This window comes from Siphateles boraxobius, unplaced genomic scaffold (assembly GCF_051911475.1).
Source record: "Siphateles boraxobius isolate OS27281-9 unplaced genomic scaffold, OSU_SipBor_1 16, whole genome shotgun sequence".
In the NCBI taxonomy this organism is placed as follows: domain Eukaryota; kingdom Metazoa; phylum Chordata; class Actinopteri; order Cypriniformes; family Leuciscidae; genus Siphateles; species Siphateles boraxobius.
In genome coordinates this window covers 15,255,156-15,327,244 of record NW_027508766.1, presented here as the reverse complement: position 1 = coordinate 15,327,244, position 72,089 = coordinate 15,255,156, and the positions used below count along the sequence as shown (strand labels likewise).

Sequence of the window (72,089 nt, the reverse complement as noted above, 5' to 3'; positions counted from 1 at the left end):
TCTCTATACAGACCCCGTTCATTGTATAGAGCCAGGGGGTCATGTCAATGCAATGCCAAATAATGGATAAAAATATTAGGGCCCTGAAGTTCCCCTGTTAGCTGACTAAAACGATAGAGAAGGGGAATGTTTATGCTACCACTTGTTTTTTCTACACACATCTCTGTTAGCCCTCGGGCTATTAGCCACCTCAAGGTAGAGTAGTTGGTCGCTCTCTCAAAAAGAAAATGTTGTTTTGGAGAATAGACTGGCGCTGGTGCTTCAGATAAGATAGATCTTATGTCCGGCCCATGGGACCTTTGACATTTTTTGTCCTGAGTACATCGCCTTCTTGAGCTTTGTTGGGTTTTCATTAGGCTGAGCAGTTCTGCAGCCCCTCAGAAAAAATAATATAATTTTTTTCCATAAGGCTGTGGCTCCTCTGAGCCCTCAGGTGGATATATTCTTACAGGCTGGCCATCACTCAGGGCCAGCCTCTGTAGCTGGCCTAGGCTCTAGGGATAGTGGAGGCGTTCTACTGAAGCATTTCTGCCTCTGGCCATTCACTACGTGAGCTTAGGCTTCCTTCTTCAATAGAGCCTCCTCCCAAAATAGGGAGTCGTTCGGCCAAGGCCCGCCCCCTTCTCTGCATTCAGGGGTGCTAAGAGTAATGCAGGTTGGTAGTTATGGTTGTCACTTCCCCGTTGACTCAGGGTAGTTCTGAGTACTCCATTTCTAAGCTCTGTATCAATCTACCTCACACCACAATGGCTCGGGTTGAGTGAAGAGTTCTAACTTTATTTTATTCTGGTTCTGAATTACGCTCTTAGGAATTCCCACTTAGGATGGCTATCAGGTAGTAGGCCTCACCAGGCCTCCCTGAAGGCAAAGCCCCAAGGACAGGCAACTGGACAGCTAGCCTGACTTGCTATCGGGTAGTATGCCTCACCAGGCCTCCCTGTAGGCGAGTTTCCACATATATTGGTTATCAGGTAGTAGGCCTCACCAGGCCTCCCTGAAGGTGAGCTCCCACATGATGTGGTTGTCAGGTAGTAGGCCTCAACAGGCCTTCCTGAAAGTGAGTTCCCACATACTGTGGTTATCAGGTAGTAGGCCTCACCAGGCCTCCCTGTGAGTGCTTCCCCAGCAGTGCTGGGTTCAGGAAGCTAGTGGCCGTTTGTTATCAGTTCAGCTGGCCTTAGCAGGCAGCTATTGAAGGCGGTCTTGCGCCCTGGCTCGACTAAAGTGTTTTTTGTCTGCTACTGGTTACCGGAACCTCTTTTTCCTGCCTACAGCCTGGTTTGCCTACCAGGTGCACCATGTGCTCCCCTCACCGAGGGTCTCTATGAGAACATAGACTCCTGAGTCTGGTCAGATGGTCGTAGGCCTCTTGTTGAGTGATGCCTCCCAGTTAGATCAGTCCTTAGGCCTTCTCAGGCCTCCTCATTGCTTTGAAACACAAGCACTGGGTAGATTCATGGATCGAGCAGAGTAAACTCCCCTCGCTGCCAAGGGTTGTAAGCACTATGCTGAGTCATGCTCTCCGGGATATCCCGTCTCTGAGATCCGGGTCAAGTGGTTCACTGCCAGCTTCGCAGTCCCTCGAGGTCGATACCTTACCTAAAGGCAAGTGTCCAGAGGCTCTGTCTTTGGACAGACAGGAAGTGGCCAGACTGAATTGTCTATGTAAGAGACACCAGGTCAGGCCATCCTGGTCGTCCCACTGGGGTTCCTTCAGGATTCCTAGCCAAATTCCCTAGAACAGACCCCTTCTGATTTGAAGTTGGGGTCCTAGGCCCTTGAGCAGGCCCAGGTAGGCTTTTCATTAAACTATGTTTATGGAGGTTTTCCTGTGGAACATATAGCTTGGGCTATGACCGTAGGGAATGCTGTCACTGACAGCCCAGTGTGACCTGAGGGTGAGGGTGACCTGAGGGTGCCTCGGGGCCTGCCCATCAAACAGTCCCTTCAGACTAAAGGCTGATTGTCATATTTGCAAGGCGACCTTTTATACTTCCAGGTCGCATGTTAATCTTTCACATTAATGATTCACGGGCTGTCACCGGTCAATGTGATTGCCGTGATTTGATAGTGATTTCAGATACCTGTCACCCCTGAGGCGTTCCCCCCTAGCGTCGTTCGACGCAGTGTCTCGTTCCCTGTTATCAGGGAACATAGGTTACTGTTGTAGCCTGAGGCGATTTCCCTATTCGATTCCAATTCACATGATCCCATATTGATTCAATTCTTGATTCTCGATTTTAGATTCGATTCAATGAATTCAATGATTGATTTTTCAATGGCTGCACCACACACACACACACACACACACACACACAAAAAAGAATAAAATAGTAATTGTTTTTGTTGTATTTGACTAGTGTATCCTTGTATTGTAATAAATACGGTTATGACACCAAAATTAATATCAGTGAAATTGAACAATCTCGATTCCAATTTCAATACTATCTAACTAATATACATTTCAAAGATTATTAAAGACAGGTAAACAGTCATTTATAATAACAAAAAAGAACAAATAATTAAACTACTGTCACTTTATGTGTCAGGATTCCACCAGCTTCACTCACTCCTCCCCTCATTCACTCACTCCTCCCACTCGTTCATTATCACCCGAGTACTTATCACAATCACCTGCACCTCATCATTCCACCTGCCTTTATATTCGACACCCCTTCACACACTCATTGTATGGTCTCGTCTTTACATGACACACAGACTCTCCGATGCTACCCACCTGCTACTTACCTGATACTTAACTGATAATTACCTGATACTTACCTGATAATTACCTGTTATCCATTGGATTATCCTCATCACCCATGCCATCGTATGCCTTCTTCAGTCTTCAGCCATCCGTCTTCAACCCTTCCAAGTGACTCACCATCTGCATCTGAAACAGAGACTCTAATTATCCTTCAGCTAAGTTCCCATCTGATTATCAACTGTTTGAATACTCACCATATCTCTGTCTGCTTCTGCAATCCTGTAAATAAACACTATTTCACTTACCACCTGTCTGACTCCTGTTCCATCCGTGACATTATGTTCCGTCTAGCTCAGTTCATGGACATTTAGTCCCGCACTTCATAGTTGCTATGGTCACTCTCATTATTAGTTTGTTCTTCCCCACAGTCTGCCATTGTTCAGTCACGTTTATGTTTATGGGGTTATCATTAAAACTTTGTGTTGGAATTGCAATATTCGTCTGCCTTCCTGCAACCACCCTAGACAACTACAAGCAATACAACAAATGACTAAATACAATATAACAAAGATGCAACTGAAAAAATCAGTGCTTTTAAGGTTTTTCAGGTAGGTCTAACAGTAGTTTTCAGGTACATAAATTGAATAAAGTAATACAATGTAAAATAACTGCATATCATTTTTACTGTACAAATTAAATTTTAAAAGTTTAATCCTTATTAAAGTTACAAAAAAGTTATTCAGTGAAGAGCAGGGAGTGATTTATTTGTCTTTTGTAGTTTGATTAAAGGGGTGGTAAAACACATTTTTTCAAAGGCTTGATTGTGTTTGTGGGGTGCACTGTAACGTGTTCATGCTTCGTTTTTTAAAAATTGCATTATTTTTCCATATATTTTACCTTTATTGTACACTGCTCTGTCCCTCCTTGTAAAAACAGTCTGATGGTTTCCGGGTTCTATGAAGCCAGTCCCTTAAAAATACGCAATGGGCTCAGATTGGTTAGCTGGCCCAGTGTGTTGTGATTCGCTAACTGACTAGTGCACGTTTTCCAGAAACGTCACGCCCCGTACCTTTACCGGTAGCCTAGTTTGTGCTTTGGTGTATTATAAATGATGGCTCCAATAAAACCATACCAATTTGAAGCCGAATTAGACCCAGAAAATGTTAGTGAAGATGATCGAGCAGAACCTGTTCAAGAACGGCTGTTAAACGACGTTTCAAAAAGGTTTGTTTTTTGTTGTCTCATTACCTTTTAGATACGCTGTTATTTAATTGTACTAATTATTATAGTATTACAAAAAAATAAGCTTCATAAACAAGAATTTCATATAATCGTTCTAACAAATTATACTACAGTCCTCAAAGGGATTTTTTTTTTTGAGTAAAGACTGCGGATCTATAGTGATTGTTACTGACTGTATGGCACGGTTACTTTTGTATTTTTAGAACGATTGTAGCCAAATATCTATCGCCAGAACTATTAACCCAAAACGAACACTAAACATTGGCTTTACTAGCCAAATCAAACACAGAACCATGTTTAGCATGCCTGTAGATAAACAAGTGATAAACGATAAATAAAAGCTCTAATCAAAGAATAATTTACTCTAATTCCAAGTTCGCTGTTGAGATTTCAAAAAAGTTTATAACGTTAGTATGGTTTTTAGGATAACATTAAGTATGAATGAGCATTTAACAAGCTGGTTTGCGGAGCCAAACAGCGTTGTCATTTGTTTACTTACTTGCTACAACGTACAATTAACAATACAAACTATTACAGGAAAACACATCGACGAAAAATAAATCATACTTACAGATTGTGGCCCGTAAACAACAGCTTCTGTTCTTAAAGTTGGAACTGCTCCATCTTTCAACACTCCTATACCACTATAACTCTTCTCCAACGCAATATAAAATGGCCTCGCCCCCCTTATTTAGTATTCTCGGAGGAGGGGTTTATTGGGGTTAGTGACGTCAGCAACCCCGGAGGAATGTCCTGTAGTCCCCACCGGCTGTTTGCTGTAGTCCTTAGAAATTGATTTCTTTAAAAGCAAATATCTTCGTTTGCTTTGAACTTTGAGCGCTGTAACTTTGCAGATGTAATTTATGCTCAAACAGCAACATTACACACTAACTAAAGTTAGAAAAGTGAAATCGTGTTTTACCACCCCTTTAACATTAAAAACACAGGCAGCAGCTGGAATATTAGGCTGTTGTCACTTTAGGACAAATGCGAGGATCCAACATTCTGATACACATTCACTTAAGCCGTAACCGACTATGTGGCAGGCATTTTGAGATACATTTAGGTGAATTTGTCCGTTCAAGCACAAGGAGATGTGAAAGAGAATTAATTTTATTATTTACACGCTGTCTGAGATACGCAGCTGTGTTTGCTTCGGACGTGTGTGACACAAAACTTCTCACACGCGAGTTCTCTTTTGCGTCTTCTTGCGCTTGAGTGCTTAAATTGGCAAGGCTTGAAAACGTGTGCAAATTATAAACTTTCGTGACCATGCAACGTGACAGTGACAATACCTTCAACTGTCTGGAACGTCTTTCACGCTTAAAGGCACACCTGAAAGCCACGCTAATGGCACACCATTAACTGAATAACAGGGTCCCCTCTGTAACATCGTTCAAGGTAAATAAGAGGATGACATCTAGTTGAGAAGACTAGTAATAAGATTAACATCAATTAGGTATTGTCTTCAATGTTTGTGCATAAATAAATACGGAAAAAATCGATATGTGGCTTTTGAGAATCTATACCGAATCGACCACATTTTAAAAAACAATTCATCAAAAAAAAAAAAATTTTTTTTTGCCCAGCCCTAGTTTGTATTTATTACCTGTACATTGGCTGATGCATCATCATCCAGCATATGCTAAACTTATATCTAAATATTTTACAGTTTAAAAGTAGGCTAAATCAATATTGTTCTTAAGGGGAAACTTTTTACTTGATTACACCCCATTGAGATTCAGTCATTTCTTTTCTTGAAAATGGTATGAAAGCTTTTCAAAAGCATATGCTTACATTTCTAAGGACTTGGCACTAGGACTTGAACTAGATTTTTCTAAAGTTTTTCCTTTTCTTTTTCATGGACACTCATTTTATTTGACATTGACCTTCACACTTCACACAAATATTTAATTGATTATTTAATTATTAGTGGATTCAAGACCATTTTCATTCACCTCACTCTCCATCTTTCCCCATTCAAACAAGAGCTTTGTCTTTATTTGCTTCTTTAAGATTAACCTCCTGCGTTTTTCAGTCATGATTCATATGACATGTCTCATTCACCACCCTTCCAATTAAGATGGTTGTTAACCATTCAGATACCACAGAGTTCTGGATTTAATAATTCTTCTTTATGAGCACATAGTATGGAAGCCTTGGTCTGGTCCCAGTGTCGTGAGTCATATAAGCGCTGTATTATTCAACACATCATAGTGTCTGTGGTGGGACATTCCAGAGTTTAAGCGGAGATAAACTGAGCGCTCAGAGAGAAAGCAGACTTAGTTGCATCCTGTTGATCCTGACAGAGTGTGAACTAATGTCATACCAGGACGTCCATCCTTAGTTGGGCTTGGATTAACCTGTCATCACTTATATTCCAGAATATGCACTCACCCACATGCAGTTATTTAAGAACACTGAGGTGTTTTTATGACCTCGATCTAGTCAATAGGTCCGGTCAACTATGAGTTATGTCCTGTATTGAATATGTGTTAGCTTTGGCAACACTCACACTCTATGTTCTTGTTCAAATTCATGCACTGAAAATTGATTCTGACACTGGATATTACAGTAGCCTCTTGTGAGCAAGTGCACATATTGTTCCACATAGGTACAATAATGCAAATCGTCTGGGGTCATGACAAAATTATAGCTATAAAAGTGAAAAGTCAAATTTTTTGAATTATGAAACTCTCATTTACCAGCCTAAAATGTTGAGACTAAAAGTAGGTCATCTGTAGGTTAATTCGCTCTAAAAGTGGTTAGCAAGCCACATTTCAAAACCCTGAACACTGGCTCAAACAATTTTAGTTCATTTCCAAGGCAACATTTAAATTTTTGTTTATTTTTCAAATTTTCATACATACATTTTATTATATTTATTTTATTTTATTTTATTATATTTGTTATATTTTATTTCAGCTTTATTTCAATTAACAAAAATGTTTTTTAGTAGTTTTATTTTTTAGTTAACAATTACAGCACTGTTTAAACACCAACTTCTTATTTTTCCACCTCTTTCTCAGTTTTTGAAATAACTTTAAAATGTCTAATATTAATTCCTCCCATCAGTTTATTGGATAACATTTAATTGTCTACATGGACAGGCTCTTTTGTATAATCCATAATTGACATTTGAATGCTGAATATGGCAGCAATTTTAAACAAAATGATCCTTTGTTAGCCCTTCTTTCATTTAATTACATACAATTTTTTCCATGTGACCTGTCACACTAGCCACAATATTTTATTAGCATACGTAATGAATTGAAGGTGTTATCTGAGTAAAGTACCCCATGTTTAAATCGTAAGTTGTGAATTAATATGCAGTACCCTGCTTCAGTCCTTATCATGTGAAGTGCTGGTGTTCTTGTTAATCAGGTAAAAAGACCTGACAGGAGTCTGAAGTGGACAGCTTGTCCAGTTTAAAAATTGTGCTGAGATTCACATTTGAATATGAAGTTGCAGTGATTGTTTTACTTTATATTTTTCTCTGAGCACGTCCTCGAAGTAATTTACAAAAACAACAGGGATTCTGTTTAAATGGAAAGCTATTGTTTTTTTAGTTTTTATTTTTTGATGAGAAATCCATCATCCACAAAATTATGTATGGTTGTTGCTTTCCAGAGGAGAAAAAGAGCAAATCAGAGAAAAACAGATCTGAAAAGGGTAAATATTGACGTGGACACAGTATCGCCATCATTACCTCATCAGTTTTTCACAAACAGAGCGAAATGACCTCCACTCTTTACTCACTGAGAGGAAAAAAAGGTTGATTGCTAATGTATCTCCTCAGTATGAGGCATATATGCACCACGAGTGGAAAGACTCTGTTTGCATATCAGTCTTTGCTGTGAGAATTAACATGAGAGCGGCTCAGCTGGGCCCGAAATCTTTGTTAATATGCAAAGCGGATTTCGGCTTACTGCGCAGTAGCTCATCAAAGATATCATCAAGCTGAAAAAGCCTCTATCCAATCCTGTAATGATTGAGCTATGCTAATCTGGGCTCTCTCCACTATCAAGGACAGAAACAAAAGGGAGAGACTGCAGGGGTTTCCCCCTCCAGATGAGGAGGCGCTTAACCGAGAGGTTTCTGTCATTTGATTACCTCGGATGAAACTAAGGCTACAGCTTTTTTTTTTAATTACTACTGCAGTACCTTGTTGGGGAGAGATGGATGAAACAAAAGGCATTTGCATTATTTAAAATGTTAATTTAATGTATTTGTGATGCCTAATAAACCAAATCTGTTTATGTTTTCCATTGACAATTTCACATTTGTCCCTATTTTAAATACTCACCAGACAGTGAAACAGGAAGCTAATTATCTATACCACAAAGGTGCTTTATTGGGGTGTATGTAATGTGGAAAATTGTGCTGTATGTACTGAGAAAAGCTTACCATAATGCATGTTGAGTATATATATTTATCACTGATTCAGAAACACTATGCATGTTTTGTTTAGTCTAGGCTAACAGAGCATGTAAGCTCAGACATGGCTTCTAAGAAAAACTAGAATCAGCAGGGCTTGTGTCACCTTCAGATTGTTTAACATACAGTATTTCATAATCTTATATCGATATGAAAAAATATGTTGCATGAATTTAAAAATTGGGTCCCACTTTATATTAAGTGGCTTTAAGTACTATGTACTTACATTGAAATTAATAATTTGATACAATGGACTTATTGTGTACATACATGTTTTTGAATTGTGCTTATATTTTGAAAATACCTGCATGTAATTACTGCTGTAATTCATTTATGTAATTAGGTGTTCAAGCACGAAGTGCTGAAAACCTACTGTATTTGTGCTGATTTTTATTATTATTATTCTTCTGCCGTAAAACGCATCGTGCAGACCAAACCGTAAGAGCTAGAGACTTGATATTTGGGATTAAGGTAGCACAGAAATCGAGGAGAGGTTCAGAGAATATGAGCCCAATTGGCCCATAGGTGGCGCTATAGCAATTAAAAGCGCGAAACTGGTCATAACTCCTAGACAAAACGTATATCTCTGATTTCATTTCCGGTATGCGAATTTTTCCGCCATTTTGAATTTTGTCAAAAAACTACTTTTGCAAACTAGTCCCTGGTTTTTCGCCCGATCGGAACCAAACCAGTGCAGAAATGTTCTTTTGAGTCTGAATATCAATAATTATCGAAAAAAAGTTGAAATTTCGATTTCTGGTCGCTAGAGGGCGCAAAATGAACGTTGTGGGAGGAGCCTATTTTACTAAAATGGCTATAACTCGAGAAGTAAATGAGATATCCTCACCAAAAAGGACATTCTGGGGTCACTGTAAAAAAACCGCGTCGATCTAACACTAGGTGGTGCTATAACATTAAAAAAACATAAATAGGGCTCTGACCACCTGACCGTTAGTCCGATTGACTTGAAAATTGGTATGCAGTGTCTTGGTCCAAGGCCCCATGTATGTGTATGAGGACATTAGCGTATCTCAAAAAACATGGCCGCCATCGGCCAATGAAGTTTGAGCACCTATGAGATGAGGTTAACGGAGGCCAATCGGAACAAAATTCGGTGGGCATGTTCGACTCATGGCCCAAGAGGTCTGTAAGAGTTTTGAAAGAAATCGGCCACTAGTTGGTGCTAACGAATTTTACGGCTCTGTAATCACATGGTGTTGCACACATCCCCAAAATATGCATATAATTTGATAGATCTCCTCATGCTGATCAACTTTGCCTCCAGAACCATTGCTGTCAATCAAATCGTTCATTAAATATTCACGAATATGTTAAAATCCTACTTTTGCGAACTAGTCCAATGGTTTTTCGCCCGATCGGAACCAGACCAGTCTAGGACAATTCTCTGGACTCTCTGGATCAATAATTATTGAAAAAAAGTTGAACTTTGCCCTTTGGTTTGCTATAACAGGGTCATTTAGAAAATGGTCGTGTCAAAATACACTCAAAAGCCTACAAATCCTACAAGAAAACTCATTAACAAGCATGCAAAGTTTTATGGAGATCGGACCATAGGTGGCGCTAAAACTGTTAAAAAAGCTTTAAAACCATATATTTCCTATGGTAAATTGCCTGTATTGGCTGTAAATGGTGTTTTCCATCTATTATGTCAGTGGTTAAATGTATTCTAAATAAAACTTAATGTCTTTTGATGCTTTTGTGCTTAACGGCCTTAAAGGCCTTAACTGCTTGAACACCGCTAAATGCTGCTTGCAGCTTTAATTACATTTGTAATTACATAGTTGACCCTTCCCTAACACCTTAAACCGACCCATACCACCACACCTGACCCTAACCTTACCAGTATCAATCAAAAATGTCTTGCAATACAACCTGAACACAATAAGTACATTGTACTTATTTTTCGTTGTAAGTACATAATACTTAAAGCCATTTAATATAAAGTGGGACCAAAAATGGTACAAAAACAAATTAATATTATAGGTTTCCTGTCACTGAAACACAGCACTAACACTATCATCATTACAACTATCATCATTTCCCAATTCAGCTTAGGTGTAAATACATCTAAGCAACTATTATAGAAGTGTATTCCTGTATATTTTAGAATTTTGTATATTTGAATTGGTCTTCATTTCATGCCTGGATCCTTGGGGTCTGTTATCTGGAGCCACAGATGGACTTTCACTGCCACCATCCTTTCAAACCCCCCTTCATGTTCCCATGTCTGAGTCTGAGTAACTGGCCAAAATGTGCTGTTCTGACTGTCTAGTTGAGCTGCCTCAGTAAATATTTTGCTTGAGCAATTCTTACAGAGCCATGTGGCATAGTTTTGAGAAAGGATTTGGAGAGATTTACTGAGGCTTTTGTTTAATATGCATTCAAATGTAAGAACTGATTCCGTTCGGCTACACCAGGAATAGCGCTTTATCCCTTTTGTTTCCATTCGAGTGCAATAATTAAACAATGTTTTTTGTTTCAGTTCAACTTGTTTAACTAGATTATTCTGTTTACGAGAGAGCGTTCATAATACAATTCCACAAGACACCGAATTATATCCATTTAGGGCCAATGATACTGAGAGGAATACAGTGAAAGTAAAAAATCGAATCAAGATTCTACTTGTGCAGCCATAATACATTCAAGTTTTATCACTTGACTTCAAATTTTCATATTCAATTTCACAATTTGCTGTTGATTTTTGTCAGGTTTGTAAAATGAATTAAATGCATGTAAATAGTATAAAATTTGATGCTGTTTTTATATCATTATTGATTACACATCTAACTGCTCTATCTTCAGATCACAGTCCTCCACCTTAATATCTTCTCTTCAGCAAACAAAAATACACACCCTGCTAATTCGACATGATCCCATGTTCAGGTAATTGGTGCCAATGTCGCAGAGAGAAAGTGAAACTGCGCTTTGATTGGCCGTTAACCTCAGGGCGCGTCAGAGACGGCTTATGTTATACTCTATGGACCAATTACTACTGAAGGAGGAGGTGCTACCCAGGTGTTGACCATTCACAGATGCAATTTAGGTAGCTTTGCATCATTTGAACAGCACTAATGCAGCAAAAACAAGTGAAGGGGAACTCAACTCCAAAGCTCAGAGGGGATGATATGGAATTATGGTTCTGCTTCGGTGCTGATCCTGAATGTAATCCCTGCTTCTGGAGGAGACCTTCTGGCTTCTGGAAATAAATGCAGATGTATTCAGCTTATTAATTGCTGATGTGGTCATGTGGTAATGTTTGCCTAACAAAACACCCTGAACGGAATATATGGAATAACATTTTTTTTTAAAAAAAGCTTAAATCCGGCTTATTCATGACAAGCTGTCTTTTTTACCGCCTCAAATATATGTTAATCTCTTCGTAAATAGGCTTAGCAGAAAGCGTATGCTCTCGAGATAATGTCAAAAAAAAAAAAAGAGTCTATGGAAAGAAGTAGCTAGACGAGAAGTTTGTCATGAATAGGTTGGAGATATTTAACTAGTTCTTCACTCAATATAGTTAAATCTCTGCAGGCTCCTTCCTGCTGAATAAATGAATGTGGCAGTACTTAGGCTGAGAGAGAGTGTGCGGCGAAGCACTCTGAGCTGAGAAGCACTCACATGGTCTACAGTCTAACTGCTTCATCATCACACCGCAGTGAATAATTCAGCCACTTACTGCTGGACAAACTCTACACACACACACACACACACACACACACACACACACACACACACACACACACACACAAACACAAACACAAACACACACACACACACACACACACACACACACACACACACACACACACACACACACACACACACACACACACACACACACACACACACACACACACACACACACACACACACACAGAGACAAGGGAGTATGTGTGAGTTCCTGTAGAGTTCATAGTGAATAATGAAGCAGTGCTCTCCTGGATGGCCTGTCGCAGAGGGCTTTTTCAATGAAAAAAAAAACGCAACGTTTGTGACATGAATTTAATTTCCTCGCCATTTTGTCTGGGTGAATTCGAGGACAAAGGCCAGAGAAGGGGGACATGCACATGAGCAGACTTGATTTGTGTGGAAAGACGTTGAAGTCTGAATGTGGGTTGCTTTGCATCCTTACATTGGGGTTGAATGGAAATGATCCTGATGTTATACCATTTTGCATTTATCTTAAAGTTAGGGCTGTCAATCAATGAAAACAATGAATTGAATTAATTACATGATATGCAAATGAATTAATCTATTTATCCAGAATTAATTGCATATATCAAGATTCGCTGAGAAAAGCCCCCAAGCGAAGATAATTCAGACTTTACATTAGTGGATTTGGGCAAAATGGAATTAGAAGTGAATATATGGTTTGTTTTATTTCCATATTATTGAACTGAAAGGGAAAGTTCACCCAAAAAATTTAATTCTCTCATCATTTACTCAGCCTCAAGTTGTTCCAAACCTCTATGAATTTCTTTCTTCTGCTGAACACAAAATAATATATTTTGAAGAATGTTGGTATCCAAACAGTTGATGGGCACCATTTACTTCGTAGTTTTTGTCCATACTAAGGAAGTCAATAGGGTCCATCAACTGTTTGGTTACCGACATTCTAAAAAATATCTACTTGTGTGTTCAGAACTATCCCTGAATTAAGCCTGAAACGGTTTGTGGTGGCAGTCAGAAGCAGCAATAAAGCACACAAGACAAGAGTAGCAAACCTCATCCATCTTGTTTACCTTTCACTTCCATTCTCACACATATTACATCATAACAACGCTTTTCAAAATAGTAGTCACAATACAATTCACGCATGAATAAAACAGTACATTTTACAGTTGAGTTTGACAATCTTTTTGAAGGTGTGGCCGTAAATTATTTTTTCAACATTTTGTGGGTAAAAAAGCTCCATTATCGCTGTCAATTGTTTAGCAAAGTACTCTTCAGAAGTCGCTTTCAAATCAAACAACTTTTCAACTACAGCAACTAGAAGTAGGCTGCGTTGACTGTGGACAAAAACATGAAGCTAGTACTCAAGCATGAATTGCTCTAATGGTCGGAAAATTAATTATTACAGAATTTACATATGGCTTGAGGACACGGTTAATTACATGAATATTTTCTGCCATTATTTTATTTTATATATTGAATCACACTAAATGATCATGTTAAATTCACTGTGCAATTTAATTTATGTACCATCTGAAAATGACAGTCTGTAGGAAATTGAAAATATAAATAATTTCCTAAATAATTTCAGGGTTATCACAGAAGGTAATAATAAGAATTCATGAATTAAAAGTGCATAAAAGTCATTAAACATTTCGACTGGTAAGAATTTCTTTAAAAAAAAATTCTTTGAAGAAAAACACAAGCTTAGCTATAAGAAAGCAATTCATATTTCTACAAAAAAATATTCCTTTAAAAAATATCTCCATACCTTTCTGAGGTAAATGAGCATTGGCATGTAAAATAATGTGAGAAGCTACAAAGAAACACAATTATTTGTTGTGTTTATAATTTTGGAAATAACTGCAGAATAAATGTTATTATAAATAGTGAGAACTGTTCTTAAAGAAAGAGAAACAGACTAAATCTGAATGTGTCATCATATGTCATTTAAGGTATTGCAGAAGGTATTTTCCCTCGAAGATATTCAGACTCACCTTGACCTTGAACCTCATGCTGGAACGGTCCAGGCGGAGCAGAAGGCACCTGTCTATATACTGAGAAATTCTGCTGTCTGTGTTTATAGCCCTGTCTTGATTTATGGTGCCCAGAGGGCTCCTGAGCCCAGTGGCTGTCACTGCTGGCCTCCCACTATAAACCTCAATCACACAGACATGGCTTCATTTGGACAGGGACAGGAAAACCTTCCTCCTCCACACCCAGCTTTAAGGTACATGTGAACCTCAGCAACTTTTTACAGTCTCTCAATCATTTAAAAGGCATTTTATCTCTGCCCTCATCTCACATTTTTAAAACATACAAGTGAAATGCATTTTGTAAGTCCCAAGGTCCCACTGTTTGCAATAAGGCCATACAAACAATGTGCAAAAAAGTCACCTTGTCAAGAACACTAGCACACCTTGAGAATGTGAATACAATAAGCAACGTTTCCAAAATACTAAAGATTGCGATTCAGTCTGAAATAGTCAGTTTCTCTCGTGCTGCATAAACAATGTCTTGTGAAAAAAAGGAAGAAAAAAATCCAACTCAATTTTTTTATTGATATATTTTTGAATGGCATCCTTTGGCTATTCATTTAAAGAAATGTCATAAAATAAAATTTTAGATGATAGGGTAACTGCTTAGCATACTTAATGTAACCAACCAACCAACTAACTGAGTAACTAACTAAATAATGACCTAGCTAAATAAATAAGTGCAATGCACTGATTCAGGCAAACAGATTAAACCAGTTGGATAATCATGATCATTTCATGAAGGTCTGATAGACAATATTTTAACTAACTGAAATGGAGGGCGAAAAAAATGAGATGAGAGAATGGAGGTACAGTATTAGTACTTATATTTAGGGATGCACAATATATCGGTCACCGTATTGGTATCGACCGATATATTTTCATTTTTAATGTTAGCGTTATCGGCCCGATAAGAAAATTTGTTATACATTTTTTTTTTATATTACAAAGTCAATAAATAATGTATTATTTTCTTTCAGCTGAGACACTTCAGATGCGCACTGGTTGCCATGATGGTTTTTAATTGTTTGAAATATGATTGGAATCACTTCAAGAAAGGAAAATACAGTTAAGTGCGCAAGTCTGTCACATAGGCTACATAAAATTATAATGAGAACATTATAATTCTGTGCTTGGGACCTGGCTTTTAATAGTGAGACTTTTGTGTTTTAATCCACTCTCAAAAATTATATAAAAATTTGGATTTCGATTTATTGTGTGTGTGTGTGTGTGTGTGTGTGTGTGTGTGTGTGTGTGTGTGTGTGTGTGTGTGTGTGTGTGTGTGTGTGTGTGTGTGTGTGTGTGTGTGTGTGTGTGTGTGTGTGTGTGTATGTGTGTGTGTGTGTGTGTGTGTGCGTGTGTGCGTGTTTGCGTGCGTGCCTGCGTGCGTGCGTGTTGGGGAAAAACCATACAGTTCTTTGAGTTGTATACTCAGGAAGCCAGAGTAGACAAATGCCCAGAAGTGTCCCAGACAAATGCAAAAGATGTTCAAACATCTGTGGTCACCCTGAAGTGACCATAAATATTTTCAGCATGGCTGCTGGTAGTGTCAGCAGCGCCCAGGTGCACAGCCTCAGGACACAATCTAAAATACAGCACTGACAGCAGCCTGAGGAATCCCAGCTTGTGTTTCACTCTAAGACATCAGGGGGATGGTGGAAAAACAACATCTAACTCATCTAACACATGCTTCTTTTTATTATCATTATGATTATTTTTAATTATAGTACTTTGTCATATTGCCTTGTTGCATGAGAGATGATCTATAAAATCTTAGTGCAGAAAAGTAGTGGCGTAAATGTTTTAATATACAGTTTGGAATCATACTAAAGAGTGTTGTGTAATGAGTGCCAGGCAATTTCTTAGAACTGGTTTATAATGCGCCTTAGAAATGCAGTTGCATAACAAACAAATATTATGGTCTCAAGGATATATTACTTGTTCAAAGCCATACAGCTCACTGTGGACTGTTATAAAAACTGCATTCTGACCACAAGATATCGTTGTTTACAGGAGAAAAAAAACATTAATCCTATTCCTTGTGGTCACATGCTTACTGGAAACTCATCCAGTCGATCAATTATTTGATTAATGCATGATTCATATAGACCATAGAGATTTATTCATAGTCACGGTTGGGTCGCAATGGCTGTCCAAGGCATTATAAACAGAATGAGAGGGCCTAACCTTTGAAACACAAGGGACCCTCACAGTGTTTGGCAAAGGAAGTGAGAAACACTGCGATGTTCAGCTCGTTCAAGGCAAAATAAATATTTGGGTAAGTCCAACACTTCAAGAATGGGCTTTTAAAACTGGTAGCACAATAAATCCTGACAAGTAAACAAAGTCCTAAAGAAGCTATTTAAGAGCCGTCGTTTTTAGAACATACATTACAAAGTGCACACTTAACATATAAAACATTTAAAAAATACCAAAATCAAGTTTCTTAGCCCACTTATTGTTTGGAAGGGGTGTGTTGAATAAATGGCCGAAAAACAAGTCTGCAGTAAATGTTAATCCATCCATCCATCCATCCATCCATCCATCCATCAGTATGAGACTTATAGACCAAATACTTTTGTCAGGAATTTAAAAGGCTAATTTATCAAACTAGGTTTCTCAGTTTATATTTCAGTGATGTGTTTGATTTGAATCTTGATCCTTTAGCAGGCAGGTGCAGGTTTATTATTTGTCCTGCTCAGTATCACCTAATCAGGACTAAATGCTGGCACTCTCATGTGCTGGATTCAGCTCAGACTATCTCTTTATAGCCAATTTATCTTTGAAAAGAGGTTTTATTCAAGCAAGTTTATTCTGGCCTACTCACTGAAAAAATGGCATTTGTACGCTGTCTACAGTCTCTAAGGAGTAGAATGATCCTCCGATCCAGACCCTGGATTGTGATTGGAGCATGAGTCTCAGACTGGTCTGGCAAAGCACTGCATTCATACCCACCTTAATTACTTTTCTCCCAGCCAGACAAGAGAATCTTAAGCCAAATGGCTGCAATTACGGTTTAATCAGACACCCACGATCTCTCCATTTAGTAAGAGGTAGAGGAAAGGGCTCTTTGCTAATTTGCAATTCACCAGGGAGTATAAATGTAAATGGGTCATCATTCACCCAGTAAAGAATAAGAAACCATTATGTGTGTTTAAATTGTCAAATATGCATTAACATGTCCAAATTCTTAGCAGCTTAAATATCAGATTTTGCAGTGATATCACATACATAATTATTTATGGTTTCACTGATTTAAAATAGGCCAAAATGTTCTTACATGCCTAGATTTAATTTAGGAAACCTATTATTTGCACATTAATAAATTCAGAACTTAAGCATAATATTAAATATTATTTGACTGTATGAACTGTATAATAATGTGTTAATTGTAAGTAAATAAATAATAAAAAATAGTTTGATAAAACATCTGAATTATATTTCATATTAAACACCTAATTAATGTATGTAATGAAAACTATATTAAGGTTTATTTATTTATTAAATAAATAAATTATTTAATTAATACATAATTAACAATTAGTTAAAACATTAATAGATAAAACAATTTATAAAACATAAATTATATTTCATATTAAATACATAATTAAAGTGTATGTTATGTACTGTAATAAAAGCTATATTAAATAATGTTTAAATACAATTTAAATATATTTAAAGCATAGTATGTTATTATAAATACCCAATTAAAGTACATAATGAAAATTATATTAAAAATGTGTTAATTTAATAAATGTTAATGTTCAAACATATTATTTTTCATAAGAGACAGTATAGAGAAAGAATTCTCTGATAACCGAGGCACTCCTTAATTAAAATGTCTTTATTACAGAAATGACATGTCCTAAACGGACAAATTTAAACGCCCATGCGTAGCGGCATGGAGCCTTCTTCAGGGCATAGTGAAGCAGATAGAAAACTGATCTTATAATGAAAAAGACACACAAGTAGAAGCAAACACACAGGTGCTGGCAATCAGTGTTAAATGTCTACAGGTAATTGTTAAGACACGCCTCTCACACGGTTCCCAGCACTAAAACTATAAATCACAATAATAAACAGAAACACAGGGAACAAATAGCATACATATATACTCATGCATACATTGCCAGGGCACGTCTCTCACATGGTTCTAAGCAACGAATCTGTTGATCACAATGTTAAACGAAAAACATACAAGCAACAAAATAGCATGCATATACACTCATGCATATATTGATAGAACACGCCTCTCACATGATTCACAGCACTAAAGCTGTTAGTCACATTGTAAGTAAAAGCACAAGCAACAGGTAGCACGCATATATTCATGCATACACAGGCATATACATTCATGCATACACATATACATTTACAATACACGTGAGAAATAGGTAATCACAAGAAAAAACAATATTACAGAGTCACAAAAAAGGTCTATAATCTATCTCCTCATTTAATCCTGGATAGTCCATTGCTTTAAAACTCCATATCCAAAAGGTTTCACGTTGCAATAACCGTTTTAAAATGTCACCTCCACGTATTGATTTTTTAATAATTTCAATGCCCTGAATTCTCAAGGAGGATGAGTCACTATGATGTATTGCTTTATAGTGTTTGGCCATAGGGTAATCTTCGTTGTTGACTCGGATTGCGTATTTGTGTTCATAAAACCGCTCTTTTAGTTTTCTTTTAGTTCTGCCCACATAGAAACACCCACATGGGCATTGTAGGCGGTAGACCACATATTCAGAGTTGCAGTTAATGAAGCTATTCGTCTTAAATTCTCTCTGCGTTCTCAAAATCACAAAAAATCTTACTCTGAATGACACCCTCACAATGACTGCAAGAACCACACCTATAGGTCCCCCACAATCCTTTTTCTAACCATGTTTTTTGTTTAGGACCTGGAAGGTAGCTTCTTACAAGTTTGTCCCTTATGGATGGTGCCTTCTTGAACACAGACATAGGCGGCTCAGGAAAAACATTTCTCAGAATAGGATCACTTTGAATTAACCCCCAATTGGACTTAATTATTTCATATTATAATTATTTCATATTATTATTATTTTAATGTATTATTTATGATTATTATATGAAATATATTATTTCATATGATATTATTTTTCATATTAAATACCTATGTATTAAAATGAATTAAGGAAAACTACATTACTTAAAGTAACATTTATTTATTACTTATTAAATAATCAATTATTTAATTAATACACTAATAATAATTCATTACCATTACGAACCTCGGGTAGCACCCAGGTCGAAGTTGTAAAACCTTACGAATGTGAGCGGAGAGGACCAGCCTGCCGCATACCACATCCTGCAGGGATACCTGCTTATATAATCCTGTCCTGGTCTACAAGCACCACTGAAGAAACATGCACCAAAGGTTCCCCCCACCAGGGATACACCAGTAAAAGGGACATGGTAGGCACTAACGGCCGCCACAAAGACCTTCAGTGTGGAAGGGGATAATCCTGTGGAAAAACTCCAGCACTGTACCAATCGGGCAGTTAACTGGGCCCCACTGTCCGAGATCCGCACTACGAAGTGAAAAGCCATCACTTCAGTACATACAGTTTCTTCGTGGAGGGAGCTCTGGAGTGAAGTATGGTCTACACAACCTCAGTTGAGAGACCAAAGTCTGTGAGTTGGGCCCCCTCAGAGGCCAAACCCACAGGTTACAAAATCTAGGCTGGGGTGATTATGTAGGGTCACCCCTTCCACTTGAGGCCGAAGGTACCTCCTGACCGGAATCTCCAAGGGAGAACCATCGAGGAGGGACACCAGGTCCGAGAACCAGTCAGCTCGGCCAATAGGGTTCTACTAGTAGAAGACTTATTCCGTCTCAGCAGACCTTCTCCAGAACTCCTGGGAGCAGAGTAATCGGGGACAAAATTACAGATGTAGCCTCGGCCATGTCTATATCACAATATATATCATGTGAGGATAGCAGCTACACAAGTGGGCGATAGAACGACTCGCATTGTGACTGAATCCTAAACCACACCAAGGAAAGTGGTTCTCTGAAGTGGAAAAAGCACACTCTTTCTTGGCATTGAGTCTCAACCCCAGTTTCTGCATGTTTGCCAAGACGACATCTTGATGCTAAACCGCCAATTGCTCTGACTCCGCTAGAATCGATCAGTTATCTATGTAGTTCAAAATGCGTATACCCTGCAGCCTGAGTGGGGCCAGAGCTGCATCAACGCATTTGGTGAAAGTGTGGGGTGATAGAGCTAGACCAAATAGAAGCACCCGATAAAAGAAAGCCTCAGGAACTTCCTGTGCTGAGGGAGGATGGAGAAATGGAAGTATACGTCTTTTAGATCTATCGTGACAAACCAGTCCTCGGATCTGATTTGAGTCACTTTCTGTTTGATTGTCAGCATTTTGAACTTGAGTTTCTTGACTGCACGATTCAACTGAGATCTAAAATAGGACGCAACCCCCCCCATCCTTTTTCGGAACAATGAAGTAACGGCTGATAAAGCATGATTCTCGGTCTGGTGAATACACATGCTCTATAGCTTCCTTTGCTAACAGAGTTTTCACTTCTTGCTCCATTACCAGAGCCTGCTCGGGATGCACTAACGTGCGCAATACCTCGTTGTAGTGTGGCGAACGAGAACCGAACTGGGCTTCCGATCCCAGATAGAGAGCGCTGGATCCCCCGGGTGAATGCAGAGAAAACCCCTCCGCGAGTTCCATTTGCGAACCCCACAATACCAGCTTCCGTGCTGCGTCAGCAATAACGGGGCCGGTACTGCGAGGAATGCGAGCCTGAACACCTCCTCAAAGAGTGACAGGCGGGAACGGAGCTCACAAAGCGATGGTAACTCGCAATGCTTATAGTCCTCGAGCACTGACAGATCATGCTCCGTTCCAAACAAACAACACATAAATCGATATAAGGTTTGTTTGTTCGCCATAATATCTATGCTTGTGACTGATATAGTGGCAGAAAACAATAAATAAGACAGACAGTATGAACACAGAGCGCTTGCTGAGGCACAGAAGCAAACGCCGTCAGACCGGATGTGCTTTTATCCTTTCCTGGTCGTGACGTCACTCACCCATGACGCTCACTCTCGCCATTGGACTACTTGACACAAGTGCTTCAGACGCAATCACGCAGGGGCATTCCCAAAGCATCATCGACGCAGAGCGAGTTACCTCAAAAGGGAACATATGTTTCATTTTAAATACCTAATTAAAGTATGTAATGATAATGTGTGAGTCTGTCCTCTGCTGTGAAGGTTTCAAGCACAATACATTACAAACAAATGCAATGTGAACTCAGTTCCCTCAAATGACCAGTGAGAACACTGTCTCATCCACAGTCATAAGCCTTTGTTTGATTACAAAGGCTCATAAAACACAGGCTGAAGTGTCAAGCTGAACTTACACTGCAAAGCTTCAGGCGGGCCTAAAGGGGGGAGCAGTGTGAATTCCATCACAAGCACCCAGTGCACCACCACTTGTTTTGACATCTCACCGACACTGTCTGAAGATCAGATGGGTGAACCACTTTAAAACTTAAAATGGCAGTCTCTAAAGCAGTCAGATGCTCCCACTGCCAAAAACCAGGAGTTCGTCTCTGAAATTAGCATAGTCTGTTATGATCATCTCAGCACATCATTAAGACTAATGCATGTTTGTTTAGCTTTGCTTGTCCCCATGAGAGCACAAGGTGTACGGGGGTGTTCAAATGCTTCTGGAAGACCTCCACAGCCTAGCAAAACAACAAAGAGAATGCTTGCAGAATCTGTAGTCACTCGAGCCAGCGCACATTTCACAGGCCTCAGGTCAAATGCAAAGCATTATAAATCAACCTGACTTTGATTGTGAAACCATCACCAGCTTTTTCAGCCTGCTTCTTCTGCCAGTCAGGATCTTCCACACTATAGTGTGAACAGGTATACCTGTCATTCCCGCTTTTTCAATTAACTCTTTCAGGGTGAAGTCATAAGATGCTACTAAAATCTAGCCTTTCGATTTACCTTTGTCTAAAACATTTGCATAAATGATAATTTGCTGAGAACCATAAAAGCATGAGTATGGTGTTTTGAAAGTGATACTGCAGCTTGAGAGTCACAGACGCTGAGTAACAGTTATGGCTCGGCTGCAGTGCATTTGGATTTAAGCTTTTGCCAGAAACAAATGATATACACATGTGTAAAAAAGAGATTCAGAGTGAGGCAAAGTTCAGGAGTTTTGCTTTTACGAGTTTAAAGTGATTAAAAAACAATCCCTGTATTAAAGTTGTTTTATTAACATAAAATGTTAATGCTGATATTGTTTCCAGATTTAAACTTTAGTTGTATGGGAGATGACAGTTTTTTCCTTTGCATTTATGTTTTTGATTTTTTTACACATCTTCTACAAAGCAAAAACAACTGTAACGCTGACTCAAAGAAACAATGTCTTCAATTTCGCTTATTGCTCCAAAATCATTGATTTGAATTGACAAGCTGATTAAAAATACAATTCTATTAATTATTTAGGCTATTATTTCAGCTATCAAATCGTAAGGAAACTTATGAGACCATGTCAGCTTGTTATAATCAGCAAAGTCAAGCTAATAACCCTGCTTTAAACACTCTGCAGTATATGTCTGCATGTGTGCATGTGAATTTACACAAACCTGATTTCCCATGCATTTGTTTCTCAGAATAAGCTACAAATTAATTATCTAAAAAGCTCAATCTTAGGAGATTTTCTGAATACACTTATTCATCATGAACAGAAACACACAATGAAATGTCTCACTTTAAATCGCCCGCAGGTTTTATAGACGGAGCCTCGGAGGACAGAACAGCAGACACAGGAACCATAAGGGAAACCTCCCAAATGCAAGACAACAGCAATGAGAATGATTTCTAAACAGAAATAGCACAACGTACACACTGATAAGACCCAACAAAGAAACTCAAACAGAACTGAACTTAAGTAGTCAAGATAACGAGACACACACACCTGAACATAATGATGAAATCAAATGAATAACCATGACAACTAAGGCGAGAACTTAGTGCTTGAACCCCTAATAAAATAAGATAAACATTTCGATACATCACAGTTCACAGCCTTTCATTGTGTAATTTAACTTTGCTATTTTACCAGAGTTGTTAGTTGTTTTGCTGGAATATAAGAACTGCATTATACACTGGACATGTCCAATACAAAAGAGGTGGGAAATTCAACAGTCCCATGCTGTCTGATCCACTTACAATAGTGCAAAAAGGGAGTCCAAATTTTCAGTCAGTTTTTCCAAGGCAAGGTTGCTGTTCATTTCTTTAAACCATTTATATGGGAAGGGTGCTTGGGTCTCCGTCCATTTTAAAGCAATAGCATGCTCAGCCTGAAAAAAACTAAAATCAATTAGTTTGTGCTTTCTTGCATTTACCTCCAAATTTACTGGGTATGAAAACATTTTGGGAGCAAGAGGGATATTTTCTTCAGTCAATTTACCAATCATAAGATAAATCTTAACTCTAAACTCTCTTTTGATCCCTCAGTATCTTATAAAAGAATGACAGATTGTCCCTTATCCCTTAAACGTTTTAAAGTGTGATTTTCTATAGTTGGCAAATGGGGTTCTGAATATATTTTCTTTTCAGAATGTATAAAATGTATTTGTATATATATATATATATATATATATATATATATATATATATATATATATATATATATATATATATATATATATACACAAATCAAATCACATTCTAAGTTAATCTTGGTGTACATTTTTTTTTATTTCTTAATCTGTAGTCTGGATCCATAATGGAAATATATATATATTTCCTAAGGCTAAGAGACCTCTCTAGTATTCAATAAAATACAGATCAATGTGATAAGGAAATATGATATCCCTCGGAAACATTTATATATATATATATATATATATATATATATATATATATATATATATATATATATATATATATATAAATATAAATGTTTCCGAGGGATATCATATTTCCTTATCACATTGATCTGTATTTTATTGAATTTATCACAACCAAAATCCAGAAACAAAAGGTGGCAATAATACCTCTACTGCTGAAGTCTTTTGGCTAAGAGCTCTCTAGTGCCAGCTGTGAGGAGTTCTGCTCGAATCATTTGTTGGCTCATCTCCCTTCATGGAGCCAGTGACAATGTGGCATGTGTTGAGGAAGTGGGCAGGCATTGCTCTGCTCAGCAGCCCTTTGGGAGGCACACTTGTCTCAACACCATCCCCCTGGAGCTGACAAGACACACACACACAAGGATATACACACCTCCTGCCTCTGGTGACTCATATTCCAAAAGCTTGTCTGATGAATATCAAGGCACATTATAAACATCTTCCTCAAAAGCTTTACTGACTGACGTTGTATAAACTATGAGTCTTGACAGTAGACTTGCTCAGTTGGTTTGCTTTTGAAATCAGAGCAGAGTAAACCGGTGCAGACTGGTTATTTTCATCAGAGTGCAAACTATTCCCAAAGGGTCAGAGGAATTTTGACATCTGCCCCGGCACACATAGGAGCACAGATGTGTGGAGAACTCCTGAACAACAAATCCCACATATCCTGTGTTTTACAGTAACAGGGGTATTTGCATTTGGTGATTGGAGTTCTGAAAAAGAGGTTACAATCCCTATAGACATGAACTATATACAAATGGGTCTCAGGCTATTGGCATTTTTAACTTGCTAGTACAGAAAATAAGATGTTTTGGGTTTTAAAACTACGACAAACAAGCAATTTCAATGTCTGTGTTTTAAGGCTTGAGCAGTGTGGTACATTATGGGTTGTTGGTAAGTCTATTGGATCATAGTGTAATCTACCCACAGCAATAAATTAAATTAAGATAGCGTGTAAATATTTACTGACAAAATGCATTAACCTAGTTTCGGCCATTGATTTTAATTGGCTAAGTGGAGTTCCTAGTGCTGCTTTACAGTGCAACAACAGCATTGTTTGGAACTGTAACGTCTAAGTCCTTGAAAGAAGGTGTAGGCAGATTCAATAGTTCCAAATAACTACGTTTAATAAATAAGAGCTGACGACACAAAACAGTGTGATAACATGACAATACCGGACAATGAGGGAGAGGAGGTGAGGAATTTAAATACACAATGGTGATTGACATAATGAAAAACAGCTATTATGATTGATAAGTGTCCATGATAAAGTCATATTTACTAGTGAGAAAATGGAATTGTAGATGATACGCGAGTTGCCGAGTTTTGATGTTTGAATGTCCATGAAACGTGGTGGCAAACAAGTCTGTTTTAGTGACTGTTTTAGTGAATTTTTAGTGATTGTTTCTGCAGTGTACAGTCTTTCGCTAGTAGGAGCTGAAAAGTGACTGTCTTTATGAGTGAGTCATTGAATTATTTACTCACACGATTTGTTCAAAAATCTGATTTATTCAAGAGCAAAACACCTATACGTTGATTCTGCTTTGAAACACTTTGGAACTACTATCAGTGGTAGAGAATAAAGAGACAAAGTAATACAGTTCACAAATCAAAGTTCAGTTCACAAATCAAAGGTATCCAAGACATATTTTACAGTCACTGTTATGCATTAAGCAAAATTTCAACTTGAACATCACTGTATAGTAATCATAAACCGTCTGTTTCCGTATTGGATCATCTTACCTTAATACTGAAAGTAGATGGACAAAATCCATCAGTGTGGGTGAAAAAGCTTTATTTTATGAACTACCGGTATTTGAAAATAAACTATTTACAATTGGAGAGACCTGTCAACCTGCCACACACAGGCTCCCGACCAGACCCATTCCCTCACAAAAATCTCAGCCCAGTTTTATCATTGGTATAAATTGGATAGGCTAGAGTAAAATATTTCAACACAAGCATTTCTGTCAAATATAATTTATGCAATATGTCAAACCTTTAACCTGCAGGGGGAGATAATGTACCCTTGGCAACAGTAAAAATAAAATAGAAATGCAGACTTAACAACCCTGAAGGTATCATTTTTCAAAATAATGATGAATGTCTCAGCAGTTTTTGGGAATTCATCAACGATATAAAACCGTTAACAATAAATAGTCTCACTTAATATCTGTCTAATGCCATTCTATGAATAAAGGCATTCTATAATGCCTTCTATGGTTATGTTTGTGAACGCCACATCTCTCTGTCAGATAGTGATGAGAGTATCGGAGGCGTTATCGCAGAGGCCCATAAGTGTGTGTGTGTGTTGTGGGCATGGCCTTCTTATGGCTGCGCATCACAAACTGGAATTCAACATCACTGTCGGCATGATTGTGGTCATGGTCAAACAGTGAATATTAGTAGTATCTGATACACCACTGCTGAAACATAATCTACTGTACACATCTTGCATGCTACGACGTGTATAGTCAACCTTGAAATGTTCTTACTGAGGAAAGATGTTTTCCTACATTATCTCTCCAGCCAAATTCACATTCTGCAATTTCTCAAGTGCTCTGCTTCATTAATGGAAAAACAGTGATCTCAGCCCTATCCTGATCCAGACTGACAGCTGTCTTTATGCCGCTGTCATTATCCAGGCGATGGTATAATGCACACAGATTTGGTGCCTGCACCCCAAATGACAGCAATCCAATGTTTCGTCTAAAAGAGGTATTTAATATTATAATTACGACAGAGACCAACCCTCCATACAGTGCTTTAAGAAAAGACGCTTGGCTCATAGTACTGAGCTTATGCATTAAACATGAAACCCATATGTTGGGTTGTGGAGACGGTACTCCCGGGAGGCAGCGGTGGATGATGCGCTGAAGCTGGGGGGTGCATGAGGGGGTTTCTATTGATGCACTGGGGGGGAAAAAACAAGGATTGAAGTTGTCAGTTGAGAGCTATATTTGCATATCTACAGAGTCAGGGGTTTGTTTTTATTCAGACTGTGATTTCACTCAACTGAGCACTGACACAAACAAATATAGACAAATTTGTGCTGTGGGCAGTGGCCTCAAATCACTGATAGATAACCCTGTTTGTTCACAATGCACTGGTTATGTGTTATACATGAGATGTTTGTATAAGCTTCTGGGTATCATGGAATGAATGGAGAACAGAAAAAGAGAGAGATTAGATGATAGAACCAAGTGTTTGGCCAAAATGCTGTGATGAAATTTATCTTGCTAGCACTATCTTATCTTGCTCTGCGCTAGCGTTCGCATCAAAACTGAGGAACACTGTGGGCTTTAAAGACAGCATGAATTGTAGTATGCAAACCCTTTTACTTCTGCAATGTGATGTATTTCTGAGTCAAACTAATTAAAATGGAGCTTGATTTTATCCATTAGCAATAGAGTGCTGCAGGGAGAACATATTTTTAATGGGTTTGCCTTAAATAAGGTCTGTGTTTAACACAAGCTCAAGATATTTTCACATTTTATTCTATCACTATTTATACATCAGTAATAATAACCAGTTGTGATTTTTTTAAATCTTGGTCACACTTTAGATTAAGTTCATATTCTCACTATAATCACTATGATGTTTGCCTTAATAAACTTCTAACTACTGCTTATTAACAGTTAGTAAGGGAGTTGTTAAGTTTAGGTATTGGGTGGGTTAAGGGATGTAGAATATGGTTATGCAGAATAAAGCATTAATATGCACTAATAAACAGCCAATATAATAGTAATATGCAAGCTTATATGCAAGCTAATAATAGTAAGGATTGGACACTAAACTTGAGGATTAGACACTAAACTAAAATGTTACCAAAATATTTTACTGGCTGCTAACAAGTGGCTAAATTGCATGGTTGACAGGGACTTGAAACTTCATCACACCAAACAGAATATCCCATCTACACCAGCCTCATTGTGTTTACAGTCATGCTCTTCCAACTGTTCTAGCTCAAACTTTAATGGAAAACTTAAAGTGTTGTCGGAAGCTTAGTGATGATGATGTTGAAGTCATGTGACTGTGGAGTAGTTAGTTCACAGCGTATTTTCAAATTTTTACTTTTGTCAATTGGCTTCAGAATCCATAAAAGTTGTGCTCATTTGTCAAGATTATCTAGATGAACAAAAGTAACAATCATAAACTTTTGTTAGTCACAGAGCTTTTAGTCATAGAGAGAGGATTTTTGTCGAGGGAACAGGGTGATGCTAACGTGCAAAATTACAACAACAACAACAACAAAATCATTTCTGCAGCGCTCTGTTGATTGGGTGGTGAAAAGAAGGCATGGCCTTCCAGAACAGAGCCAGCTCCAATCCGGGTGAAAGAACCCCCACTACAAGAGATCCTGGAGTGAAAGAACACATTTACAGAAAAACTCTAAAATCACTCTGCTTCAGCTCTGCTCTGCAAAGTTGAGGACACCATAAAAACAGTAAAATACTGTAAATACTAAACATAAGCACTCTTGGACTTCCGTCTCAGTTTAGACTTCCGGAACTACAGTAACTAGTATAGAAAATAGTTGTTGCATGGCATTTTTATCAGCATGCAGTGACCATTTTGTGAACTTGCCAAAGGAACATTCAATCCCATTTGGAAAATCACATGTCCGTGCTGAATATAACAGCACTGGATGCATTGCATATTTTCTGTAATTGCTTTGGCTGAAGTGGTGCTCATTGAATGCTACTGTCCACAGCTTAGAAGGATTTCATTTTAGCCAGGTGCTGTTGCTAAGCCAACACCTGCGGAGTTGTGTAAGGCCCTCTTGTGTGAATGTGGTAAATGCCTTTACTGCCAAAAACTGAGCAGGAATGCAAGAGATGTGCCTCATTAGCTTTTTCTTCAGCTGCATTTTTTTCGAGATTTCTATATGTGTGCTTAAGAGAGAAAGAGAGAGCTTGTGTATTCGGTGAAGCCCTCCAGGAGGAGGCATATGAGTGGCCCAAGTACACGGGTGCGTGCTCGTGTTTTTGTATTAGCGAGTGTGCGTCCGCCATGTGCCTGCCTGTGTGTGACTGCAGTGCGAATAGCCCCACAGTACCTTCTAGAGGGACCCTGCCGCAGCACAAAGAGACCCTTGTCTTGAGGTGTCACAGAACAGTATGTATTAGACACCATATTAAATGTTCCCTAAGCATAGAGGAAGTCTGACGAGTGGTGAGGCCATGCCAGGGAGCCACCAAAGAGGCTTTTGACAGTGGCCAAAACAGATGGCTGGGAATGGAGAAACAAGGTCAAAGAACACCGAACACACTCTCTCCGCTCTTTTCTCCTCACCACATTCAATACGATTGAGCATCATCTGATGTTTGCCTCTCTTTTTAATTAAAATGGATGCTTTGGAATAGGAGCTTCGTTGTTTCCCCCCGAAAGGTGCTTAAGGGGAGAAGTAAAGATAAAAGAGAGGCTTTGTGTCTGGCCGCTGAATGAAAGGAACCACTGTGTTGACTGCTCGGAACAAGACCAATCAAAGATAACCTGTGTTCGAATGATAAGCGCTACACCGTTGGTTCATTGACATGTATCTACATGGAGGTTTGATAACTAGTGGTAACATGACCTTCGGGTGGTCCCATCGGTGTGATTATGGTCTCCACAATGCATGCAGACCCTCTTACGTGTTTTTCAGCACTATCTGCAGTAATCAAACCCTCTCCTGATCCTTTACTGGGTGATTTGTTGGGTGCGATCATGAAAGTGTTTCAATGCCTGTCGATCACAATAATGGAAACTCATTAGAATGGTTAATTTAGCGTGCTTTGTTTAGTGTGCTTCTTTCCATGCTGTACATTAAACACAGCAAGAGCCTTTACAAAATGAGGTGCAGTAATTACTAATGGTAAAACGAATGCCATAGGTGATTATACACCATTTATCCTTGTACACGTCAAATTAGCGTCAACTCAGTGAGTTTTGTTGGATCAAAATATCCAATTTCTGAAGTAGTAACAACTAAAGCAAGATTTTCCAGGTCAACCTCAAGAGCCATTCTGACAGTAAGACGTATTATACATTAAACATGTACAGCTGCAGAACAAGGGTGACTGCTGGGACACAGAGAGGCTGTAAGACTATCCCGTTGTCCTCTTACCGTGAAGGGGAATGGCACAGGGCTCGGCTTTTTTCTCTGACTGACATGAAAGTCTCAGGCAAGTTGAGCCATGTTGCCTTGATGTTGTCACTGAGTTGAAATGTTAGGGTCAGCGCTTTGTGGGAGTTGGGTTCAGGCCCTGGCCCTTCCTCTTGCAGCTGTGTGAGGGGTTGTTGTCCGGAGCTGGTATGCTCTCAAGCTAGTTTATTGACGTATTAGGAGAAGCCAGCTGGACAGACAAAGCACAGTAAATATGACTGGCCTACAGCCCAGTGCCCTATGGTAATGATAAACAAAATCTGATGTGTATTTTGTTGAAATGAGGCATATTTTGTTAAAAAATGAATGCATATGATTAAAAATGTAGATTTCATATTTCCCCTAAAGAGATCATAAGCTGTGATCCATAAAGCACAGGCCTCTGCTATAGAGGTTTGGGATTAACATTTCCAGCGAATTTCATGGTCAAAAAAGGTCCATTGTCAATTGTCAATACAGCGTAACAATGTATAAAGCACAGTTCACACAGAAGTCACTTTAAAGCCAATCAGGTTTCTGTTGGTCAGCAGAGATAATTCAAGTGACCAACTTGAAAATGAGCAAAATCTGCATGGGAAATTTTCACCCTCAAATGAAACACCCGATAGCGAGGATTCCTATTGGAGTGACTGGATTTTGCCTATAATACTTTTCAGAAAACGGTAAATGTGACCATGTTGTTTTTTTATATTATTTGGATAAATATGCATGGATGCAATGCTGCATGAATGTTGCATACAACAATGTTGATGTGTACATTTTAAAATAGAATAAAAAATTTGATGACAAAAAAAAATACAGATTTCATTGAATTCATGATCGTTTGATTGTTGACGTGGTGCTCATTTTTCATCCTATCTGTTAATTTATTCAAAAATACATTCAAAATGCAATTCGCACATTCGGTGACGTGAAAGCACATGTTTTATGATGAGCATAAATTTCTTTATTAAAGTTCATATTTCTTTAGGGATCACAATGATTTTTTTAAAAAAGAGTTGATGAAAGCTTGCATATACCATCCATCAAATTAGCTAATGACATTTCTAATGTCAACTTGATGCCTCACAGAATTACTTTGTGGTTTGTAAGGGTACTTAGAGGTTATAATAGTGACTTGCCATTGACCTATATTCAGATGTGCCAGAGGGGACCAAGCTGAGGCCCTGACACATCTGAATGCATGCTCTCCATGACCAATCAATAAGCCATTATCACTGCACTCTAAGACAATACACACTCTGTGTATCGTTTAGGTTTATGGGACATCCGCATTAGGACTTCAATATCATGCTAATGCAATTGATTTAGATCAACTTGTTTTCCTCACCTTAAATTTTAAAAAAAATTGGCTTTTGGATAATAATTCTTTAGTCCGGTTCCCAAGCACTGTCACACTAAAGTGAGAACCAGGCCACTGTTAAGACCCCCCCACAAAAACAAATCCCCCTAATCCTAAGGCTGGCATCTTACACCTCGCCTGACTTTTGACTGACCACTTAAGCCGTGGAAGAAAACGACTTGGGTTAAAGGCATGCTTAAACCTCCACACTTCACACGCGGCTATCCCATTAAACTGCTGTTCCAATACTCTAATCAACTTACAAACTTACTGCTTTGCCCTCTACCACAAAAGCAACAAAACACAGAAGAATTCCCAGTGTTATTGTTTGCAACATCCCTGCGAGACGTACTGTATAGCGCAGCATAACCCAATTTTGTGTATTTATATAAAAATGGGTTCATGTTTGGTCTCCTGCATTCTCTTTAAATTGATTTTGTATTGTGTTGACACTGTGGACCTGGTCTTGTATTTCTAACACTGCTGCTCCCCCGCTGGACAGCAGTAGTGCTGCTTTCTCTACAGTAAGAGGGTGTTTGTGGCCCTATAAATAGCACTTTCACTGTTGCTATCCAGCACAGGAAGTAGGCCTACATCTGTATTAATGTCTTGTGGTCTTAGCATGTTATTGCTAAAAAGCTGATACTATCATCCTATAATTGGCTCATGTCTGATTTTCAATATATTTTTTTCATATAAAATATGCAGCTTTAGATTACACCCTTAGAACTGTTTATATCATCACCAACCTGCAGGTTAGTCCATATAGTCTAACTATATGTAACGCAGTTTGTGTTATGGGAAGAAGGAGGCGGGAACCGGCGAACATTCAACAAACTTTAATAAATAAATAAACAAATACAAAACGAAAGTAAAAGACAGTAGCCCCTCAAGGACGACTGCTGTCACATATAATAAAACAAAACACAACATAAGACCAGGCCTGTTCCTCTCTCGATCTCCACTGTCGTCGCTCTTCCTTTTATGCTTCCGTTCCTCCATGAGAGATACGAGACCGGTGCATCGCGCAGGTGTCGCTAATCAGTAATCACACCACCGGCCTCGCGCCGTCCTCCGACGGCCCTCGACCTTGCCCTGCTCGCCACACTATATTTTACAAGAAACATTATTTCAGTTAGGCCCACTGTATCTCCTTAGTAATAACATTAAACCATAATAATATTTTTCAGTCCAATTTAGTTTTTGTTAGCTTTCAAGGGTGTAACTTTCACTGTGACTTTAAGTGTGGCTAATTTTTTTTGTGTGTATTTTTTATTCTGTTTTATTTTAGTTTAGTTTTAGTTTTGCAGTGCTTTTTTACATGTGTATCTTAAAAATAATAAGTCAATGCTGTTGCGTTCACTCGCAAATGATTTGCATTCCCCCGAGAAACTTTGCATTCTCTCGCAAATGTTTTGTGTTCCCCCGAGAAACTTTGCGTTCGCTCGCAAATGTTTTACCTTCCCCCGAGAAACTTTGCGTTCGCTCGCAAAACGTTTTGCGTTCCCCCGAGAAACTTAGGGCTCGCTTACAAAACCTATGTGTTCTTTTTTTGTGATTCTCGACGGAATGCAAAAGTTTTGCAAGGGAATGAAAAACCATTGACAAATTTTTTTTCCCATCAAGTTTTTTTCTTCCTTCACCATGTCCGTTTAGGCCGGGGCTCCGTACTATACGTGCACCTGAACACTTTTGAATTGAATGGTGTATTGAAAAGAATTGCACATTCTTTAAATTTAATGAAGGCAAGTATAAAAGGTTTCTAATTTTATAATAGCCTACCAGGTATCAAAAAATTAAATAAAATAAAAAAGAATTAATTTTTTAGCGATTTTTTTTTATTTTAGATAGTTTTGGAGTCATGAAAGATTAGGTTACTTTTCTTCCCCAACTGTTTGTTTATTTCAGTTAATGCATTCATTTAGGTTCTGTTTTAATTTTTGTTAACTGCTACAGGTTTCCATATTGCTCTCCAGATTTTGTTGTTGAATTAATTAAATTCCAAATATAATAAAAACAAAGAATTAATTAGGCTCCCGAAGTCTCTTTAATAAATTAGCGGTGTACTGGGGTGATGTCACTATGGTATTATTTTGTCCTGGTATTCAACTCTGTTTGTTTTTATTCTCAAAAATATAAAGTAAACCCAAAACTCATCTATTTTTCTCCCTGCTGAAAGTGAGAGCTCTTGCTGTCAATCTGCGGCTGGGGTGTATGGTTTAGGGGGCGGGGTTTTGTTTGTCGTGTGGGCGGGGTTTCCGCTAAACTCTGGGTTAGGTTGATTCACTATCGATCATTGGGGAAAGACAGGGCTAGATTTCCTTGTGGCGGATAAATCTGATGTGTAGGCAACATGAATCGGGCGATCGCGGGGCGCAGATTAATTTCAGCACGTTTACAGCTTTCTTTTGGACTGATTATCTTCGCCGATTAGATAAACGTATAGGCTACAAATGAAATTGCTGTTTTTTTTTCTCTCCCGTGTTAAGTGTTTTGGATCGGACTTGCCAAAATCGCTACTTTGTTTCTCTTATGGACGGTGTGTGTTACCTAAAAAAGTAGTCGCGTCTTAACAGAGTTCCGCGTCACGTGAAGTTGGGAGAAGCGAGGCCCGATCTCTTGACCCGTGGAGTACTCTTGAGTCTCTCTGGATGGATGGATGGGTATGGGGAGAGCAGGATCTTACTACCCCGGGGCTGAGCGCCTCATCTCTCCGGTACTACATCTACTAGTGCTCTGCACCCTCTCTTCTCTCACTCGCATAGGTAAACATGCTCTTTCCACTTTTATGCATGATTCGTTGAACGTAAACAAGTTAGAATGTGGGCAATATTAAAACACCTTCTAAAAGTAGCTTTTGTGTTAAGAGCTGTTTCGCTTTATACATAGGCTATTAAATATGATTTACGTGCTAAATTATGACAGTGCTGGTTATTATTCAGGTATGTCCACTTACAGAAAAAGTGAATTATAGTTGTTTATGTGACGGTTTTACAGTCTGAGGCAGTGTCATTCATCCATCCGTGTCTTCTTGCACACTTATTGTATCTTTATTCCTGTAGTGCATTGATTTACGCGTCCCTTTGAGCTTCACTGGATTGGTTGCCTTTTAAAGGATATTAAATATTTATGGGTGATCGTAATATTAATTAATTTCTCGTTATATGCTCAAGTTATTTTTTGATTCGGTTTTATTTGTTGTTTGCTTTTGTCATTGTGTTAGCAGGCAGCATGTTGTCAGTTGCAATATATAAGTCATGGTGATCATGTTTGTTCGCATACATAGCTTTTGATCTGTATGTTTATTTATTTATTTATTTTTTGCGATAGCCTATTGAATGATATATATATATATATATATATATATATATATATATATATATATATATATCATTATATAATGTGTATATATATATATATATATATATATATATATATTAAATAATCCACGTACTGCTCAGTTATTGTAATCCGCATTTGTTTATTTATTAACGTACTTAAAAGCCTAAATTCAGTTAGTTTGGTGCCTTTGACCACTTTGGACAAGTCTTAAACGATTTTGTTCAAAATGGGTTGGCTTCTGAGCTGGAGACTGAAGACTACACATTTAGTGCCCTGTTTTCCTTTGGCACCTTGTCAAGTGCTCCACTTTGGGTGTCCTGGCCATAGCCTGTGTTAATGCCATTGTGAATTAAGAGGATACGGAATACTGCTGGGTGTCCATTGAGCAGTCACACCTTCATAATTACTTTAACATGGACCCCGGCCGGGTAGACAGGCATTATGCACTTCACTATTCTTCAATAAAGCAAAAAATATGAAATAACTCAACCTAAATATGTGTTAAACATTTGAAATTGCCTTAGTGTGACCATTCCAAGTGTCATTGTCCCTTTTATGCTTTTGAATTTATAACGCTTGATAGGCTTCAGTTTTCTACAACTCTTTGTGTTTGTTTCTCTTAGCTGCCATATAATAAAGATGTAATATAATATAAAAAAAATATATCTGTTATGTTTTTCAAACAGCAGTCTATATTCAGTAATATTTCATTTGGCAAGAAAATTATTTAAGAATACAAAACTGAGTATTTTTTTAAAAAACAACTGCATGTTTGTTCTTAGATTTCATTTTTTGATATTAGATCTAGCTGTATCGTATCTCAATTGGTTTAGTCCCAAATATACATCTACCCCTTGGTGGTATTTGATTGGATTATAATCTTGGCAGAAGCTAGACACAGTTGCAGCTGTTCGTTTTCTTTCTTTTTTTATTTGTTTTAATTTTTTCCTTTCTCTTTTCTCATGTCTGGAATAGTGCTTTATTGTTATAGGGTTTGCAAGATTTTACAGGCTACCTGTAAAAAGGTGCCTTTTAAAATTTGTTTAATAGATGCTTTTTGTGCTTAACTGTGACAAATCATACTATAATACTGACCAGAACCATGATGTTCTTTATTTGTCTCGTGCTGTAATAAGGTTACGAAATGCTTGAAGTCGCAAATAAGAACAAAAATGAAAGGCTGACAAACTAACATATTAAACCAGATTCTAAAGTTCAGTGCGATACAGTGTGAGCTCTGAATTTAAGGCTGGAGATGTCATTTAGACATTGGGTTTGGTCAACCGCCCCCTGCTTTCTCCAGATCTTCACGTTGACTCCTGGAGAAGGCGTGGGCCTGTTGACCTCTCTGCCCTGGCCAAATTCCACATCTTGAAATTTCACTCCGCACACACTCTTTGGGCCCCTCTACAGCTGAGAATGGCTGCTCAAACGGCCGGCCACCCTGAGAAAATATTTCCAACGACTTAATAGCAACAAGGGTGTGCACTGTGCTCGAAATGAGACGGATCACCCCAACTGCAGGATCGCAGAAATGAGCTGAGCCTGTGAAACAAACATTGTGTTTTCTCTGTCCTGTGTTTTACCGTTCACTTAGTTTTATGATCTTGACAGAAATAATATGCACTCTTATAGCTGTTTAATCGTTTAAATAATTGAATTAAATCTCATTTTAATATTAAAGACATTATGAATAAAAATGTATTTTTTATTTAGGTTTGTGGATATTTTAAATATGGATGTTTTCCTTTTAAAATGGAGTCAAATGATTATTACTGCCTGAGCATTTGTTTATTCTACCACATTAGCTATAGACCCGGTTAAGTGAGACGTTTCAGGGTTTAGGTTTAAAAATTTGTCAGGACACTGAGACATTCTAACACTAAGTGTGATAGTCTGACCCCCCCCCCCCCCCCCCCTCCCCTCCCCTCCCCTCGTCTGCCAGTATTAGCTTAGGATCTGCTGCCCCCAACTGGGTGTCCCCTAACACATTCATCGGAAGTGTTTTGCACAGAGAGTCAGAAGGATTCTAAGTTGTAAATAAAGTACTTCTTACAAGAAACTACTATATCCTTCTGCATCAAAATTTCATGTCTAATCCAATGTTTTTCTTGCCATTTCTTTGTAATTAATTTAGAAATTTACTATTTCTGAATGGAAATAGTTTGTTTTCTTCATATGCTCTTTTTGAGGATATGGCTGTGAATTCAGTTGCATTGGGTCACTTAGGTTTTAAGGGGATTGTCTGGTGATGAAATTGCATTTCAACAAGCAATCTGCAAAAACAACTAATCTCCAGGATCGCTGTGAATTGGATTATGGTCGGGTGGTAGTTTTGTCACTTTAGTTCATGCATAAAAATCTAGTCTACATTAAGATTACACTCAGTTCCGCACAAAATATCATAATTTATAAAACAGTCAGCCTCCCCTAACACCTCACACCACGTTGCTTAGACAAACAATGGAGGCACAAGCGCTTGATGGGCGGCGAGGTCACATATGGCCAGTGGGACTCCATGAAAAGCCTCTCTGTTTCTCTGTGATATGTAGGACATACCTACCTAATACGGTTACATTTGCAGGACAGCCTTTGTCGTTTCATACCCTTGCCCACTTACCCGGGTCACGATTCTTTATATTCCGAGCAAACCACTGTTTGTTCATTCTTCGATATTACTTGCTTTGCATCTGCTTTGAGCATCCGCTCGGACTATAAATGGGAATGTGCCGGAGATGGCTTTGTCTTGCATGCCTTGCCAAGTATTTGAGGGTTTTTTTTTGTTCTGGTACAGATGTCACTGGAGCCTTGCCTGATAAAACACAGCGGGAGGTGGATGGGAGCGGGGACTGCCTCTTTCCTCTCCCTTTCCAGCCAATGTCTTTCTAGCACAACATCAACATGGCTTCGGCCAGGCTACCGTATTGTCTTACAGCATGTTTCTGAAACACAATCCAGCCTGTGCTTTGTCATGCCTCCTTCTCCTCCAGCGCAACTCGGATCGGCCGATCCGTTACAAGCACTCTGCGCAGCAGCGCGTCATCCGATAATCAAATCAGATGCATTTGAATCCACTACGGTGGGAGTTATTGGCGTGGCAGGCAGAAATGGGTGGCCCTGACTGTGTAAGATAGAGTCATCACAAGCGTGTTAATGGAGAGGCTGCAGCTGATATCAGATTAGGACGGCCTTTCTCTGAGCTAATACAATTGGGCCGCACTCAAAAGTGAGGCATTAAGACTCTAAGCGATGCAGTGTTGGAGGCTGTCGTCCTGTTCTGGGAGATGTTTTTCTGCTTGTGCCATGTCATTGGTGGTTAATTTGAGGCGGTGCATGACATGATGGGTGTATTTTCGACAACAAGCGTGTATACAATAGGGCTGGGTTGAAAATGTTGTTTTCTCGATTTTAATCAATTCTCATTTTGATGAACCAATATGGATTCTTAAATCCCAAGAATCCATCTTTTAGTCTGTGCTGCTTTCAGTTGATGGGTGAACATAACCTCACTAAATATCTTTTAACGTGCTTCCCATCTTAATTAACAAAATTCAATCAGTGAATGCCGTTTTATTGTAGTGTGAAAGATCGCTGTAGTACATCAGTACATGAACCAATCACCTTTACTACTAGTTAAAGCATGAAATAAACAAGAATGAACATCAGATGGTATGTTGGATGATACAGTACATCTTGCTGAAATGTATCATGTCTCAGATATCAATAAAACAGCTTGTAAATGTCACACGTCACATTTACCTCTGAAAATAATTTCAATGGCCATAGAAAAATAACTCTAGAGAGGACTATTTTGCTAAATATATGCACAATATTACATATTTTTACCTAAGCTGTCCTTCAATATTTAATGTATTGGTATAAATTCATCCTGACATTTTTTTTTTTTAAATGACAGCCAACATTTAAATGTTTATATTTCAAAGAAAGAATTGGAATAGAAACAAAATGTTATCATTAAAAAAATATATAATTTTATATATAATAATAATAATATATATTATTATGAAAACAGCCTTGGAAGTTGTTGTGCAATTTAAATGTTTGTACACAAATCAGTTGTTAATTTTAACCAACTAGGGATGCTCGATATATGGACCACCATATCGGTATCAGCCGATATATGATATATCATTTTTATGTTATCGTTATCGCCCCGATAAGAAAATTTGGCCGATATAAAAAAAGCCTATGTATAATGAATTTCCTTCAGATGTGCACTGTTCGCCATAATGGCTTTTGAATTGCTTGAAATATGATTGGAATCACTTAGAAAAAGTAAAAAACAGTTAAGTGCAAGTGCAGCACAAATCTGACAGGCAACATAAAATTATATTGAAAACACTACTGTAAAAGAATCTTGTGTATTCTTTGTACACCAGTGTTTTAGTGCGTTGTTATGGGATAATCAGAGTTACACCTTCATAACTAGCACAGTCAAGTTTGCTTGTGCATTCAAAGCCTTTTGTTTTGTGCAATTGTAAGTTGTAATATTATGTTTATTTTGTGTGTGTGTATATATATACATATATATATATATGTATATATATATATATATATATATATATATATATATATATATATATATTCTGTATGTACAGGTATATATGATTTATCTCATATTGGATGTGTTTGGTTAAGTTCATTAAAGTTGTAGTAAAGCGCTTAACCGGTGATCATCTATGATAACTATGATTGGGACTGTCATATTATAACATTATAAAGAGAACACTGTTGTTACAAAACGTTGTGAATTATTTGTGTTTAGTTGCCGTGTTTCGGTGCATTGTTACGGGGCAGTAGGGGTGGGCGATATAGCCTCAAAATTCTATCACGATATTTCAAGAACATTTGCGATAATGATATTTATGACGATATAGACATTTTTTTTGTTGTTGTTGAAAATGTTCTTATTATGTTTGTCTCGCCTAAATGTTTGCTCACTCATTGCGTTTTTACAATGTGGTAATTTTGTTAAGAGTTTACACAACACAAGGAAGCTTGATTTCAATCTTTGAATTAAATGTTAAATGTGTGTAGGTCTAACACCAGTATTCAGAAATACTACAGAAACATAATAAAGTAATCAAATGTAAAATAACACATAGTCTTTTAGTTCTGTTTCCTGATTAAATTAAATGCATAGGCTAATAATTCGCATTCATTACAATTAAAGCTATCTTTTGTTGTTTTGACGACAACATTAATGACAGACGCATAGCCTATGGCTGCTGTCACTTTTACAGCGAGTGCACGGATCCATTGCTGTTTTCATTATACTGTCTGTCACACTGTCACATGCGTTTTATACATAACCGACTGTGTTTATGAGTATACTTACCAAGACCGGAAGTTTGACACAATTTTTCGTTTTTCCCCCCATTAAAGCGATATAATCCGCGAAAAATAACTTTAGTTTCTTGCGATCTGTAGCCTACCGTACTCTATGTATGCACGCAGTGCAACTCTCAGAGAGTGCGCGAGTAGCTTACTGGATAGTTTAAAACCGCTTGAATGTTTAAACTGATAAGAATTAAGAAGACTTGAAAATTATAAACTTTAGTTACGATGCACTGATGGCCCGATTGTGCAAGAGACCATTTAGTCATGTCCCAACTCCTAAACGCGCGCGAGAGAAGACGCGCGTCGGCAGCCCCGCTGAACACTCTGTTTGTGAAATTGCTAAATCGTCATCGGAGGCTGACAGGCTGCTCTCGCACTCAGACAGGTGTTGTTGTTGTGCGTGCTAGGGAACGTAAATGCGCCATACGTCATCGCGTCGCTATATCATTGATATCGCGATATGACACTTTTTTTATCATGTAAAAATGTATACCGGTATTATCGTGGACGGTATGATATGGCACACCCCTACGGGGCAGAGAGCGTCCACAACAGGATTACACATTCTGACTGATGTAACTTTTAAAGAATTATCGGTTGTCTGTAAATGTTCATATCGGTGCATCGCTACTACCAACTGACAGGGTTTCCTGTATAGTTTATAACATTAGTTGAGAGAGATTTGTTCCCTTGAAAAAAATGTACGTACTGTATTTGATATATATCCAAGTGAATCAAATCGAATTGAAGTGAGATTTGATTCGAATCGCAAGCTTGTGTATAGAAATAGACCAAAACCATAGAAGTGTTATTGAATCGACAATCAAGTGAAGCCAGTCAGTAGTATTCAAAGAATACACTTTTAATTGTTACTCTTGGACCACCCTAAACCCTTTTAGGAGGTAAACAGTTGCATTTAGTTTGCATGCCATGACTCTTTTGTGCTTACAAGCACATATGCTGCTTTTGTGTGTATAACAGCGGGGCCAGAAAAGTGTTTTTCTCATTTGAAGTGCCGTTTTATTTGATTTTATTGCGGTCATAAGCATTCTCCTTTGTAGATAACAGGAGGTTTCACACACTTGTTGAGCCGACTGTTAATGTATAGACCATAATGTAAAACACACATGGAGTCACGTCGTGAGGAAAAGCACAGTCCACTAGCACACCTTATTATGGTTAAGCAGTTTAAACTGGTTTATGACACGAGCCACAACAATGGCTGTTAGAAGATTCTAGCTTGTATTTGTACTCCTTTGTTCATATAATGTGTTTAATTGGTTAAGTCAGTATATTCTTTTAAATGTCTAGTTTACAACACATGTGCCAAGTTCTTAGAAATGTACTCTTTGAATTCATGTTTTTTTCATATGGTTTTGAAACACTTTTATACCATTTCAAAGACAAATTTCTGTTAAATGACTTAAATTGCTGAATGACTGTTTAAAAATGTCATGTAGTGTAACCCATCAAGTACAAAGTAATAACATACAACGTTTTTCCTTTCAACGAGTGGATACATATGATATGAGTGAACTGAAAAAAGATTGATGTATTTTTACTTAGAAATTGCTAGTAAATTGTACAAACAGTTACTCAGAAATGGTAAGTAACGCATTGAATTAAATGTGAAATTTTTGAAGTAGAAAAACTGAAATGGTGTTTTCTTGTAAGACATACTCCAATTATCTTTGTTTTATTCTAAACTTTTTAAAAAATGATTGTTTTTACAGTGTGTACACATCTTTATCATTATCTTCAAAAAGGATTTTCAAATGTTTTTTTCAAGGCAAAGATTATGTTTTTACGAACATCAGCAAATTATGAAAATAAATTAAAATATCATAAATATGCTTTTGAATGACAACTAACCTTGCATGTCTTTAAAAATGTCACATTATTTGATATTTTAAAAGACTTCTCTTCAGGAATCTTTATTTGATATAATTAGTTTTTTGTGCATTATGTATCTTGCTTACACCACATGACTTTGATAAGCATTTTTTGTCTAATATTAATAATATTATGACAACTGGTTGTTGTTTTTCTTTTCTTTGTTATGGAATCAGTATATCCAGCTGTATTACGCTGACGTTTAAAAACATTAAATTAAATTTAAATCACAAATTAAAAACATGCTCATCATTGAAGAGGTGTATTGAATTTGTTAATTAATATGTACGACTTTCATTTTCGGATAAAATGAATATTTATTCAAATTAGTTTTTTAATATGAAGATTGTTAAAAAACGATGTCTCCTTTCTTTTTCAGGTGAGAGCCAGGTCCAAACTCCACAGTGCCGCATCCAAAAGTGCACCAGTGACTTCGTCTCTCTCACTTCCCATCTGAACCCTTCCCTGGATGGCTTTGATACTGAGTTCTGTAAGGCGCTGCGGGCGTACTCCGCCTGCACCCAGCGGACCGCCAAGAGCTGCAGGGGCAACCTGGTCTTCCACTCTGCCATGCTGGGCATCAGTGACCTCATGAGCCAGAGGAACTGCTCCAAGGATGGGCCCACATCGTCTACCCATCCCGTCATCCCCATTGAGCCGTGCAACTATCACAGCCGCTATCACCAAGCATTGCGGCCTGGGACAGGGACAGGGGCTCCAGAGCTCCCAAGAGCGACCTATCTGTTCTGTGGCTTGTTTGGGGACCCTCATCTTAGGACTTTCAAAGACCATTTTCAGACATGTAAGGTTGAAGGGGCATGGCCCCTCATTGATAACAATTACCTGTCAGTGCAGGTCACAAATGTTCCAGTGGTATATGGATCCAGTGCCACAGCAACCAATAAGGTGAGTTGTTTTTATATTTATTTTATAATTATTTTGTATTTTTTTTATGTGGAGAACTATTTCTTTTGAAAAAGAACTGCCTCTCAGACGTGTAGCATATTTATGCTCCAAAACAATAAAAAGGTTAGAAGGACTTTAGTTATTGTTAACTAAAATTAAAATACACATTAAAAGTAATATTGGACCCCATTGAGTTTCGTTGTATGAACAAAAAAGCACTTGAAATATTTTTCAAAACATTGTTCTTTTGTGTTCTATAGAAGAAATGAATGAAGCTGAAATAAATGTAAAACTGTAAAAAAAAAAAAAATGTTACAAAATTTGAAATGTTGAAATTTGAAATGTTGCCTTGCCTGAAATAAAAAAAACAATGAAATGTAAGTACTAAAATCAATAAAAAAGAAAACAAATTAAAGCAAAATAGAATTGTTAAAATCCTAAAATAAACGACAAAAGCACATAACAAAATGAAATTAAAGGGAAAACTGAAAATCTTAAAATAAAAGCTAATTCCAAATATGAAATACTAAAATAGTATAAAAATAAAATTGCACTGGTTCATTGAACTAACAATAAACAGCATTTAAAAAAAAAACATAATTTATTAATCTAGGTTAATATTAATTGAAAGATATATTTTTGCTCATTGTTAATTCATAGTTTTTCAAAATATGACAATTTATACAAATGTTAAAAATATATTAATATATTTACAATTTATCATTAAACAAGTTAAATAAATCCTGTTTTGTACTTAGTTATTTCAGAGCTTAACTTTTAGATGAATTTGATCATATGAAATTGTAAGGAGTTTGTCTTATTTATTTCAAAGAAAAATTGAAAATGTTTACTGTTATACAATGTAGCATAATACAAATTTAAATATCAATCCACATTTGATTGAACAGGCATACAGTTAGTTTGTTTTGTTTCATTAATACGTTTTGCTTTTCGTTTTACCTTTATAAATCACAGCATTCTGCATTGTTCTTATCTTTGTTTGAAGTGTATGATGTCTCTTTATACATGACTATGTGGATAAGATTATCATAAAGAGCTGCAGACAGCAGATACGACCAGATAACTTTCAACTTTGACCAAGTAATCACAGGTGCAAGTTAAACAAAGCAAACAGCTCTAGTCTTATGACTAACACTTGTGACCAAAATGTCTGTGCAATTCTAATATCATTAATGTCTGGATGTAGCCTGCGCTGTGGCGTGACCCATAATAAGGTGACTTTGAAAGAAGCCTCTGTCTTCAGTTTTTTCAAATCTGGGGCTTATAGTCAAACACTCAAACACACCCGCTTACACACACACAGACCCATTTCAAATGTGCTGATGCAGAATATTGACTGCTAATAGCATGTTTACAGATTTGTGTAATGTGAAACATCTGGAAGCATGAGAATGTTACAGCCTGAACGGATTCGCCAGGTACTCATCGATTTTGTCCTCAAGTTAAAACAGTTCTGCTCATCGTTGCACAGATGTGGCTTCAAATGCTAAGTTTGTCCGCCCATGCTAATTACCTCTCGTTTGACCCCTTGACCTTGAAGGTGGGGAGCCATTATTAAACATTTGCAAGTAATTATTAGCATACACCGCTTAACTAAGGCCTTTTCAGCTGCCTCACCTTATGACCAACTGGTCATCATTTTTCATCCTTGTCCTGTTTACAAAGCTGCTATTCATCCACCGCTAATGTAACGCCACACTTCTTGTTAGCCAGTTCACAGTCTGAGGACTTTATACTGGGTGCATTTTATGGTCAACACTAGCTGGGCGCAAAGGGTTTGCGGATCTGTAAATACGTGTAATATTCTAAAGTACTGCACAAATCCACATCTTATTGTTTTACTGTGATAAAGTAATTCTCATTTTCAGTGTTGGGCATAAAACCACTTTTGTTCTCTTAATGTGAATTGTGTTATTATTTTCAGCATTCGTAAACATTCTCATATCCCAGTTTAATATGCAAAGACTGTAAATAGGCCATTTGTACATCGATTGCTCCAAAAACCAATACTGTGGTGTTATCAAAACACTGCTGTGTTTGTTTATGTACCCTGACTGGACCAACCGAGCAACTGACTCAATAAATGACGTGAATTTGTGGCTAGACTATCTATTTGTCCAACCAATGGCAGATATGGGGAATGTTCAGGAATTCGTGTTTGTTTTTATTGTGGTAGAGATTTATTTAATGTATTTTTTATGTGAGGTATTATTCAACGTACAGCATTAGTAAGTAATTAACAAATAACAGCCATTCAATAACAATTAGCTTTGGCAAATAAATAAATAAATAAAAAATGGCGATGGACAAAAATTAAACAGTTCTTTCAGGAAACAACAGACAGTCACAAGGGCTAAAAAGAGAACAGTAAAAATGGACAATAGTACAGAGATAATACAGACAATAGTACCACAACAAGATACACCGAGTAAAAACAGAATTCAATAAGTTCAATAAGTCGGTAATGTATACATAAGGTGTAGCATCAGTTAAATATTATTGAACTGTAAGTACTAATACTTTGCATGTTGTTGTTATTATTATTAATGGCGGTAATAATACTAATGCAATTTTTTATAGTTGTTCTCTAATGATCATTTATTTATTAATGTGTCAAAAAGCAGAAATAAAACAATAGTTAAACTATTGATATTGGTCATAAAGCAGTATTGGTTCATCTCAACTAGTAATGCAGAATATATACACTTCACTGTTACTATATGCATTATTCACCATTAATAGTGATAAAATGGAAGTAGCGCTGTATCTTTTATACTTTATTATGAGTGAAACAGATTGTTTAAAAAAAGTTTGGTGGGCACTTGGTTTTGAGACGAGTGCTTTGCACACAAAAAAACACTCTTATAGCTGATTGTGGATTTAAGAGCACTAAATTATTAGAGAAGTCCAGCACAAGTATGTTGTGTCACTGGAAGATAGTTAGGACATTTTTATTGAGGTAAAAAAAAAGAAACTAGTGCTGCCAAATCGATTAATCGTATCTAACATAAAAAACTTTGTGTTTATTTAATAAGTGTGTGCCTGTGCGTGTGCCTGTGCCTGTGCCTGTCCCCGTGCCCGTGTGTCCGTGTCCGCGTCCGCGTGTGTGTGTGTGTGTGTGTGTGTTTTTTATGTGTGTGTATGTATGCATATATATATATATATATATATCACCCAGGTGAGAAAAAATAACGCAAAAGTAACATAACGCATTACTTTTCTTAAAAAGTAACTAAGTAACGTAATTAGTTACTTTTTAAGGGAGTAACGCAATATTACCAAAACACTGTGTGTGTGTATATATATATATATGTATATATATATATTTACACATATAAATAAATAAATAAATTATGTTAGAATCGCGATTAATCGATTTGACAGCACTATGACTTTTTTTTATGACTCCAATTGAGTTCAACTATGCTCTCTGTTCTTCCTTTAAGGTCACAATAATCTTCAAACCATACCAAGAATGCACGGACCAGAAGGTCTACCAGGCCGTAACAGACGACCTTCCTGCCGCCTTTGTGGACGGCACCATTAGCGGGGGCGACAGCGAAACCCGCAGCATCTGGATCCTGGAGAAGTCGCCCGGTCGACACGTAGAAATCCACGCCGCATACATCGGTGTCACCATCATCGTACGCCAGCAGGGCCGTTACCTGACGCTAGCCGTGCGTATGCCAGAGGAGCTTGCCATGGCCTTCGATGAAACGCAGGACCTGCAGCTTTGCATGAACGGTTGCCCCACATCAGAGCGCATCGACCAAGAGGGACATCTTCAGATGCCCATGCTAGGACTCCAGCAGGCCGGCTTTCAGCAGCAGGCCAGGGTCGAAGCCCAGAGAGGCGTCTTCACCCTCGAAAGCGCATCCAGGAAGTGCAAGGAGCAACTGGAGGTTAAGGACATCTATTTCCACTCCTGCGTGTTTGACCTGCTCACCACAGGAGATGCCAACTTCACCACTGCCGCCTACAATGCCCTAAAGGACATGGAGACTCTGCACCCCAAGAAGGAGCGCTGGCATATTTTTCCAAACTCGACCGCTGGGCTGAGGCCGTTTTCATTACTCCTCAATGCACTGCTAACCGGCTTCCTCGTCACTGTGCTTTTATAATGTGTACAGTGTTTTGATAACTGTTTCGAAGAAGAAAAAAAGATGGAAAACATGACTGTAAAAGGTCAATACTCTGGGTAAAGAGTACTTTGTATATACTGTCTTTGTGGAGAATGAATGTTAGAGTACAAACCTTCATTAGACTGTACATTTTGTGTAAATTATGTTTTCAAGAGAGCTGAATATTGTAGATTATTGTGAGTGAATTTTTTGAGATTTCATGTTTTTGTCCTCAGGAGAGGAAATTTGAATGGAAGCACTTTATTTTTATTTTATGTTTTTGTTTTTGCAACTAGAAAACAGTGTTCCACGGAACAAGTGCTCAATGATCTTTCTTGGTACACTCAGCGCATTTTCTTTTATACATTTCTGTTAGTCTCTATGTACAAATGGTACTTACCTCACCATTTAACTCTGTAGAACCGTGTTAAACAGTTTCACGATGTGGCTGGCATAGTGATTTTCATTGACATTTAAAGAAGGATCATGTTGACTAGACATTCACTTTATCTGTATTTTTTAAGTTCTAGTACTCAGAACTGTTGAGTAACGTTGATCAGCAAAAACAAAGTGAAGAATTCAGGCGAACGCAGCAGACGTAGGTTGAAGTGCACTTAATTCAGAAATGGGAATTTGTCAGTCGTTGACCTTTGGAATTGTATTGGAAAGTCGGTCCATTTTTTAAAATGACAATCAGAATTTCTTTAGTTTGGTTTAAAATCTACCTAATGTACGAACACAAAACATCAATCCTGAAGAGTGCATTTAAGAGACACCAAAATATTTATGCTAAAAGTTTCATCTTCTTTCAGACTAATTTCAGAGTGAGTGGCTCTCATTGAGTGAACTGCAAAATGGATGTTGCATAAGTGCTAAAGTGGGCCATGTCTCATTCCTGGTCACTCAAACGAACTTCCAGAATGGCTCCTCTCAAGATTACATTTATTAGCTTTGTCCCTTTGCCAAACAAATATTGAGTTTTAAGTTCCCTCTAGTCCTTGTTTTATCCTTGACCAAAGATATGACTCAGAACCAACACACATATCAGATATTTTGCCAGACATACTGTGGGCTTCCCTATAGAATTTGTTTCGACCCAAAAACATATTGGTATTGTTGTATGTTTAGCAAGATAGTGCCATAAATCAATTTAACCTGACTTGGTTTTAAAAACCAGAAGTATGTTCAATGGAATTGTGATTTGGCCTCACATGCATTTTAACTTGAGCCTTGGTTCTTTTGCTGAATGCACATCAGCAGTGATTTCATTGAGAGCTTCAAAGCAAATGAAGAATTTGCAGAAACACTTATGTCTCTATTTGCTTTGAGTGTGGCATTTGGCCTGATGGACACATAATTCATTTGATGAAATTGAATTGTATACCTTCTGGGCCTTAACTGTCCAACTGCTACAGAAGCCATGCCAACACTCCAGATACGCACGATTCCATACCAAGACTTGCTACTGTAGAGACGTCATTGTTTAACTACTGCCAGTGCCGAAGAGCTGCTACAATACTGTGACGAGTGTAATCGATTGTATTTGGAACACTGGGAGTTTCGCAGGCAGTGATTGGCCGGTTCGTTCCGAAGCACGATCATTTGATTGGCCGAATGGCCTAAATCAGTGTACAGTGGGATCTTGTCTCCCCCCCCCCCCCCCCCCCCCTTAAAAATCAGAATAAGTCATCAGAGTGCAATTAAGTAACTGCAAAGGAAAGCCTTCATCCAGTTTTTTTTTTTTTTTTTTTTGCATTTCGCATTTGATCTTGTGATCTCTTATATTTGTTGTGAACATTGTTTTTGTGAAGTGTGACTGCTCAATGTTTATACTTAAATTATTTATGAAATATAGTGTCTTGTTAGAAAAGTTAAGCTCCATACTCTTGCTGTTGAAAAACGTTTGAGATGTGATTGTACTGCCACCTAGTGGGTCACCATTGTTACATCAGTGTTTTAGTATTGTACGGATGCTGTTTAAAAAAAGGAAAAAAAGAGGAAAAAATGTGTTATTTAAAACAATAAATACATAAATTCCCCTGGCTTTAATATTTATTTGCCCCCACAAATTTCCACTCTCTCTTTTTCTTTTAAAACAAATTTCCATTGTGGCATAATCATTCATTACTATGTACATTTACATTTATTAATTTGGCATATGCTCTTGTCCAAAGCGAGAACAACACAGCACTACCATACCAAAAGTATAGTGTAACATTATAGCAGAGATGTAAACAAGCAACCAATGTAGTTTGACAAGTGTTCCTTATTGTTTCTATTTTTCTGTAATATACACTACCTTTCAAAATTTTGGGGTCAGTAAGATCAGGGTCATATATATAATTGATTATATTATATTATAATAACTATTTTATTCAACAAGGAAGGATTAAATTGTAAGTATATTAATAGATATTTATCATTTGACTAAATATTTCAATGTCAAAAAATGCAGTTCTTTTTAACTTTCTATTCATCAAAGTATCCTGAATTTTTTTTTATCACGGTTTCCACAAAAATATGAAACAGCACAACTGTTTTCCACATTGATAATAGGAAGAAATTTTTCTTGAGCAGCAAATCAGAATATTATACTGAATGACCATGAGACACTGAAGACTGAAGAAAAGTTATATTTTAAAATTAAAAAATTAAAAATAATTTAAATTGTAATATTTCACAATACTACTGTTTTTACTGTATTTCTGCTCAAATAAATACAGATTTCTTTCAAAAACATTAGAAAAAATCTTACCAACCATAACATTTTGAACTGTAGTGTAATTACAAACAATTGTGAAATAAATGCACACACACACAAAAAAAAATGTAACTTAATAAAGCACTTGAGTCACATTAAAAAAAAAACCTTGATATAAACAAACTTAGTTTCAATCTTCGATAGAGTGTTATGCACAATCTCATTTCATCAAAGGTTACTCATTGTCATTCAGATCAACAGTTCAGCACATGAGTGGAAGATGACTTTCAAAGCCATGGCCTACAAAAACAGCCTTGTAGTGCAGCTCATTTGTTGTATTGTGGTTTTGAGCAGCTATCACACTGATCTGCTCATATCCAAGCACCTGTGTCTTTCTGCGTGATGTTGGTCTGCAGCTCATAGAGACGCTCATCAACATTCCAGGTTCTCATTTACATCAGCCGGAGTTCCTTCAGCAGCACGTCCAATTAAATCTGACAACCGTGACGGTTGTGTTTGAAAAGTCTGCAAATTTTGCCGAAGAGAAATATGACAGTTTTCATTTTAATTGTGAAAAATTTAATTGTTGCCACTGTTCAGAAATTGCATAAGCAGTAATATGAGCGCTCACCACTTTATGACGGCTTGGGCTGTCATCAATATGTTGAAAATGGTGATTTTCAGGAGGAGAATTCTGAGAGCTTGAATAAATATTAGATCCTTGTGTGCTCTCACTTCTGCAAGTAGAGAAAATTAGTACAAAACAGACACTAAATTGAATTCTTAGGATTAACAAATTGCCTCTTACTGTACCTTGCGATAAACTGCTTTGACGGTCCAAACAAATATCAGACGTTTCTTCATCGTCAGCTCTTTCTGAAATGCATTTTACAATATAACATGTTACAATAAGGTCCCTTTAGTTAATGTTAGATAATGCATTACCTAACATTGACTAACAAAGAGCAATGTGTTTGTATTAACTAACAACGAGTGATAAATGTTAACAAAAAAAAATTAATTGAACTAAGATGCTTCAAAAGTATTTTGATTGATAGTTCATGTTGACTTATACAGTAATGATCAATAAGTTCTGGCAACATGTTTTTACATTTCTTTAACTCATCAAAAGAAGTTAAGCAAATTTCAACTTTTTTATGTTATACAAGATCCAACACATAAAAAAGTCAGTTTAATGTAATTTAAGTTGAAATGACTTAACGTCCAAGTTTATTGTACTTAAAAATTTAACGCAGCAACTTGTTTTTACAGTGAGTGGTAAACTAATGTCAACAAATGGATCCTTTTACATAATGCAAGGATCGTGATAGTAATTTACCAGTCATCTCCTTTGGGAATCCAGCATAGTGTCTGTGCATTACTTGATCTGAGCCTCTGTGACTCACAAAGCAAGAGTAGGACGTCCATTCACTCGATGCCACAGAGATAAAAGACATTGCGCTCTGAATGCCATTGTGTCCTTGGGGTAAGTTAGAGACTGCGGGATTAGTTCCTCTGGTGCCACTAGAAATCCAGGCCACCTCCATCTCTCCTTGATGAACGTCATGAACCACACACACCAGGATGGTCAAGCCGCTGTGATCAGTGTTCAGATGAAATGGTGGAGATAAAATGGCATAAGGGACAGCATCTGATCCCACTTTAGAGAAAAGAACGGTATTCACATAAGTTAGAAACGTTATTTTTTTAACATTAATAATAATAAGAGCAACAAATCAGCATATTGATATCTGAATGATCATGTGACCCTGAAAACTGGATTAATGATGCTAAAAATGTAGCTTTGCTATCACCGGAATAAATTATATTTTAAAATATATACAAAAAGAAAATAATTAGGCTATCTTAAATTGTAAGAATATTTCACAATATTTCTGGTTTTACTGTATTTTTTAAATAAAATGTATGCTTGGTTTATTTCAAAAACCTTTAAAAAAACATATATTTAAAAACAAAAGAAGAAAATAGCCCAGTTATTACATAAATACAGTATTTAAAATTATATTATCTAATGAAGTGCCTTACTTGAGCTTTGTAATTGCTAAAAATGTTAGTAATCGTGCTAGCCGTCCTATAAACTCTACAACTTACTTGTAAAAAGCATGGTGGTGAGGAGGGTGGAAAGCATGATGATGTTGTTTAGCTCTATGAGTTCAGCCAGGCAGTGAAAAGGATTATCAAGTTTCAGTCATGTGATTTCACACCCGCCATGGAATCTTTCCATCGGTGTGTTGCTGTGCCAAAATACTGTATGGCTGTGCTAAAATGAGAACACAAAGGCCTGTGCTGCTAAACACGCTGATACACTTAGTTTGGCATCAGGTTTCATTCATGGGGTAGAATAACTCGCTTGCAATACAACATTCAAAAAGAGTTCAATTTGCACATTCACCTCACTCCGAGTTCACTATCATTTGATTTTCAGAATTCGTTGGACAAAATATGTAATTTAATATAATGAAATACACATACACAATGTTATTCTGGTGTGATGTGTTGTATTTCTTGTGAGAATGTGATGTAGAGTGTTTCCAAAGATTCACACCTGTTTTATGTTGGTTACTTCTGTGGTGTCAGAGAGATAATATCAACACCAACGGCTGTACCTGCTGCTCTGTGCATCTGGATGAAATAAAACTGCACTTTCAAAGAATGTTTTGATCAGGCATATGCTAAATATGCTTGATCTCTTCTAAAAGTTTTTGGCATGAAACAAAATAGCAGCATTAATTGGCCATTTTTTGCAAGTCAGATTCAAGTCTTAAGTATTAATAGAAAAGCTGGAGTCAAGTCCTCGAATGAGACCTCAGGGCCTCAACCTATATAAATAAATATCTCTTTTTTGTTTTATTAAGTATACCAAAACAATTATACAATTTGCATTCTTTTATATTTGTTTTATTAGACCAGACTCTACATTTACTTATCAGTAAGTGTCTAAACATTTCATCTATTGTTATTAAGGATGTAGCACTGTCTGATAATTTCTGTATTTTCTTTGATATATTGATCTCTCCTGCCATTGAAGCTAGATCTGTATCTGTCAAGAAGAGATGCTTAAATGAGAACACTAGTGTAAGGCTATATCTAAGCATATCTGCTGACTCTGTTGATTTTCTCCTTGATTCTTTTAACTCAAAAGTTAAAAGTGTAATTGATGATATTTCTCATGTGAAAGTCGGGAAGAAGAGTGGCAGACAAAAAGCACCTTGGAGAAACTCAACAGCAGTGCAAAATATGAAAAGACAATCCAGAAAAGCAGAGCGCATGTGGCGAAAGACAAAACATGTAGTCCATTATAACATCTACAAAAAAGCCTCCATGCTTTCAATATGGAACAAGGCAAAGCTAGACAGACTTTCTTCTCGAATATTATAAACAGCAACTTAAACAACACACTCAGTCTTTTTGCTACTGTAGAGAGACTGACAAACCCCTCAAGTCACATTTTCAGAGAAATGCTCTCAGACAGCAAGTGCATGCTTCCTCCTTTCATATATATATGAAAATCAATAATATCAGAAAGGTGATCAGCTCATCCTTGAGTTGCGCTGGGGTCAGGCAGGTCAGACCACAACCTGAGAAAGTAGTTACTATGTCTGATTTCGAAGAAATTGATGGCAAAATTATCAGTGCTGGTACTACTCGACCTCAGTGCTGCATTTGACACTGTCGATCATAACATGCTTCTTGACAGGCTAGAAAACTGGGTCAGGGTTCCTGGGATAGTCTTAAAATGGCTCAGGTCACTTAGAAGGGAGAGGTTATTGTGAGTATGGGAGACCATAAGTCTGAATGGACATCCATGACATGCGGAGTCCCTCAAGGCTCAATTCTTCCGCCACTCCTATTCAACCTGTACATGCTCCCACTGAGCCAAATAATGAAAATAAACCGAATTGCTTACCACAGCTATTCAGATGGCAAACAGATCTACTTTGCTCCCAGTTGCATTTAGGATTGATTTTAAAGTATTATTACTGCTATATAAATCATTCAATGGCCTAGGACCTCAATACATTGCAGATATGCTCACTGAATATAAACTCAACAGATCATTAGGACCACATCAGCTAGAAATACCAAGGGTTCACTCTAAGCATGTATGCCAGCCGCAGAACCAGCTTCCAGAAGAGATTAGGGGCTGGTTGCATAAACCGCTAAGATTAGTCTTACAAGTTAGACACCAATTTTTTTTTCTTTAAGACTGTTCATAGCTTTTTTTAAATCAGTTACATAAAAACATAGATTAGCCTAATTTAATACTAAAAAGTAAAACTGACATCCCCTGACTAACTGCTAGTGGGTCACACTAACTTGACACTATCTTAACATAATGGCTATGTTTATATAACCGGCCCCAGATGTGCTCCTATAGTAGTCACATTCAAATCCAGACTCAAAACACATCTGTTTAGCTGTGCATTTACTGAATGAGCACTGTGCCACTGTTCGTCCGGCTGTTTGTACTGTATTTTATTTTATTTTTTATTTTATTATTCTTATTTCTTTTTATTATTTTAATTTATTATATGTTAAGCACTTTGAATTACCATTGTGTATGACATGTGCTATATAAATAAACTTGCCTTGCCTTACCTTTTATTCATTATTCATATATATTCGTTATTGTGAATATAATATTGTTGTCTAATAATTTCTAGTTTGATTTCAATTATATCAAAGCTGGCTAAGATTTATTTTCCACACACATTTATTACTTCATTAAATACTGAACATTTGAAAGACCAAAAAGAACAGAAATGTCATCATCTGTAATAATGGTAACACTTTACAATAAGGTCTAATTTGTTAACAGTAGTCCATGCTTTAATTAAAATTAACTAACAATGAGTAATATAAATTTACAGTATGTTAGTTAATAAAAATGTTCTAGTTCAATATGCATTATCTAATGTTAAAAGATACAACTTTTGATCTTAATAATGTATTAGTAAATCTTGATATTAACATAAATAACTGTTAACAAATGAAAACTTATTGTAAAGTGTTACCACAATGATGATAATTATAACGCTCCCTCGAGGAACACACACAGGACTTCTTGGTTTTGTCCACTATGACGACGTGTGTGTGTGTTTTTCCGGGCAGGTCTCAATATGGAGACAGTCCTCGAGGGATGCTTGTTGTATTTGTTGACTCAATGATTGCTGCATCCGCAGCCCCTGTCCCAGCGAAAGTTATGCCAGAGCCCATTGCAGACAAGGAGCCCGAGACCACCACAATCCCAGCACCAGAGCTGATGCCTGAGCCAACGATCATCCCGGAACCTGAGCCAAGTTAAAAATCCGACCGTGAGCTGGCAAAATCGTGACACTTGGGAGTGCTGGTGGAATATGAGGGGATGGAGTGGGGACCTGTCCCTTCTAAAAAGGCAGATGTAAAAGCACTGAACGCAGCACCCCTTATAAATTTGAAGGAGAGTGCTACTAGTAGCACTATGCCTTTTTCATCACCTGGTACCATGCCTGTTTTGTCATGCAATGATTATATTGATGTCTTTGATGTTCCCGTCCTCCCTCACTCCCACCTCCTCTCCCTGTTTCGCATCAGCTAGACAGGCCCTTCCTGAAGTGTGTGAATGTCCCGCGTCAGCCAGAGAGGCCGTTCCAAACCTTTGTCAGCGAATCGTCCCTGTACCACTTTAGCTCAATCGGGCTCCGCCTTCCCTTTCCGGCTCCCTGGCTACACCTCGTCCACTCGTCTCAACAGCTTAGCCTTGTTCTCCAGGACCTTCTGTGTCGCACGGTCTCTTCGGCTCCGCCTGGGTCTCCACCGCCATCAGCTCTTCCTCAGTCCGCCCCCTGGTTCCGCCTGCAAAGTCTCCACCATGGCTCTTCCCTCCCTCGACTCCTACGTCCTGAGATTCCCGCTGTTGTCTCAACCCTGGCTCCTGTAGTTGTCCTGTGTTCCAGCCCTGCGTCCACCTCCTTAGCCCCCTCTCGCCCTCCCTCTGTTGGACTTTGTATATTAATGTAATGTAGCTTTTTTGAGATGGGGGAAATGTTACGGGGTGATCTGGTCTTGTGTTTGCTTTGGGTCGATTTTGCACGTGTTTAGTTCTGTTTCCTATGTTTGAGTTTGTTTCTATGGTTTTTCATTGATTTGATTACGTGTGTAGCCTATTCATAGCCTTGGGTTTTTTAATCAGTCTTGGTCCGTTCTCTTTTTATTATGTTGGTTGTTTCGTTCATGTTTTTGGAGAGAGTTTGTTTTGTTACATTGAGTTTGTTAATAAATCGAATTACTGCTGCGACTAAATCCAGCCTTTTATTTTGCCTTGCTTGCTACTCGCTGACACAGACATGAACTGGCTGTTTGTATGTGTTGATGGCTCTAGGTCATTCCTCTGCTCGGTGGCTCGAGCCCCGCTGTGTTGTCATTTGAATACAGATACACAGCCAGACAGCACATACTCGGCAGCTGCTGCAAACCAGGAAATTGTGGGCAGGACAAATGAAAGAGAAAATGAAAGCAGCCGACACAATGATACAGCTAAAATTCAGGTAAAGACATAAAACTGTTAAAATGCGTGTGTTCTTCAACAATGCTGTTAGTAGATGCTTGTCCTACTTTACAGAGACCGCATTAAGTGTTACAAATGCATTCCAGTATAGAGCTAGAGATCGTGTGCTGTATAACAGCAGATGTCAATGTATTAACATGAACAGGCTCACATTACAGAGTGAGGTCAACAGAGAACGCTCAGCACTGCTCTGTTTTGCCATGCATGTTATTTTAAGAGCACTTGATTGTTGTCTTTTATTTTAATTAGCATTTTGATCATTCTAACATGTGCTAGAATGTTAGGGTTAGGGTTAGTGCTTTTCCAATCGCACGCGCTCAGTGTGAAATGTAAAGAAATTGAAATGTGCATATGGATCATTCTCCAATTAGAGAGGCAAACGAGAGGTAGATTTTGCACACAAAAAATGGTTTGATATGCTATATTCAGTCAAATGTAAGCTTATTGGTAACACCACAGACTGTAATAAAGTGTGACACATGAAATAGTCAGAAATGTGTGAAAATTAATGAGAAAGAATAAACTTTCACTCTTCAGATCAACCATCACTGATTTTTACACACAGAAAATAGTCAAAATTGAATTCCCTCTTTTCTTAAAGGGGTGATATCCATTTTTGTAACACCATAGACTTAAAGTTGGAAGACACAACATTTTCTTAAAATAATAATAAATTATGATTTTCTAAAACTAACAAATTTAAGTACACATCTTAACGTCTATGTTTGCTATATAACCACTACGTTAAAACTGTTATATTGTTGCAATTACATCCCAGGACCGCTCTTTGTTTAAAGTAGGAATATGTAGATTTTGTTAGTTAAATATCTATCTAAAACATAAATGTATCTTTTAACAGCGCTCAAGACAGTTTTACCTTACAAAATACAATACATTTTATGATTTTTAATGATAGTATTTAAAGTTTAAAAAGAGGTACACCACTTGTCACAGCAAATGAAGAATGACCCATATACAGTGATTTACTGATATTAGTACAGTAAAGACAAAGAGAACTTCAAATATTTACATATCATGTGAGACTCAATTTCACCTTTTCTCTCCACAGGGTACAGTGACTGCCAATATCTAACCATTAAACAAATATGAAAGTCCATCAAATTCAGTAATACCAAAACCAATAACCACAAGTTATATTTCAATATGCATCTCTTGTTTTTAACCCTGCTCTTTCTGGAGTCACACTTTTTTGTCCAGTCTTCTGACAGCAATAGTTCTGTTGGCAACAACATGGCCACAAACGGCCTTCCTTTTCCATGGAGTAAAATGCGCCTGCCAAACTACATAGTGCCTGTACATTACCATCTGCTTATTCATCCCAATCTCACCACTTTGAGGTTCAATGGTTCTGTGAAAATTGAAATTGATGTAAAAAACAACACAAACTGGGTGGTGCTACACAGCAAGAACCTTAAGATCTTCACAGCCACTGTTCTGGATGAGCATGAGGCCCATCTCTCAGATAAGGTGCTCTCTGTGCTGGAATATCCTCCACATGAACAGATAGCCATCTTCTCCCCAAAGATTCTGACCTCTGGGGAAAAATACTTCCTGTATTTGGAATTTGGTGCACCTTTAAGTGATGGGTTCTATGGATTTTATAAGAGTACATATAAGACAAAAGCAGGAGAGACAAGGTATGGTTCAAATTTCTGAAATGTAACGTTTCATGAATCATACATGCACATATTGCAAATAATTGCTAAACAATCTGTTTATTGTTCTCCCTTATAGGGTCCTGGCATCCACCCACTTTGAGCCCACATCTGCCCGAATGGCATTGCCATGTTTTGATGAACCCACTTTCAAAGCTAATTACACTGTCAGAATAAGGAGGGGTCCGTCACACATAGCTTTGTCGAACATGCCATTAGTAAGATCATTTCATACATATACTTTAACAATGTACACTGTAAAAAGTGGCACCTGCAATTGCTCTTTCAAAGAGTTATTTCTAACTGATTTAATTATAAACTTAATGTACTTAATGTATAATTACACTGTAACAATTAAGGACACCTTAAAATGAACAGATTGTTTTTATATTAAACTATTTTTTTAAAATATGGCCTACATTTTGAAATTTTGAAAATACCCTTATCTTTACTTTACAGGAACAAACTGTGGAAATTGGCAATGGTCTGTTTGAAGACCAATTTGAAGTGAGTGTGAAGATGAGTTCATACCTGTTGGCCTTCATTGTCTGCGACTTCAAATCTGTTAGTGGGATAACGGCTACTGGAATTAATGTAAGTAACTAAAACATAGAGAGGGTTAAACAATATGAAGCGGAAACTGTGAACACAGCAACTTTTCCTGCTTTGTGTGAAGTTTTTATCACAGGCTCTCAGGTGAGAAAATCATCATGAATCAACTGTTTTGTCTTCTCCCAAAGATTTCTATCTATGCAGTTCCAGAGAAATGGCATCAGACGCACTATGCTCTTGAGGCTGCTTTGAGGCTTCTGGAGTTTTATGAACAATATTTCAACATACTCTATCCCCTGCCAAAACTGGGTGAATACATTTTGCTTTTTCCTTACCTTTTATTTCTAATGTTTCAGTGCATATGTTATTGTATATGATGTGCCTTTGGATATTTACATTGTTGTTTATTTTATGATGTGTGCCAGATCTGATAGCTATTCCAGATTTCCAGTCAGGCGCTATGGAAAACTGGGGTTTGACTACTTATAGGGAGACTTCTCTTCTGTATGACCCTGACATTTCATCTGCCTCCAATAAGCTCTGGGTTACCACAGTGATAGGACATGAGATAGCCCATCAGGTTGGATATAAAATATATTCTTACCTTCATCTGTTATTATCTTTCTTGAGCTTACCCAATTAATTAGAGGAGTTATGAAGTTATGAATTACAGTTTTGTTTTGTTTTGTTTTTTCTCCAGTGGTTTGGAAACCTGGTGACTATGGAGTGGTGGAATGACATATGGCTGAATGAAGGCTTTGCACGATATATGGAATTTGTCTCTGTTGGGGCAGTGTATCCAGAGCTTAAAATTGTATGTCAAAGCTTTAAATATTTATCTCTGTATATAATGTAATGGATAACGTTAAGTCGGGCAGTTATTATTACAAAATAAACCACAAGAAGTAGTCAAGATTGTTTCACCCTGAGGTGCATGGCTTATTTTGCAATGATAACCCGCTAACTGTACATTATCCATCTCATTACACAGCTTTATAATTTTACCTATATCATCTTCAAGCTTCTGCCAAAAAAAAATCATTATAACCCAGCTAACAGGGAACGTTCTCAGAACTTTAGCTAACGTTCTTCCAGTAACATTAGTAGAATGCCTTCAAAGTTACAGTTGTAATTAAAATTAAAATAGCAAATCAGGTTAATTGGCAAAATTCAAAGACTTTCAGCTGTTTGCAACACACAAATCAAACAAAAGTAATTGAAATCGCAGTAATTTAATGTGTTTCCCTAAATTCAACTGAAAATGCAACTTTTAATGACTTCTGCAGTCTCAAAATTATTCAACTCCCTGAATAGAATCCCTCACAACAGCACAAATCTGCAAAAAATTTGTTGTCTCAAGCACACCTGATGCCAGTTATCAAGAGCTTCATTAGTTTAACCAGGTTTGCTTGAGCTAGAACACATGAAATATCTGAACTGCGGTTTCTTGAGTGTCACGTTTGACGGCATATTAAAAATATGGCTAAGTCGAAAGAATGGTCCAAAAATTAAGAGAAGATATCATCACCCTCCACAAACAAGAAGCAGGATACAAAAATATAGCGAAGGCACTAAATGTTCCTAGAGACACCGTTGGAAGCATAGTTAGCAAGTTCAAGGTTAAAGGAACAGTGGTTACACTACCTGGACGGGACAGAAAAAGGAAGCTATCAACGGCTGCAACCAGATTTCTGAGAAGGCAGGTTCAGGAAAACCCTCGAGTGACTGCAAAAGACCTGCAGCAAGACTTGGTGGCAAGAGGCACTGAAGTTTCAGCTTGCACAGTAAAGAACATAAACGCATGCGGTTTCCAAGACAGAGCTCCAAGACATAAACCACTACTTACCCAAAAGCATGAGAAAATTTGGCTCCAATTTGCTCAAAATCATATACAGTAAATAAGGTAATTTTTAAAAATAAATTTGGGGATTCTGTTCTGTGGAGCGATGAAACAAAACTGTAACTTTTCAGCCCTATGGATCAGCGGTATGTCTGGATAAAGCACATGCTGAAAAGACAGTTAAGCATTGTGGGGCTCGGTGACTCTCTTGGGTTGCTTTGCATCCTCTGGCACTGGAAACCTGCTGCATGTGGAAAGCAATAGGATTCATTGAGGTATCAGGAAATCCTAGGAGAAAACCTCGTGCCATTTGTGAGGAAGCTGAAGCTTGGGCGTCATTGGACCTTCCAACAGGACAATGATCCCAGACATACCTAAAAATTCCACCAAGGCTTTGTTGCAGAAGAAGTCCTGGAAGATTACACAGTAGCCATCAATCACCTGACTTGAACCCCATAGAAAATCTCTGGTGGTATTTGAAAAAGGCGTTTGCAGCACTCAAACACAAGAATATTACTGAACTGGAAGCCATTGTTCGTGAGGAATGAGCTAAGATTCCTCAGAAACGCTGCCAGAAGCTGGTGTCTGGTTATACATCTTGTTTACAGAAGGTCATAACAGCAAAACGGTGTTCTACTTAGTACTAAATATTCTTGCCATGAAGGGGTTGAATAATTTTGAGACAGCAGAAGTCATCACAAGTTGCATTTTCAATTGAACTTGGGGAAACCCCTTGAAACATTTGTTGTTTTGAGCTATTTCAATTACTTTTGTATGATTTGTTCATTGCAAACAGCTAAAAGCTTGTAAATTGTGCCAATTAACCTGATTTGCAATGGGGGTTGAATCATTTTGATTACCACTGTATCTGGTCTTTAATAGTGTTCTAACATTATTATACATCATTCATAGAAGGTTTCTTCCTGAAAGGTTTTAGTTGGACGTTCATCAAAAATAACAGTCCAATAATGTTAGCAAAATTATATAATGGAATGTTTCCTTAACGTTCGCATAACCAAGATAAAACTTTTTCATAACTTAATATGAACATTAGCAAATTGTTCTTAGAACATAGTTTTTGTTAGCTGGGGGTGTACAAAACAATCCTACTTTGACCAAAGTGAATCAAATACTCTAGAGAGCCGAGTAATAAATTAATAAATATGTATCAACACTAATATTCTGTAGACTAGCTTGTTTTGAATAGGGTCTCTCATTCTTTCATTTACATGTTAGGAGGACCACTTCCTGGACACCTGCTTTGGAGCTATTGGACGGGATTCACTAAATTCTTCCAGGCCAATTTCCAGTTTAGCCGAGAACCCTACTCAGATAAAGGAAATGTTTGATACTGTGTCGTATGACAAGGTTGGAAAATGTTAAATGTTAAATCATTATCACTATTGCAGGTGATGATGAGTGCCAACTCTGAATTGTTTGGTTTAGTTTCACTGAATTATTACTGAATATTTTAGGGAGCATGTATTCTCCATATGCTGAGGCATTTCTTGACAGATGAAGGCTTCCAGAGTGGCATAATTCGGTATCTTCGGAGGTTCAGGTACAGCAATGCCAGAAATGAAGATCTGTGGGACAGCCTTATTAAAGTATGTCACTTCTTCATCCACTGCCTTTTTCTGTCATACATTTACAATTCAGCATCACAACAAAAACTCATTATCTCTTCACGCCCTGTACAGACATGTTCTGAAGAGGAATTTACAGCAGGAGAACACTGTTACAGCAGTACTCAAGCTACTAAAAATGCGGTAAAGTGTCACATTATAAATAAAACAATAGATTTTTGCTATTTAACATTCACAGCACTCCATAAAACAGAATAGACACCACGAAAGACATACATCAAAATGTTTTCTTGTACCTTGATGGTGATACTTAGTCTTAAAAACTCTTTGTTTAACTCTTTACATTGTAGTATCGTTTTGCTGGGGAGCACGTAAACCTGAAGAAAATGATGTATACTTGGACTCTACAAAAGGGAATACCACTGGTCACAGTGAAGCGGCAAAAAAGGAAACTTTATATTGGGCAAGAACGCTTCTTAAAGATAGTCCTGCCTGATGATCCCTCATGGCATTCACTTCAAGATGGGTAACTACACTACAGAATCACATGTATACATTGTTTGTACGCAGTTCTCGCTGTCTTTTGTGTTTTATAGTTATATGCCATAATTATAGGCAAAGGCAATGAAATATCTCTGATATAACTCTTCGTAACAGAAAAAAATCTTCTCCATAGCTACCTGTGGCACATCCCTTTGACATATAAAACAAGTCACTCTGACCATGAGATAAAGCACATTTTACACACAAAATCAGGTAAGATTTGGTGAAAAATCATTATCAAATGTATATACTGTATATATATATATATATATAAGAAACTGGGTCTAGTTGCCACATGAGGAAGTTGTTAGTTACAGTAGTTACAAGGATGTTGTACTTGGTGAAATCAAGTTCACCTGTACAGTCAACAACTTTTTCCACCAATCTCTCAAACCCAGATGTGTTGACGCTGGATGAGGAAGTAGACTGGGTGAAGCTCAACACTGACATGAATGGATATTACATGGTTCATTATGATGAGGAGGGCTGGAACGCCCTGACAGAACTTCTGAGAGTAAACCACACTGCTCTGAGCTTTAAGGACAGAGCCAGTCTCATTCATAACGCCTTCCAGCTAGTCACGTGAGTTACTGTGCAGGTCCACTGCTCTCATTACAAAGCACGTCTCATCACAGGGAAAACAAGAGGAGCATAATTGTATAATCCTATGAGCTCATTTGTAATGTTATTTATTTTCATAATTTCCAGTGCAGGACGGCTGTCACTAGACAGAGCTTTAGATCTGATCAGTTACCTGAAGTCTGAGACCCACAATGTTCCTCTCCTGCAAGGGCTTGGCTATCTTCAATCATTCTACAAGCTGATAGAAAAGAGAAACATAGCTGACGTTACTCATAATCTGAAGGTATGACACAAACATTTCCTGGAGTCTAATTTCATTTACTGTCCTCGCTCCTCCACATATCCGTCAAAGAGTCTTCAATTTCAGTAAGGCAAGCTTGCAGAACCACACATTGAGTTCAAATGAGGTCCTCTTGTCTGAGTTTATTTCATCTTGTATGTTTTCATAGCTATGGTTTTGTCCTGCAGACGTACATCTTGCAGTATTTCAGAGATGTGATTGACAAGCAGTCGTGGAGTGATGATGGGACGGTCTCAGACCGGAGACTGCGTGAAGAGGTTCTTTCTCTTGCATGTGATTTTGGTTATCCGCCTTGTTTGGAAAAGGCTAAACAGCTCTATGATAGCTGGGTGGAATCCAATGGTACAATCAGGTGACTTGACAACACAGTATTTGTTTCTGCAATTATACCCTCCAAAAAAATATACAATTTTTATCATTTGAAATGATTATATCATCAGATTTCTTAACACCTGACTAATGTTTTACAAACTATACAGCTTACCAACTGATGTGTCTGAGACGGTTTATATGGTTGGAGCCCAGGATGACAGCGGTTGGGCCTACCTTCTAGAAAATTATGGTGTTTCCATGTGTGAGACAGAGAAGAGCAAGTTTCTCTCAGCTTTAGCAAGCAGCAAGGACTCTGAAAAACTATCAAGGTACGTTGTTTTCGACGCATTTACACTAGAACCCCAATGGGTCGTTGTATACCCCAAACCGCCAGCGGGTAAAATTTACCAATGCACATCACTACTGTTTTTAATCTGGTTTTATTTTTAACAACAGGGAACTATAAATAACACAATTTTAGTAAAAGTCAATGACTGGGAGACTTTGTATTGAAAATCTGTTTTGTACATTTGAAAAACAGCCATGGGTAAATTTTACCCCGTGGCGGTTCTAGTGTTAAAAAATCATATGTATTCTGATAGTGTGTGTTAGGTTGAATCACACAAATGTGAATTTAAATCTAAATTACGTTTAACATCGCACAATGCCTTGTATTTCTCAAATTCTTTCTGTAGATTATTACAGCTTGGAATGCATGGAACTGTAATAAAAACACAGAATTTACCCAGTCTCATATACATGGTGGCCAGAAATCCAATGGGTCATTTTCTAGCATGGGATTTTGTGAAGAAACACTGGAATGACCTAGTAGAAAAGTAGGTGCAATCCACTGCTTCTTATTTACGTTATGAAGCTGTTATATAGCAATAGTTGTGGTTTGTTCATTATGAATATAAGATACTCATATCTCCTTTTCAAAGGTTTCCGCTGGGATCTTTTGGAATCAGAAACATCATTGTTGGCACTGTAACTCAGTTCTCGTCCACAGAGGAGCTGAGAGAGGTGGGTTGTTTACTTGTTGTTTAATGATCATCTAGTTTTGATGGTTTATTTACAGTGTTTCTATTCATTCTTTTTGTGTTAAGGTTGAGGCTTTCTTCAAGTCCATATCAGAGCAGGTATCTCAGCTGCGTTTCACACAGGTAGCCACAGAAAACGTGGAGAAGAACATTGTGTGGCTCAGAAGGAATCTAGAGGCCATGAGGACTTGGTTGCAGCAAAAACTCAATTAAAATGTAAAAAGCAGATCAACATTTCAGACTAGTATTACTACTGTTTACTAGTATAGGCCTAATGGTTTTGGTATATGAATCAGTGTAAACTGATCAGCTCAGAAACTCCATATTACTTTCCAAGTTTTCTATTATTTTGCCTTTTTTTAGATTGTGTTTTAATTATATTGGGTAACTGCTTGAATAATGCATGATGTGTTTGCTTTTTCTAGTTTACTTTTTTAAAGAGGTTTAAAAACAGCTATGTAGTTTCAAACCATTGATGGTTTTGCTTTTTGGTTTTTCTTTGCCTTTGATATGTCTCTTGACAGCTGTGCCAAATTTTGTAACTAATGTTAATAGGAGACTGCCTATTAATTAGTGGCACAAAATCATACTTGAAGATGCTGAAAATGAATTAACTGAATAAGGTTTGGAACAAAAAATAATAATAAACATGTTTTATATATAAGGGATGATGTCTAGCTTAAAGCCTCAAGTCTAAAAACAAAAATGTGTTCTTATGAAACATGACAATGGAAATGGATTCAATTGTATACATGAACATTTTTTAAGATGACAGTGCATTTCATTTTAATTTAGGCCTACTGATCAAACATTTAGGACATTAATCACTGGACCTCCACTAAGCTTTTGTTATTATCACAATCACTTCCGTACACAGCAAAGTGATGTATCAGCAAGAATAATTAGATCAAATAACTGGTAAATAATTTGGAATTGATTCAATACACTATAGAACATCGCTACATTTTGCTTCAGATCAGCTTTGTCTACTTCGTTATCTGTCATGCTCAAAACACTGTTGTAAGTTGGTTAAATATCATAAGGTATATCATCCAGACATTAAAGGGGTATTGAGCTGCATTTTTATTTTATTTTAAATATAATGTTCTTTGAGTTCCAGTTATAATGTTAGCAAGATTTTTAAATAAAAAAACATCCTAATTTAGAAGTAAAATGCTGTTTTCTTTCCCATGTTTGACCCTCACTGATTTCAACAAGTACAATGAATCTGGACAACATCTTTGTTGATCCTGGAACAACATATCAACCAATCAGATTTGAGGGACAAGTTTACAGTTTACGCCTATCACTTGAAACAAAAATCCAACCTTCTGTCCTTTTAAAAGATCAATATCTCTATACTCTCCATAATTAAGGTAGTGGTTATGCTGTGGTCTGCAGCACTCATGAGTCATGACTAGATGGAATAGCACAACAAAAGCCTGTATTCAGAATATTTAACAAGGAGATATCCAAGGAAACATAGGTGATTTAGCAAACCATATAAAATTAAACCGAGACAGAACACTGAACACAGGGAACTAAGGGCTTACATATGCAGAAATAGACAATTAAAAAAACTAGAAACAGGTGCATAACTTAATTAGGATCCATGGAAACTAACAATGAAAGAGAACACATGCAAAAAATGATCTGGGGGAATTCCAAAAATCAGGTTATATGACAAATTTCAGAGCATGGAAGTAGCCATTTCTGAACATAAACTGCTCCGGAGCAAGTTATGTTCAAGGTTTATTTTGTTTCAGAGGTATTCAGGACATTATGAGGCTCCAGTGAGCATAACAGATTTCACACAATAATATATATTTATACTATAACATTACATAAAGCAATGTTTGTTTTTTTTAACTTTTTTTTCTTCTTACACATCTTAGATGTCCATTCAAAAGATTTTTGAATGAAAATGGGACATTCAAATTTTCTATGTAGTGTATTTCTATAATGAAATTAATGTAATGTCACAAAAATTTGGAAGTAAAATAAACGTATGTTTTAGAAAGGGAATAATTGTTTCAGGTCTAATGTTACCCAGACACATACCTGTATATTGGCCTGCGTCTCGCACTGATCCAGAGACAACCATATAGAGCGACTGTCTAATAAGGCTCTTGTAATGCTGTCATTGACTAAAACGTCAGTATAGAAAAGGCTGTCTGCCAGGGCTGGCCCGAGGAATAAGCGAACTAAGCGGCTGCTTGGGGCCCCCTGGCCACCAGGGAGCCCCCCAATCGATTTTAAATTTTTGTTTTTTTTAGATGGCTTAAACCACAAGTGACATAAATGTATGAATGAATATGAATGAATGAATAATTCAAGACAAGAATATTCTGATTTCCTGATCAATATGCCTGCCAACAACTGCTGCTGTGTCTGCCAGCGTTTAAGTCATGCGCATAATCTAGACACCTCGCGAGTGCAGAGACAATTCGTGCGCAACTGCGCATAGTCACGGTATCGGTTTAAGTTGGAGAAAATAGCCGCAGGGAAACTTAACCTTCTAGGTGTAAGGGTAGCAGTTTGAATAAATAATAAACATAGCAGTTTGAATCTTCTCCACTTTATTATACCACACATCAGATCACTAACTCCAAAAACCGAGTAGCATCTGGCAAAAACCCGCGACACTCCGGTACCAAGTGCGCAATACCCATTCCTATCTACGGCAAGCCCCGAGTGGAAAAATAGATTGCATACACACATACAACGAGCGCCAGTAGATCATTACCGGTATTATAGTAACATACTTAGTTGGATTCTGTCACGTACAATCCAACAAAGTCTGTTACAATAATAATAATAAAAAAGATTTTGAGGACAGTTACACTGTATTGAGACAGTTGAGAAATAATAATGATATTTTTACAGTTTTCAACAATAACTGTCACTGTTGAACCCTTGCTCTTATTATGTTTCTGATTTCTCAGTTTTGTCATTATTTTTTGCAAATAATGTATTTTATATGTTTTGAGACAGTTTGTTTTAAGAAGTTTCAAAGAGTTAGTAAAAGAGTAAAGTAAAAGTTAAACTTTTTTATTTAAGTAAGCATCTATTTTTATTAAGTATTTATTTTGCATTAATACATAACCTCACTGTATTCATTTATAATATATCATTATTGCGTGCCATTTGTGTCAATAATTGTCAAGCACAGGTGACTTCGCGTAGTGGGAGAGGGCCCCCAAATCAAATTCTGCTTAGGGCCCCCAAAAGGCTCGGGCCGGTTCTGCTTTCTGCCCATGCCAACTGGGTCATGTTCTGAAACAGAACCACACTATCACTTGTCTGACTGACTTACAAGTTGACTCATATATGTTTGACGCATCATCTTGGAGGGTCTGAACAAAACAAACATCTTTTCTCAAACATGCAATGTGGAATGGTTTCTTTCACCAAAAACATGACATATGGATGGACGAGACCAAGAGGGAAAATACGGCCTGTCAGGAGCAGCCTGTACATTAGTGCAGTCAAGCACCCTTTCCAGCAGGCTGAGCACTCGCTCTAAAGCACTGAGCACTCAGGTGCTGTGGCGATCGCAGGCTTTGTGGTCTGTGCACTGGAGATGCATGCTGCTGCGTTCACTGCAGTGTTTTCCACAACAGTTGTCTCTGCGTGGCTGACAGCAGTGGTCGCTACTTAAAAACGAGCAGTCAGGAAGAGAGTAAGAGTGTGGTTTCTTTTTTCTCAGCTCCCTTTGATGCTCATCATGGCTTCTTGCACCTCTGACGATGACCACTTAGTGATAGGCTTGTACCTCTTACGGAAGAAATATATATGGGAATATTTTGCAAAATTAGCGAAATGCGATATATTATATAATACATTTCCATATATGGGAAACTAGTGCTTATATTTTTCAATATATACTGCAATATATCCATTGACCATGTGTGGCTATATATTAATGGATATTAAATATTTATAAATGAAGACAAAAATAGCTCTAAGTTTTATCCTGTATTGTGTACATATATTGCACACATGCTCCATTATGTTCACTTCACACACACACACACACACACACACACACACACACACACACACACACACACACACACACACACACACACACACACACACACACACACACACATATATATATATATATATATATACACACACACACATATATATATATATATATATATATATATACACACACACACACACACACACACAGAGCAAATGTTAAAATCATGTGTTATTTAATGTGTTTTGCTCAATATTAATATAGAGGGGAATTCTGTTAGTGTTTAATTTTCTATTATTTTGGAATTTAAAAAAGGTTTTCTGGTATGTGTGAGTTTTTGGGGTTACATAGTGCTGAAGAGTACAGCCTGTGGTTCGGTTGAAGATTGGTCGAATACCATCAGGACTATAATTACTATAAGTAATGGCAGTTCAATCCTCAGCACAGTGATAGTCTATTGGCTAAATACTTTAGTACATGCAGGTGTGGTTGTGCTTTTTTTAACTAGCTTGAAAATATGAAACATTTATAATGTAAATAATTAAAAAAATATAAGAAATATATTTCATTATATCTTTCTCTATATGTGAGTTTATGCTGCATGAATAAATACATCTGCAATATGACATATACATCTATACATTATGAAGTGTATGAATATAAAATTACATACATTATGATATATTAGTAAATATATTATCACATATTTTTCAATATATGAAAAGCGGCAATTCCTTATGTATTATTCAGTATACTTAATATCAGTGGTGGTAAGTAACGAAGTAGAAATACTTCGTTACTTTACTTAAGTATTTTTTTCGGGGATCTGTACTTTACTTGAGTATTTTTTATTTGCATCTACTTTTACTCTTACTCCACTACAATATTGAAGACAAAGTTTACTTTTTACTCAGTTACATTTCCCCATGCCTGCTCCAAGTATTTATTACACTGGCTTTCCAAACCAATAAAAACTTGGTTTTATTTTGAAAAAAAGAACACGCAAGCTCTTTGCCAGCATACGCTCACATAGCAGTCAGTTCGCCATTGTGGAAGATGACCGCAGAAACAGGTGAAGGTGCAGCTCTGCCCAGCAATGACCCAGAGATTCCCGCTTACACTGTATCTTGCAGATCTTCTGTTTGATGCAGCTAATGTTATGGAACATGTCTATTGCAGAGCTGCCAACTCTCACTCATTCAGTGTGAGACTCACGCAATTGACACTTTCCACACGCTCTCACGACACACATCCATTTTCTCACGCAGAGAGATTTTCTCAAGCGAAGCAAAGAGGACACTGACACCAACAGACAAGACAGAGTAGGTTACTTTTGATATGGAACAAATTCTCAGCTCTCAGATTCTGTCAATTTTATTATGAAATTCAAACAATAAATACCGTTTTGGAGCTTTTAAATGTGATGTAAATGTTTTAAATGCGCCTGCTATGGGGTGCCGTTAATCTCTTTACTACTAGTTAATTGTAAATAAACACAAATGAACAATAATAGGTAGCCTATGTTGAAAGATACAGTACAACTTACCAAAATGTATATACCTTATACATAATATCAATAAATCAGTTTTGTTTTTCAACTGCGGATAGAGGTCAATAAAACAGCTGGAGAACAATGTCACATAACGTTACATTTACCCCAGGAAAAAAAAAAAACATTTAATGACCATAGTATGTTAGTTGGCTAGAAAAATTTGTATTTTATAATATATGTAATATTAGTATAAATTAGTATTTTGTTAAATGTGCACTATATATTTATTATATTTTTACTTATATCATTAAAATATTATAAAGTTGTTATTATAATAAAAATCACATGTATTTTTAACATATAATAATACCAGCTGACAGGGCTCTCTGTAGCCTATGTTTACAGAATTAGGTGAGATTTTCTTAATTTAAAAATTAACATGCATCTACTGTACCAAATATTTATCAAAATGAATCTATTGAATCAAGATCGGAATCAAACCACAATAATTTAATTGAAATTGTAAAATTTGTATCAAAGAATGGCCTACCAGTCATTGCACCATAATATGCTGTCACTAAACTTAATGAAATTGTTTAGAATTGATGCAAGGTGCTTCATTGTCTCTTGACTGATTGCAAATCTAACAAATTCTTAATTGCAGTATCTAATAATTTGTTCAATTAAAACAGATCAATTGTTTTGGGAGTGATATGCAATGTTTAATTATTGATATTTACAGTTTGAATATTTACTTTTTACTTTCAGTACTTAAGTATGTTTTAAATCGGATACTTTTGTACTTTTACTCAAGTGATATTTGAATGGAGGACTTTCTACTTTTACTGGAGTCATTTTTTATTTAGGTATATATACTTTTACTCGAGTATAATTTTTGAGTACTTTTACCACCCCTGCTTAATATACTGTTAAACCGTTTAATATATTGATCATTCATATATAGTGGAATATATATTTTTTTTTTATCCTTTATTTTTTATAAGGATAAATAGGTTAGAAAGGGCAACATCAGGGCAGTTTCTAATAAACATCATTGTTTATTACAATGATGCTCACTGACAGCGTAAGAGCATTTTGTAAATGGTTTTAGGGGTAACAAGCATGTCAGGAGGGATTTCTTGTTAGCCCTTTGACAATGTTTGCATTGCATTATTGCAAGTTTGATCATTTTCTTTACATACAACACAATCTCTACTGATTAATCCTTCCCAATTTTAAGCAGCACAACTGTTTTCAACACTGATAATAATAAGAAATGATTATTGCAGCAAATTAGAATACATTTCTGAAGGATCACTGAAATAATGATGCTGAAAATTCAGCTTTGATCACAGGAATAAATACAATTTAATTCTATTTACATAGAAAGCTATTGTAATTTATAAAAATATTTTCCAATATTACTGTTTTCTACCGTATTTTTTATTAAATGAAAGGAGCCTTGCATGGTGAGTAAGAGACTTGTTTCAAAAAGGATGTCGATTAGCACTGCATTATTCACATATACTTTTTTGTCAATAAATAGCCTTGAGACACAGTAACACTCAGACTGTAACATGCTAACTCACTCCCTGAATGAAACAGGCTACATTACACGAGAGTGTTAGCGCTACATAATGTTTAGATCGCCTCGTTTTGGAGAGATTAATCTGTATTCCAATTGGCGGCCACGCAGTGTGTTCACGCAGAGGCCAATCATTGGCC

The 72,089-nt window shown here is 37.3% G+C and overlaps 3 protein-coding genes across 3 annotated transcripts; 2 read left to right on the top strand and 1 right to left on the bottom strand.

Moving 5' to 3' along the window:
* Positions 1–33,776: 33,776 nt before the first annotated feature.
* On the top strand, positions 33,777–49,218 carry rgmb (repulsive guidance molecule BMP co-receptor b). The gene is made up of 3 exons (XM_077231717.1): positions 33,777–34,301; positions 42,512–43,038; positions 46,506–49,218. The coding sequence occupies exons 1-3, from the start codon at positions 34,196–34,198 to the stop codon at positions 47,178–47,180; spliced, it is 1,308 nt and encodes a 435-aa protein (XP_077087832.1). The 5' UTR covers positions 33,777–34,195; the 3' UTR covers positions 47,181–49,218.
* Positions 49,219–49,928: 710 nt separating this feature from the next.
* LOC143738960 (uncharacterized) lies at positions 49,929–52,144 on the bottom strand. The gene is made up of 5 exons (XM_077231022.1): positions 51,994–52,144; positions 51,221–51,541; positions 50,695–50,757; positions 50,513–50,618; positions 49,929–50,406 (listed from the first exon to the last, which is right to left on the bottom strand). Coding segments are annotated over exons 1-5 (528 nt in total). The 5' UTR covers positions 52,031–52,144; the 3' UTR covers positions 49,929–50,405.
* A 3,643-nt stretch (positions 52,145–55,787) lies between these two features.
* Positions 55,788–66,055, top strand: erap2 (endoplasmic reticulum aminopeptidase 2). The gene is made up of 20 exons (XM_077231692.1): positions 55,788–55,898; positions 56,264–56,429; positions 57,519–58,107; positions 58,205–58,343; positions 58,585–58,719; positions 58,866–58,986; positions 59,103–59,257; positions 59,378–59,491; positions 61,754–61,885; positions 61,993–62,124; positions 62,218–62,286; positions 62,454–62,629; positions 62,780–62,859; positions 63,045–63,228; positions 63,355–63,511; positions 63,697–63,881; positions 64,009–64,170; positions 64,537–64,677; positions 64,783–64,864; positions 64,948–66,055. Exons 3-20 carry the CDS (start codon positions 57,614–57,616, stop codon positions 65,092–65,094), a joined length of 2,805 nt encoding a protein of 934 aa, XP_077087807.1. The 5' UTR covers positions 55,788–55,898; positions 56,264–56,429; positions 57,519–57,613; the 3' UTR covers positions 65,095–66,055.
* The last annotated feature ends 6,034 nt before the right edge of the window (positions 66,056–72,089 follow it).

Bases quoted from the DNA above. Each gene is read 5' to 3' on its own strand.
- rgmb (XM_077231717.1), top strand. From the start codon at position 34,196: ATGGGTATGGGGAGAGCAGGATCTTACTACCCCGGGGCTGAGCGCCTC. The intron at 34,302-42,511 runs GTAAACATGCTC...TTTCTTTTTCAG, and splicing joins CTCTTCTCTCACTCGCATAG to GTGAGAGCCAGGTCCAAACT. The intron at 43,039-46,505 runs GTGAGTTGTTTT...TCTTCCTTTAAG, and splicing joins GTGCCACAGCAACCAATAAG to GTCACAATAATCTTCAAACC.
- LOC143738960 (XM_077231022.1), bottom strand. From the start codon at position 52,030: ATGCTTTCCACCCTCCTCACCACCATGCTTTTTACAA. The intron at 51,542-51,993 runs GTAAGTTGTAGA...TTTTCTCTAAAG, and splicing joins CACCACCATGCTTTTTACAA to TGGGATCAGATGCTGTCCCT. The intron at 50,619-50,694 runs GTACAGTAAGAG...CTCTACTTGCAG, and splicing joins TCAAAGCAGTTTATCGCAAG to AAGTGAGAGCACACAAGGAT.
- erap2 (XM_077231692.1), top strand. From the start codon at position 57,614: ATGCATCTCTTGTTTTTAACCCTGCTCTTTCTGGAGTCACACTTTTTT. The intron at 63,512-63,696 runs GTATGACACAAA...TTTGTCCTGCAG, and splicing joins ACGTTACTCATAATCTGAAG to ACGTACATCTTGCAGTATTT. The intron at 64,678-64,782 runs GTAGGTGCAATC...TCCTTTTCAAAG, and splicing joins TGGAATGACCTAGTAGAAAA to GTTTCCGCTGGGATCTTTTG.